Genomic DNA, 60948 nt, shown 5'->3' with positions numbered 1-60948 from the left:
ATGGGAAAAGCAGCAAGAAGATGGTCATCTTCAAGCCAAGGAGAGAAGCCTTAGGAAAAAACAAACCTATTCATACCTTGATCTTCTACTTCTAGCCTCCAGAACCATGAGAAACAGATTTCTGTTGTTAAGCTACTTAGTCTGTGGCAATTTTGTTGTGGCAGTTTGAACAATCTAATACAGGCATTATGAATGTTTTTCAGCAGGCCTTGAAATGGGTACAGTTGACTGTCAGAAAGGATGAAAATAAAATGATGATTAAAAAAAAATGACCAGTAAACTGACCAATTAAACTGAAAGGTGGTTAATTTGTATTAATATTAGGCAAAATAGACATCAAGCAATTGCAATAAAGATATTATCTAATCATAAAATGTATTAAAAAGATAAAAATTCTGAACTTATATTCACCTGATAACATTTCTTCAAAAACATATATATATAGCAGTGATTAATGAAGTTATAAGTTGTGGTTATTATTCAGTCACTAAGTTGTGTCTAACTCTTTGTGACCCTCCTAGACTGCAGCATATCAGTCTTCCCTGTCCTTCACTATCTTCCTGAGTTTGCTCATGTTCAAGTTCATTGAGTTGGTGATGCTATCTAACCATCTCATCCTCTGCTGCCCTCTTCTTTTGTTTTCAATCTTTCCCAGCATCAGGGTCTTTTCCAATTAGTCGACTCTTTGCATCAGGTGGCCAAAGTATTGGAGTTTCAGCTTTAGCATCAGTCCTTCCAGTGAATATTCAGGGTTGATTTCCTTTAGAATTGACTGGTTTGATCTCCTTGCAGTCCAAGGGACTCTAAAGAATCTTCTCCAACACCACAGTTCGAAGGCATCAATTCTTTGATGTCCAGCCTTTATGTTCCAACTTTCATATCCCATGATTATTGGAAAAACCATAGCTTTGACTAGATGGACCTTTGTTGGCAAAGTGATGTCTTTGCTTTCTAATATGCTGTCAAGGTTTGTCATTGATAGGGCCCACATGGGATCTCACTGATAAGATGGCTCATTATGTCGTCGACTGTCCCTTCAGAGAATTTTTCATTGGTGGGGTATAAGAAGGACTTCGTCAGAAAGGGAGGACGCTGGTTCTCCTTAAGAGCCAGTCACCCTCTCTTTTCCCTCTCATAAATTTCCCTTTTCTTGCCTGACTGCCCAGCTTGATCTCTTTTTCTCTGCACTCGCCTTACATTCTGGTGTTGAAACCTGGGAGGGAAGATGCCCTGCAAGTGGGTGGGCTCCTCTCACAGGCCAGCCTCTGGTAGTCCCCTCCCTTGGACCTTGCTGAGAAACTGAGATGAGATCCAGGACGGGACTCTCTACTTGCCTTGCTGGACTGACATCCACACACCGGCCCACATCAGTTACAACGGTGAGCGAAATCCCATTCTCTTGGATCCCCTCTCTCTTGCCTCATTTCCAAGTCCTAGCACTAGGCAGAAGGATCCCCACACTCCTCGGCCCCTGGCCTTGTGCCCCGGCTGACTTTGAAATAGGGGACACCCATTTCAAAGCAGACTAGTATTACTCTCTGAGAAATAATGGGGACGCCTTCTCTCTTGGAGCTTTCTCCTCGCTTTCTCTCGCCCTGTCGAACCTCCCTATTCAGCCACATGGGAAATTCTCAATCCCAGCCCTCAAAATCTATTCCTCTAGGATGCCTTCTCCAAAACCGAAACGCTTTGGGCTTCCAAGGGGAGATAAGACCAAAAAGACTTATTTACTACTCTAACACTGTCTGGCCACAATGCAGACTTGATAACAGCTCCTGATGGCCTGAAAACGGAACTCTTGATTATAATACTCTGAAGTGAAATGAAGTCGCTCACTCGTGTCCGACTCTTTGTGACCCCATAGACTGTAGCCTACTATGCTCCTCCGTCCATGGGATTTTCCAGGCAAGAGTACTGGAGTGGGGTGCCACTGCCTTCTCCATATAATACTCTACTGGACCTCGATAACTTCTGCCGCCAAATGGCAAGTGGTTAGAAATCCCTTAAGTTCAGGTTTTGTTCGCTTTCTGCTCTTGACCTTCTCTCTGTGAATCCTGTTCTCAGTTCACTTCAGTTCAGTCGCTCAGTTGTGTCTGGCTCTTTGCGACCCCGTGAATCGCAGCACGCCAGGCCTCCCTGTCCATCACCAACTCCCGGAGTTCACTCAGACTCGCGTCCATCGAGTCCATGATGCCATCCAGCCATCTCATCCTCAGTCATCCCCTTCTCCTCCTGCCCCCAGTCCTGTTCTACTTCTCAAATACTCTTAGCCCACTCTGAGCCACATCCTCCTAATGCAATGTCTCCTGATCCCTGTTCAAACTTTTCTTCTTCTTCTTTTGATCCTTCCTACGGCAGCCCACCCCCTATCACTCCCAATCCATTTGCAGCCACCCCAGATACAGTTCCACAACCTCCACCTTACGTCCCCTCCTCTCTCCCTCCTTCTCAAGCAGGGGCCGACTCCGAAGCTCCCACCCCGCCTCCCCAGCCAGTGCCTGAGAGGAGCTCTGAGACCTCAGCCCCACCCTATACCCTGACGGTCCCAAGGCTTTATCCTGACCTCCCTTGTTCCTCTTCCCATACCTGGTCCCAAACAAATTTAAAATAGGAAACCTCACCGTAGGACCCCACTCCTTCCCCGGCTCCCCTGCTCCTTTAGGGGAAGTAGCTGGAGCAGAAGATATTGTTCGGGTTCCTGTCCCATTCTCTCTCACCAATCTATCTCAGATTAAAAAACATCTTGGCTCCTTCTCCTCAGACCTTGATAATTATCTAAAAGATTTCAAGTATATCACCCAGTGTTACGACTTAACCTGGCATGATATTTACATCATCCTTTCCTCCACTCTTCTCCCAGAAGAGAAGGAACAAGTATGACAAGACTCTCAGGCACATGCTGATGAGATACACAGGACAGACGACACTAAGCCTGTGGGGGCAACGGCTGTCCCCCGAGATGATCCCAACTGGGATTATCAGGCAGGGAGACGTGGATGAGCAGCCCATAATCATACTATTGCTTGCCTCATTCTGGGTCTTCAAAAGGCAGGGCATAAAGCCACCACCTTTGATAAGCTCCAGGAAATAACTCAAAGACTAGATGAAAACCCCAACACAATTTCTAGCCCTACAAAAATATATAAAATTAGACCCTACTTCAGCAGAGGGGACCTTGTCCTTAAAATGCATTTTATCTCCCAGTTTTCCCAGATAGCTGAAAGAAACTAAAAAAGGCAGAAGGCAGCCCTCAAACCCCTCAATGAGACCTTTTAAATTTAACTTTTAAGATTTTAAAAAGCCAGGAAGAACAGTCAAAACTAGAGAAGGCCCAATGAGATTAGGCCAAATACCACCTTTTAGCCACTGGCCTACATGGCTCCAAGCCTCCATCAACCAACAAAGAAAGGAAGCCACCTGGGCCCTGCTTCAAATGCAGCAAAGAAGGCCACTGGGCCCGCTCATGCTTAAAGCCAAGGTCCCCTCCAGGTCCATGTCCCAGCTGTGTCATAAAAGGGACATTGGAAGGCCAACTGACCAAAACCTGCTCTAGGGGTCCAGACATCTCCTCCTGGTGTCGAGCAGGAGTCCTCTGACCCAGCTCTGCCCAGCCTTCTCAGACTCGCCGCTGAAGACTGAAGGTGCCCAGGGCCCCAGGCCCTGACTCTCATCACCTGTACGGAGCCCAGGATAACTCTTACAGAGGCAGATAAGCCGATCTCCTTTCTCACTGACACGGGGGCCGTTTACTCTGCTATGTCTGCCTACTCCAAAAAAACCAAGGTCTCTCAGAGAGAGGGTTGACGGTTTTATATCTACACCACAAATAACAGCCTCTACCTTTCACATTTCAAGATACCCCATTTTCCCATTCTTTTCTCATATGATTTCTCCCAAAATGCCCCACTCCTATTTTTGGGAGAGACCTTCTCTCAAAATTCAAAGCCTCTGTTACTATCCCAAGCCCACCCTCTGATCTAGCCTGGCAACTGCTCCTCAACCCCACCTCCTCTTCCCCTGCCCCATTGCCCTCCTCGTCCATAAACCCCATAGTCTGGGATACAGATAACCCATCTGTTGCCTCTCACCATGCTCCAATTCATATCTGTCTCAAAGACTCCTCTAAATTCCCCAATCAACCACAATACCCCATCTCCCAAAAACATCAACAAAGGTTAAAGCCTATCGTCACTAAACTCCTACATCAGGGCCTCTTGTGCCCAACTCTCTTTCCCTATAACACCCCTATCTTATCTGTCAAAAAGCCAAATGGTTCCTATCACCTGGTCCAGGACCTGAGATTTATCATTGCAGCTGTTATCCCCATACACCCAGGAGTTCCAAAACCCTATACTTCTCTCTCTCATTCCCTCTTCCACTACCCACTTAACTGTTCTAGACCTCAGAGATACCTTCTTTACTATTCCTTTACACCCAGAGTCTCAAAGACGTCTTTGCCTCTACCTGGACTGATCCAGATAATCATCACTCTCAACAGCTGACATGGACAGTCTTTCCACAAGGCTTTCGTGATAGTGCTCATTTCTTTGGCCCAACTCTAGCATCAGACCTAACCTTTCTTGACAAAGTAGTGTCCTCCATTATGTGATCTCCTCCTTTGTAGTCCTTCACTTACACACTCTTAACAACACACTATACAACTCCTCAATTTTCCAGCTGATCGAGGCTATCGAGTATCTCCTACCAAGGTTCAGCTCTCTCTTCCTAGAGTCACCTATCTTGGAGTCCTTTTAACACCAACAAAGAGATATATTACTACTGATAGTAAGTCCCTTATATCCACCCTACCACTCCCTACATCAAACACAGAGATCCAGTCCTTCTTGGGGTTAGCTGAATATCTACACCTCTGGATTCCTAATTTCATCCTCTTGGCACAACCCCTATATCAAGCTACCCGAGGAGATCTTTCAGAACCCCTAGAGCTAAAATCAAATACCCTTTCAGCCTTTAACACCCTTAAGCCATTCTTAGCCCCATTCTCTCAGCCCAAGCTCTAACATTTCCTGACCTTTCTCACCCCTTTATACTCTGCACTACTGAGAGACACAAAATTGCCCTAGGAGTTTTGAGACAAAATCAGGACCCCTTCTTCACCCCTGTCATTTATCTATCAAAGCAATTAGATACCACAACTCAAGGATGGCCAGCCTGCCTATGTGCTCTGGCAGCAGTTGCACTCCTCACTCAAGAAAGTAAAAAACTTACTTTTGGAGCACCCACTGTCATTCATTCACCACATGACTTTAAGGACTTACTTTCTCACAAATCCATGACCCTTCTATCTCCATGCATTCAACTAATTCATGTCACCCTTCTCAAATCTCCCGAGTTCTCCTTTTGAACGCTGTCCTACTCTCAACCCTGCCACCCTTATCCCTAATTCTTCTGAGCCCTCCATCCACAGTTACAAAGAGGCAATAGAAGACCTGATGTCCCATTTCTCCCACATTTCCTCAACCCCTTTAAATAATCCTGACTTTACTGGGTATATTGGTGGCAGCTCCTCTATGACATCAGAAGGAAAAAAAGTAGCTGGATATGCAATTGTCTCTGACCCCGAAATTATTGAATCCCAGCCTCTCCCCTCAGGAACCTCTTCCCCAAAAGCAGAATTTGTTGCACTAACTACAGCCTTTACCCTCGCAGCTAACAAGAAGACAAACATATACACTGATTCTAAACATACTTTCCACATCATACACTCACATGCTGCCATCTGGAAGGAACAAGGGCTCCTATCTACTAAAGGCTCTCCCATAACTAACACCCTGCTTATACTCCAACTTTTAAAAGCAGCTAACATGCCAATTGAAGTAGACATCATACATTGCCGAGGTCACCAGGTGGCCTCAGACCCCATTTCACGGGGCAATGATGCCATGGACAGAGAAGCAAAACAAGCCTCACTCCAATCACCAGCTCAACAATTTATAGTAATCCCCAACATAAAGCCCCTTTACCTCCCTGAAGAAAAAACACGATTATTACAAGAGGAAGCACAACCACAAAGAAACTGGTTACAAAAACAGGGCCGCTATGTCCTTCCCCAATCTCAGGCCACACAGATTCTTACAGACATTCATCAGGCCCTACACTTAGGTACTAAACCTGTTTATCATCTCTTGATGGCGGTGGTTTAGTCACTAAGTCATGTCCGATTCTTGCGACCCCATGGACTGTAGCCCACCAGGCTCCTCTGTCCTTGGGATTCTCCAGGCAAGAATGCTAGAGTGGATTGCCATTTCCTTCTCCAGGGGATCTTCCTGACCCAGGAATTGAACCCAGGTCTCCTGCATTGCAGGTAGATTCTTTACCGACCGAGCTACGAGGGAAGCCCAATCATCTCTTAAGATGGCTTATCACCTATCCTAACCTTCTTTCACTCCTACAACAAATCACTCACTCTTGCATTATCTGTTCCTCAGTCTCACCACAGGGAGCCTTAAAGCCTATTCCCTCATTCCCAACACATCAGGCTTGAGGACATATCCCAGAAGAGGACTGGCAAATTGACTTCACTCACATGCCTCCAACAGAAAAAATAAAACTCATGTTCACTCTAGTAGACACTTTTTCAGGGTGGATTGAGGCTTTTCCTATGAGATCAGAAACTGCCTCAGAAGTAACAGTTTCTCATATGAGAAATCATCCCTCACTTTGGCCTCCCACTCTCTCTCCAATCCAATAATGGGCCAGCTTTTATCTCCCAAATCACTCAACAAGTAGCCCAATCCTGTTACAGAAACCAGTACTGGAGAAAGCAAGCACCACAGTTGGAGAGTTGGAGAACTCAGGTTTATATGCCAGTGGGCCCAGAGGCGTTAACACTCCAAGCTCTGAGCCCTGAACAAAGGGATTATAGAGTTCTTATAGACAGACTATAGTAGGCAGCACTAGCTGTTAATAGGCTGGTTTAAACTAAGGGGTTTCATGAACACAGGAACAGCAGTCAAGATGGGGAGGGGGATGTCTGGCCTGGACAGGCATGATTAAATAGGTTTGCAGGGGCTGGGCAATTGCAAAGAGCAGGACAAGGGTGAGTGAGATAAACTCCAGTTCCTAGTATTGCAAGTCCGCACGTTCTGCGACTATGTGACCTACATGATCTATGCTTTGCAAGGGGCAAGCTGAGTTACAGAGGCAGAAGGAGGAGGTTATGTAAAATTTCAGCTTCTCCTCTTCAATCCCTTGGCATAAACTGGAAACTACCCTTATTTCTAACCTTCTACTTACCCTTATTTTAACTTTTGGTGCATGTTTAATGTGTCTTTTTTCAAATTTCTTCAGGATGGTTTACAAGCCTTCACGAACGGAACTATCCAGGAGCTACTTCTAACTCACTCAGATTATCAACAACTTCGACTTCACACAAATCCCCTTGAGCCACATTCCAACCTTCTCTTATCTCATCCCCACAACACCCTTGTCCCGCAGGAAGAAGTTACAGAAGATTTACCTTCGACCGTTATCCTAAATCAAAAAAGGCTGGAATGATAGGGCCCACAAAGAATAAAATCACAATGATCCTTGAGACTGACCAAATTGCCCAAATTGTATCCTGTTTTCTCACTGGTGCCTATCTTCTCAAAGCTATGAGACCACCAGATTCAAGACCTCTGGCTATGTGACCATCCCTTCAGAGAATTTTTCATTGGTGGGGTATAAGAAGGACTCCATCAGAAAGGGAGGACGCTGGTTCTCCTTAAGAGCCAGTCACCCTCTCTTTTCCCTCTAATACATTTCCCTTTTCTCGCCTGACTGCCCGGCTTGATCTCTTTTTCTCTGCACTCGCCTTGCAAGGTTCCTTTAAAGTTCCTCTCTGTTATATATCTCTCCCAGGGTGTTCAGCCTGTCCTGATGCCTTTAAAATATTTTTCTGTCCTTCCTGGTTATATAGAGATATTTCTTGCAGCTTTGGTTGTGTAGATCTTCCGCCAGTTTCCAATTTGTTTTTTGTGAGAACTGTCTCACTTGTAGGGGTATTTTTAATGTGTTTGTAGGGGGAAGTGAGTCCCATGTACTCCTACTGCACTATCTTGATTCTCCCTCTATTAAAGAGATTTTTAATTGTATAAAATTCTCACATATAAAAACAGATACTCTAGACTAAATTAAAATTTCAGACTCCAGTTATAGTCAACTATTGCAAGTACCTGTTAGATTTTAGCAAGCACAGGATATGCCACATTTTTTTTAGATTTTGTAGGGAAAAAAGGTAGAGCATCTTGCACATTTTCGATTATAATTGGACCAAAACAGGCTACATGAAGTAGATAATTAACAAATCATCTGGCGATGTTACGGAAATACAAAGTTCACTGATATAACTTAGTCTTCAAACCTAACTTCATTCTAAAGAAAGCTGGCAAAGGTCACTCTTTTACATCATATGTGAACATATCCACCACAGTAAATGAAAGTGTGACATTATAACAAGAAAAAAGTGTGGCTGTTTATGTAAAAACTGGTCTCATACTATTTCCAAAGACAATAGTTAGAATTATTTTGGGGGTGGAATAAATAGTTACAATGAGTAGATAACAAGAGTCAAGCTAAGGCCGCTTAAATTCTTCATTTCTAATAATTTTTAAAGTCTTGAACCACACATTTTATTTTTTAATGGTCTTCATGTGGATGGGATTTTCAAACTGTGAATCATACCATCACAAGTGGCATAGTTTATGAACAAAAACCCTGTAAGGAATCCCAGCCTTCTCACTTTTTCCTATCCACTGACCTCAAAAGACATTTTCATTGTGGATGTGATTTCCTATTTCCATAATGGGGAGGTCCCCAAGAATGAGCTCATCACCTAGAGCTGATAAATTATACATTGTGTTGGGAGAAGAGAGCATATGGAGGACTTTGACAGGGAGCACTATTTATAATTGATTCTCTTCTTTCCCATTGTTTGACAGTAAAGTCTCTTCTAGTTAATTAATGAATTTATTAAAGGAACAAAGAAAAACGTTTTGATTACAAATCCTATAAAGGTACAGCCATATCTGATCAATTCTTTTGAATATTATTACCAGATTTAAGTCAATTTTGCTTTCTTAAAGTAAATTCACACAGGATTTCTTCTTTAGTTGTACATATTTGTGTTTGAACCAAAAGCATTTGAGTATTTGTGTGTAGTTTGGCAGTATCACAACTGTCTGTTATTCCCCTTTTCCCATTTATCTGTGTTAAATAAAGCCGCTAGTGTTAAGAAGTCCAAGCTTGCTCTGCTCGCTGCACGACAGGAGGTGTTGAGGCAAGGAAAATGACTTTATTCGAAAGCAGCTGACCAAGAAGATGGCAGGCTAGCACCTCAAAATAACCATCTTATCGGGGTCTGGATGCCAGATTCTTTTGTGGATCAGAGATGGGGGAGGTGAGTAAGCAAGGTAAAAAGGCCATTAATCTTGCAAACAGTTCTAGAATGGCAAGCCTCAGGGAGGGGGTGTGTTAATTTCTTCCTTCCTGCCATCTATAGGTGGACAAGGTTCTGAACAAAGGCACTTTAGTTTAACCGGCTGGCAGAGGGGTGGGGTCCTTCTAAGCAAGCCATTATGTATGATTATAATAACAAAAACAATGAAAAGCTTGTCAAAGAAACAGTTCCAACATGGAGTCAGAATTAATTTGCTGCTTCTTTGCAACTCTAGCACTAACCTCCAAAATGTCCACCACAAAGCAGAAATATAAAAGAAGTAAATGTTTCCAGTAAATCTTGCCAAATAGTATTTAAGAAGAATGGCTTACCAACCTGTCTCATCTAAATAGACACAGCATCTGATAAATGCAATGTCTAAACAGCTTAGCTCATATAAGCTGTGTTCATGTAGGTGCTTATCCATAGGCTTAGCCTCCCTTCCACAATGTACAGTGGAAAGAGCTGATAGGCACCCATCAGTGTAACTAAATATACTTTTTAATCTTAAAAAAAAAAAAACCACCTGGTAACCATCTCAGAGAAAAAATAAATGATATGACCATTAGTTTTGACAGGAGAATATCTGACCCTTCCCAAGAAAAGTTATAATTAGAACTCCAGGGTTTATTTTTTGGTGAGAGGTTTACCTCGCTAGCCATTAGTGGATTTGTCCATCTGTAGGTAATTACAGAAGGGGCTTCCCTGGTAGCTCAGTCAGTAAAGAGGCCGGTTGCAGTGCAGGAGACCCGGATTTGATCCTTGGGTCGGGAAGATCCCCTGGAGAAGGAAATGGCAACCTCCTCCAGTATTCTTGCCTGGAAAATCCCATGGACAGAGGAACCTGGCAGGCTACAGTCCATATGTTCACGAGAGTTGGACATGACTTAACGACTAAACCACCACACCACCAGGTAATTACAGAAACTAGAGTTGGGACAGACATCAGGTTGTGATGTCAGATTCCATCCTGTGATTGTATACAGATGCTTCCTACATCCAACTCAAAGTTTCATAATAGGTTCTATTGTAAATATGTGGCTTCATTTTCATACTCTGCATTTACACGTGACCCATAAATAATCTAAAATTATCTAAGAAACACCAAGTTGCCCATATATAGTCACTCCAAGAAATTATGACTTCCTTCAAAAGGCTTAGAACTACAAACACACAGTCTGCTGTCTTTACTAGTATATTCAGATTTAACCATGGTGCAAAATTTGGCCTGTAGTATTTTAAGTTTGCCTAAGCCAACGAGCCAGAAAGACCACATCAAATTTATTTCGGATATACAAAGCTTCAGTTTTCCACACAAATCAGCAAAAACAGTGTTTGTAAAACAGCAACTAAAAAAGAAATATATAGCAGCAGCCCCTTCTCCTTTCTCTGCTCTTTCTAGGAAGGCGCAAACTAAATGTAAATTCAGATTCCATTCATTTTTTAATTTTTGGAATTCCACCAAGAGCTATAAAGACTGTCATATTACTCTTTATAGTCTTTAAAAATAAAAGAAGGGGGCTTCCCTGGTGGCTCAGTGGCCAATGCAGGAAACACAGGTTCGATTCCTGATCTGGGAAAATTCCACATGCAGAAGAGCAACTAAGCCTGGAAACCAGAACTACTGAGACCATGGGCCACAGCTATTAAAGCCCGAGTTTCACAAGAGAAGGCAACACAATGAGAGGCCTGTGCGCCACAACTAGAATAGCCCCACTCACCACAACTAGAGAAAAGCCCAGGCAGCAATGAAGGTCCAGTACAGCCCAAAAGAAATAAATAAAATTATTTTCAAAAAGAAAAGAAGGAAATGTTTTAACCTAGCATCTAGCATTTTATACCACCTTTTATATACACAAATACTTCATGTATTAAGGATGTTTATATTAAAATGAATTAAATGAATATACATTGAAATGAATCTGAAGGACTTAATTGGTTTCAACTTTGACTAGCTCTAATAATAATAACGGTAGGACTTGAAATTATTTAAATGGTATTTTAAAGAGGTGCTCTATGATCTCAACTTTTCGGTAACTGAGGATGGTTTTCCAGTTAGTCGAATAAGGAAGACTGAGTCATTCTTAATTTTCTTTGGAAAATCTTGTGGGTGATCAAAACACAAAGTCTGGAGGCAGAGTGTCTAGGGGTAACCCCCAACTTGGCACCTATAAATTCAGTTACTTTTTAAGCAAATGACTTCACACATCTGTGCTTCACCTTTCTCATCTGTGAAAACTGGAATAATAATAGTTCCAGGGGGCCTTCCCAACCCAGGGATTGAACCCAGATCTCCCACATTGTAGGCAGATTCTTTACCAACTGAGCCACAAGGGAAGCCCAAGAATACTGGAGTGGGTGAAAAGAAAGTGAAAGTGAAGTAACTCAGTCGTGTCCAACTATTTGCCACCCCACCTCCAGGCTCTTCAGTCCATGGAATTTTCCAGGCAAGAGTACTGGAGTGGGTAGCCTATCCTTTCTCCAGGGGTTCTTGCAGACCCAGGAACTGAACCCTGGTCTCCTGCACTGCAGGCGAATTCTTTACTAACTGAGCTGTCTGGGAAGCTGTTTATAGAATTACCACTATTAAATGAGTTAACAGAATTACCACTATTAAATGAGTTAACATAATGTTTTAAAGTGCTCGATACACACATACACAATAAAGTGCTTGACACATTGTAATCATTTATGCACTTTTTTTTTTCAAATGAACAGCTGAAATTCACTTACTGGGTTTGCTTTAATTTTTCTTAGACTTGCATGAAATTAAGTCAACAGAGCTTACCTATACTCACCACTTAGGTCCTTATAATTTGGCAACAGTTTTGGTTTTAGGGAAGATGATGTAAAAAGTAGGACATGACTCAGCAACTGAGCATGCAGCACGCACAGTTCATTGTTATGCATTAATTTATGTATTAAATTTCATGTATTATTAGGAAAAAAATTAGCACATTAAGGAAATTTACTAGCACATTAAAGGAGTTGGATTAACCAAGGCTTGTATGCTCAAGATTACCCATAGACACCACCGTCAATGAGAAAACCAGGAATGTGAGCAATCTCGGATCTCCAGGTCTCAAGAAGAGAATGGTTTCCTGAAACATGCAGCCGCGAGAACCCTACTGTCACCGTCACTCAGGAAGCTGATCCAGCTTGTGAGCATCCTGGGTACCTAAGGCTGTGGTCACTTGGATGCTGCCATCTTGTGGATACTACAGATGCATGGCAGACCCAGACCTGCAGATCATGTTAGCATCACGAGATCTTAAATCCTGAGTTCACGTAGACTCTCTGGACCGATTGCCATTATGATCATGTCAGAGGTCCAGCTTTTCAAATCACTAAAGTACAGTGGACGACTGAGGGTGAGATGTCTGGATGGCATCACGGACTCGATGGACGTGAGTCTGCGTGAACTCCGGGAGATGGTGATGAACAGGGAGGCCTGGCGTGCTGTGATTCTTGGGGTCACAAAGAGTCGCACACGACTGAGCGACTGAACTAACTGAAGTACAGCGGACTCCTAAGCCTTGCACATCGTGTGGATTCATCCTGTCATGTGGCCCATACTAGCTAGTAACATGTGGAAACCTCGGCCCTCCAAGTCACAAAGATGACTTGCTTCTTAGAATCATATGGATGCTATGGTCCCCCTTGGTCACATAAGAGGCTTAACCATCTCTATCTTGTAAATCAAGATCTCTGCATCAACAGTGACATGGCTCCTACCATCACATGGCAAGCAAACTGCTTGCAGTCATATGAACAACTGCACCTATCCAGTGGCTTTTGGGCCTGTATATTCAGTCTATGGTCCATGTGACATGTTGTGGGCACTTGATGGTCAGTTTTCAGTTATATGAGGATTGAATGCTCCTTCTGAACCCTGAGGTGACTTGGATCTTTTTATTACGTGGTCCATGCCCGTCAAACCCCGGAAGTCCTGGGCCCGCGTGCCCCACGGTGGCGCCCGCGCGCCCCACGGTGGCGCCCGCGCGCCCCACGGTGGCGCCCGCGTGCCCCACGGTGGCGCCCGAGCGCCCCATGGTGGCATGGGGACACGCTCACACTACGTGAATCTCGTGGTCATGTGACGCTCTATGTTCGCGCGAGAATGGGGGCACCGTTTAAACGGTTGGAGAGCCTCCTGAACGGCTCTTGATAGGTCAGTTTAGTTTTCTGAGAAGTCAGACCACTCCGTGAGGAAAACCTTTAGAATTAAGGTAAGTGTCCTGACTCGGGAAACTTTAAGGAGACTCTGGCTCAGATTCCACTAACTTTTATATCCAGCTACGGGAGGTTTTAGTCGGGTAGGATGGACCCCCACCGGTACCAGGTTTACTTAGAACCAGTGGAACAGCAGGCGGCACGGAGACAGGGGTTGAGGGACTTCTCTCAGTGTACCTTGGGAAAAGACAGGGACTTTTCTCAAACCTGAGGGACTTCTCAGGCTTGGGAAACTGGGTTGACTCCCCTGCTTCTCTTTTCCCTTCCCTACCCCCATATTAAGTGACTTAGCAGAAACAGCAGCAGCACCCCCATATTAAAGCCGTATCTTTTGCTTATCTCCACTCGGTATTCACTTTCTGCCACGTGATGGCATCTGTTGCGCTCCTCTAACCACATTTTTATCAATACCTGAGAACTCCTAGATGCCGATTTATATAGATAATTTCAGATCTGATCTTAATTTCTGTCTCTTAATTGGTTCTGTATATCTAGAGGAGATTATTTTTTAAGAATTTGATATTTTTTTCAATAAAAGTGTGAAACTAGCCATTACATGAAGATTCAGAATTTGTTTTTTGTATTTGCTTTTCCAATCGGTAGTTTTTCAAAGTGTGTGGGGGATGGAGGAGCCTGGCAGGTTTCTGTCAATCTGTAGGGTCTTGAAGAGTCAGACACAACTGAAGCAACTTAGCATGTTCTCATGGGGGATGGGATGCCATAGTCTTTTTCTGCTTGGAATCTCTAAATGGCTTAGTCTAACCAGACGCTGCTAGCTTCTGATTCTCCTCACCATTGCTTATTCGACTTCTTGAAAACTACCCCATTCCTTCATGTGGAAAAAATAGCAAATTAAATTTAAGAAAAACATATTAAGTAAAATTATAAGTGATGCATTTCATAAAAATCACATAGATGGTAATTAAGGAGTAAATTTCAGCAAATAAGAAATTGTGTTTACATTTGTGAGGGATTTAAATATTGTTTGAGAGATGTTTATAGGGGTGGTATTTTTATTATATAATAGCAGTTTTTCTCTCATTTCAGCACTTTAAGATTTGTTCTACAAAACACTATGTCTGAGAGACAACCAAAAAATACTCATCCAACAAAGAACAATGGGATACACAAAAATGAAGGTAAAAGGATTTCTATAATGTCTGACTTTAAAGATAAAGTATGCTAGTATGCAACTTGAATATCAGAGAAAGGGGTAGTGACTTAGTTTGTTCAGGCTGCTATAGTAGAACACTGTGGACTGGGTGGCTTATACACAACAGAAATTTATTTTCACAGTTCTGGAATTTGTGAAGTCCAAAATCAAGACATCAGCAGGTTCAGTGTCTGGTGAGATCTGCTACCTGCTTCATAAAGGGCTGTCTTCATGCTGTATTTTCACAGGGCAGGAAGGGCAAGGGAGCTCTCTGGGTTCTTTATAAGGGCACAAATCCCATTCATGAGGGAACCTCTCTCATGACCTAATCACCTTTCAAAGACTCTACCTCCAAATACTGTCACCTTGGAGATTAGGTTGGAACATAAATATTCAGTCTGTAGCAGTTAATTTCCTCAATTTCTATGAGAATGGAACATTTTCCCACAGACCATTTGAAGTACCAGTGTTCCTCAGAAAACATTTTGGGAGAACCTGTTCAAACTAAATCTCTTCTAACATATTAATGCCTTGTACCTTTGTTTACTAAGAACAATGTATGTTTACTGATAATTATAATTTATTCTCATTAAGAAACTACTTCTTGCTTACTTATTTTACCTTATTTCATTAGTCATTCTTTTACTTAGCCTTTCCATTTTTTTTCATTTTTCATATATAACCTCAATTTATGTTTCTGATATCATGATGGCAAGAAATAAGTGCATAAGTGCCAGTCATTAGGAAATCTTATAAGCAAAATAAAATGCCCCACTCTGGAGAAGAGGATACAACTTACTTGTAAGGATGAGCAGATGAACTGTCTCACATTTTATATCAATTTCCACACTTTTTCAAAACTAATTAGTTATTATTTAATAATTAGAGCTGCCATTTTGGGGGGGTCATCCCAGTGCACCAGCTCAGAGCACCCTGTATAAGGCATCAAACCTAGACTGGCGATTCATTTCACATATGATAATTTACATATTTCAATGCCATTCTCCCATATCATTCCACCCTTGCCCTCTCCCGCAGAATCCAAGAGACTGTTCTATACATCTGTATCTCTTTTGCTGTCTCACATATTGGGTTATCGTTACCATCTTTCTAAATTCCATACATATGCGTTAGTATACTGTATTGGTGTTTTTCTTTCTGGCTTCCTTCACTCTGTATAATAGGCTCCAGTTTCATCCACCTTATTAGACTGACTCAAATGTATTCTTTTTAATGGCTGAGTAATACTCAATGTGTTTATGTACCACAGCTTTCTTATCCATTCATCTGCTGATGGACATCTAGGTTGCTTCCATGTCCTGGCTATTATAAACACTGCTGCGATGAACATTGGGGAACATGTGTCTCTTTCAATTCTGTGTGTGTATGCCCAGCAGTGGGATTGCTGGGTCATAAGGCAGTTCTATTTCCAGGTTTTTAAGGAATCTCCACACTCTTCTCCATAGTGGCTGTACTAGTTTGTAGTCCCACCAACAGTGTAAGAGGGTTCCCATTTCTCCACACCCTCTCCAGCATTTATTGCTTGTAGACTTTTGGATAGCAGCCAGTCTGACTGGTGTGAAGTGGTACCTCATTGTGGTTTTGATTTGTATTTCTCTGAGAGCGAGTGATGCTGAGCATCTTTTCATGTGTTTGTTAGCCATCTGTATGTCTTCTTTGGAGAAATGTCTGTTTAGTTCTTTGGCCCACTTTTTCATTGGGTCGTTTATTTTCCTGGAATTGAGCTGCAAGAGTTGCTTGTATATTTTTGAGATTAATTCTTTGTCAGTTGCTTCATTTGCTATTATTTTCTCCCATTCTGAAGGCTGTCTTTTCACCTTGCTTATAGTTTCCTTTGTTGTACCGAAGCTTTTAATTTTAATTAGGTCCCATTTATTTATTTTTTGCTTTTATTTCCAATGTCAACTGGTTTGATCTCCTTGCAGTCCATGGGACTCTCAAGAGCCTTCTCCAACACCACAGTTTAAAAGCATCATTTCTCAGGCACTCAGCCTTCTTTATGGTCCAGCTCTCACATCTGTACATGACTACTGGAAAATCCATAGCTTTGACTATATGGACCTTTGTTGGCAAAGTAATGTCTCTGCTTTTTAATACACTGTCTAGGTTTGTCAGAGCTTTTCTTCTAAGGAGAAGAGCTGGCTTGGTGGTGGTGAATTCTCTCAGCTTTTGCTTGTCTGTAAAGCTTGCTTTCTCCTTCAAATCTTAATGAGATCCTTATTGGGTAGAGTAATCTTGGTTGTAGGTTTTTCCCTTTCATCACTTTAAGTATATCCTGCCATTCCCTTCTGGCCTGAAGAGTTACTTTTGAAAGATCAGCTGTTGTAGGGATCCTCTTGTATGTTATTTGTTTCTTTTCCCTTGCTGCTTTTAATATTTGTTCTTTGTGTTTAGTTTTTGTTAGTTTGATTAATATGTATCTTGGTGTGTTTCACCTTGAGTTTATCCTGTATAGGATTCTCTGGGCTTCTTGGACTTGGGTGGATATTTCCTTCCCCATTTTAGGGACGTTTTCAACTTTTATCTCCTCAAATATTTTCTCATGCCCTTTCCTTTTGTTTCCTTCTTCTGGGACACCTATGTTCAAATGTTGGAGCATTTAACATTGTCCCAGAAGTCTCAGGCTTCCTCCTTTCTTTTTATTCTTTTTTCCACTCTGCTTCATTTATTTCCACCATTCTATCTTCTAGCTCACTTATCCTCTCTTCTGCCTCAGGTCATCTACTGTTGGTTCACTCCAGAGTGTTTTTAATCTCACATATTGCATTGTTCACTACTAATTGACTATTTCTTTCTTCTAGTTCCTTCTTAAACATTTCTTGCATTTTCTCAACCTGTGTCTCTAATCTATATATCCATAACTCTATTTTGTTTTCAAGATTTTGCATCATCTTTACTATCATTCTGAATTCTTTTTCAGGTAGACTCCCTATCTCCTCCTCTTTGGTTTGGTTTGGTAGGTTCTTATCATATTCCTTCACCTGCTGGATATTTCTTTGCCTTTTCATTTTGTTTAGTTTGCTGTGTTTGGTGTCTTCTCTCTGCAGGCTGGAGGGCCATAGTTCCTCTGTGACTGTGAAGTCTGTTCCCTGTGAGTGGGGTTGAATCACTGCCTTGTGAGGGTTTCTTGATTGGGGGGACTTGTGTCTGTGTTATGGTAGATGGAGCTGGCTCTCATCTCTCTGGAGGGTAGTGCAGTGTCTAGTAATGAGTTTTGGGATGTCTCTGGATTTGATATGACTTCAGGCAGCCTGTTTTTAATGTTCAAGATTGTGTTCCTATTTTGCTGGAGGATTAGCATGGGGTGTCTTGCACTGGAACTTGCTGGCTCTTGGGTGGAGCTTGGTTTCAGTGTAGATACGAAGGCTTTTGGGTGGGCTTTTATCTATTAATGTTCCCTGGGCTTAGGAGTTCTATGATTGTCCGAAGTTCTGAAAGTGAGCCTTCTGCCTCAGGGTTTTTGTCCTCCTTTTAGACTAACATCAAGACTCATTTCAAAGAGATTGGTTTGCCTTTCCGGGTACCCGGGGTCCTCCACCAGCATTTAGAAGTTGTTGTCTGGAAGTTGCTCCACATGCAGGTTATCTTTTGATGTATTTGTGGGGGAGAAAGTGGTCTCCCCGTCCTATTCTTCTGCCATCTTGGGACTGACCTGCACTATTGTTTCTTTTTTTTTTTTTTTTCCTGTTTATTTTTTATTTTTTTATTTTTTTAATTTTAAAAACTTTAATTCTTACATGCATTCCCAAACATGAACCCCCCTCCCACCTCCCTCCCCATAACATCCTTCTGGGACTGTGTTCCCTTTGTTTCTGCATTCTCTCACCTCCCTAATTAGTAACTGCTTGAGTCTGTTCTTTGGAACTCAGGGAAGACTGAGGGGCCCAAAGCCTTTTTCTACAAACAAGAAACAGGGAAGACAGAGGGGCTTTTGTGCTTAGGAGGGCCCTGCAGGTTTCTATTCAGTTTCAGCCCCCCCCTTTCTTGTATACTCCTCAGTCCTGAGGAGATCATGAGTGGGACGAGAGAGGGAATGAAGTTTTGGATAGAGAAGTTAGTCAGAAACTTGGCAAGTGAACTTGGTTTTAGAGGGACTCAGGTTCAAGAGTTACCACCTGCAATCACTTGAATTGAAAGACCTTTGAAGTCAATGTGTCAGTGGGCCAAGCACCTGCTATTTGGAACTCAGAGGTCAATCCTTTCCCCATAGCATTGAGAAACATATTAGTGAGGGGGGCATCTTCATCTTTGAAGTACTCTGAAGTGGCTGACTTGACACAGATGAGATGGGAGACTCTGCCATTGACATGGTTACCCTCATTTCAGCGGGTATGATGGGGTCCTGGAATTGCAGGCCCAGGAGGAGCACTTAACTGCCTGCCTCAAGGTGAGCACAGTTCATCTGATAAACAGCAAGACTGGAAGGGGAGTCACATTGGTTTGACCTCCAGATAGCTCAGTTGGTAAAGAATCCGCCTACAATGCAGGAGACCCCAGTTCAATTCTTGGTTTGGGAAGATCTGCTGGAGAAGGGATAGGCTACCCACTCCAGTATTCTTGGACTTCCCTTGTGGCTCAGGTGGTAAAGAATGTGCCCACAATGCAGGAGACCTGGGTTTGATCCCTGGGTTGGGAAGACCCCCTAGAGAAGCGAAAGGCTACCAACTCCAGTATTCTGGCCTAGAGAATTCCATGGACTATACCCATGGGGTCACATAGAGTCAGACATGACTGAGCAACTTTCACTTTCAGTCTCTAAATGTAGCTAAGTGATCAATAGATCCCTTGGATCTTGAAATATCTCAACATACCCTTAAGTTGCATTTGATCCATGTATAAATAAATAAAATTTGAATAAATATTTATTTATAATAAGATATAGAAGAACATAAAAATAAGTAAATCAAGCTCTAGGTCTAGTGATTTGAGCTGTTGGTGAATGGTAATCCCTTACTCTGTTCTCACATTTACCCAGAACACAATGAATGAGTGAACTAGTGAGGAAGGACCCTACAGTGAAGTCACAAGGAACTATAGTAAATCTTCTTCCCAGGTTTAGCCAAAGGGATCGTCAGCCAATTACCACAGTTATTGTGCATTTGCTTTAAAGACACTCGCTCTGAGCCAGAGCTCAGCAAACTTTTCCTGGAAAGGGCCAGATCACAAATATTTGAGGCTTTGTGGACCATTTTATCTGTTTTGTAACTACTTAACTCTGCTGTTGTAGGGTGGAAGCCTCCAGAGACAAGTATGACTATGTTCCAATAAAACCTTGTATGTGGACATTGACGTGTGGATTTCAAATAATTTTTGCATGTCAAGAATTATTACTTTTTTAACCATTCAAATATGTAAAAACCATTCTTAGCTTGCAGGCCCTAGAAGAACAAGCCAAAGACCAGGTTTGGCCCATGGGTTATAGTTTCTCAATCTCTGATTTAAGCTAATGGAATCACCAGGTCCCTAAAACAACAGAGTGGAAAGCTAGCAAAATGAGGCGGCATACATTTCTAGGATCTCCAGCAAACATGTTGTGTCCAACTCTTTGTGACCTCATGAACTGTAGCCCACCAGACTCCTCTGTCCATGGAATTTTCCAGGCAAGCATACTGGAATGGGTTGCCAGTGCCTTCTCCAGGGGATCTTCTTGACCCAAGGATTGAACCTGTGTCTCTGCATTGTATGCAGATTCTTTACAGTCTGAGCCACTAGGAAAGACCATAAACCCAAAGCTGATACTTTTAACACAGTGACTTTCAACTGTGGTTGTACACTGCAGTCACATGGAGAATTTAGAAAATGTGGATGCCTTTAATTATTTTGAGTATAGCTTGGTGCTGGTTATATTCTCAATCTCCCCAAGTACCTCTACTGTGTAAACAAGGTTGAGAGCTACAACCCATACAGTGGGATATTACACAGCAATGAAAAAGGCAAGAACATAACTGGATTTCAGAAACATTATGCTGTATTTAAAAAGCCAGATGGAAAGGTATACAGTATGTATGATTCCATTTACAAGAAATTCTACTTCTAGGATCTCTGGCAAGCAAAACTACTGTATAGAAACTGTGAGCAGATAAAGGTTTATATGGAGCTGGGAGATGAAAAGATTAACTGGGAACAATTTGGAGTGTAGTATATGCTTTATATCTTGATTGAGGTGGTGTTTAGCTTTAATCCTTGACTTTTACATATTATTATAAGTAATTTGAGATCAGGAGAAGTTGGGTGAATTGTCCAGAGTGATGTAGTTTAATCACAGGTGAGAAGAAGACAGGTGGATCTAATTATCAATAATTGTTTCTATTATGTTATATAATGAGTCAATAGTAATAGTGCTTCTCCCCAAGAACCTGGTAAAACTCTAACCTAACTTTTTTATACAAGTAAAGCATGGACATGAAAGTATAAATATTCTGTATTCCAAACACCTGCATTCCAAACCTCTCCTCTTCCTCATCCTGCTTCTCCTCAATTTCTCCCATGATAGTGCCATTTCTCAGATAATGCTTCCTTGAGGGCTCAGCAGATAAAGAAACTGCCTGCAATGCAGGAGACTCAGGTTTGATCTCTGGGTCAGGAAGATCCACTGGAGGAGGAAATGGCATCCGTTCCAGTATTCTTACCTGAGAATCCCATTGACAGAGGAGCCTGGTGGGCTACTAGGTCGTAAAGAGTCAGACAGGACTGAGGGACTAAGTATGCATCTGAACTGGCAGAAGAGTTTCCTTTTGGGGTGTGTGGGATTGAACCCTTAGGCCAGGTTGGCATTTTGCTTGCCTGTTAGCCTAAGACATTATACATGGTGAGTGGGCCACTGATGTGTGTTCAAACTTGTATTTTTGTTCCACTTTTCAGAATACAGAGGTGATGATAGTTCACCTAAAGGAAGAAATGAAGGTTGGAGTTCTTTTCAAGATCATTTTGACAAGAGGAGCCCTCGTTATGAAGATGATGGATATGAGACTCAGCCTTCACACCACTGTGATGATGATGGAAGTATGGTGATGAGGAATGTCCATGAGGGCCCTAAAGAAAGACAGTAAGTGACCGGGCAGCAGGTCACTTCTTTTCCTTCTCTCACTGTAAAACTGAAGTATGCTAGAAGTGGAATAATGGTTGTGCAACCCTAATTGTGGAGTTTTCCCTGGTGATCAGTGGTAAACAATCCACCTGCCAATGCAGGAGACGAGGGTTCAATCACTGGGTCAGGAAGATCCCCTGGAGAAGGAAATGGCAACCCATTCCGTTATTCTTCCCTGGGAAATCCCGTGAACAGAGGAGCCTCGGTGGGCTACAGTCCATGGGGTTGCTAAGAGTCAGACACGACTTAGTGACTAAACAACAATGATCCAAACTGTAGTGCTGATGTCAAAAAGACGAGTGTGTACAGAAGACTTTCTTAGCACTTATGACCGCTCACCCTTCTTCTCTCCATGTCAGCTCTCCCTATTCCTTCCAAAGCAACAGGAGAGTGAGATGGCACAGAGAAGGCAATATCCATGTTACTGTCTGGGGAAATGGAAAACCTGTGATGAGAGAGATGAGGGAGAACCCACAAGATGGTGCCCAAGGGAGCTGGTTTAAGGTCACAGTGAGTATCCTGAAAAACGTATGGAATGCGAAGGAAAGAACAGTCAGGAGGAGTTATGTTGGTCTCATGTTAAGATGCTAGTTTGTTTTGCTGGGGACAGTTTGTAACCTGACCATTTTATTGCTTAGTTAACAGTCTTGTTCATCTAAGGGCAAATTCAGAGAAGTAATATAAAGGGAACAGATCGACTGTAAGGAGAACGTTGGAGACTATCTCAAGGCAAAGACATGAACTACTGACTAGGATATGGAGCAGCTCTGCACTAGAGGTCTCAGTTTGGCTAGCTGAGTGTGGGATATGAGGGGGAGGCCGAGTCTCTGGAGACCTTGTCTGAGGGGCAAGCAGTATCTGCACTAGGTGGAACTTTATTAAAGAAAGATCATCTCTAACACCTTGATTAATTGGCAAAGAGCTTTGATCGGAGAAGGCAATGGCACCCCACTCTAGTACTCTTGCCTGGAAAATCCCATGGATGGAGGAGCCTGGTGGGCTGCAGTCCATGGGGTTGCTGAGAGTTGGGCATGACTGAGCGACTTCGCTTTCATTTTTATGCATTGGAGAAGGAAATGGCAACCCACTCCAGTGTTCTTGCCTGGAGAATCCCAGGGATGGGGGAGCCTGGTGGGCTGCCGTCTATGGGGTCACACAGAGTTGGACATGACTGAAGTGACTTAGCAGCTTAGCAGAGCTTTGACTGGAGAGGAGTATTTTAGAAATCCATATTATGAACAAACATAAGAAATCATACCAGTGGTGCCTTCTTTAGATGCCCTTTCAAGCTCAGTAGAAGACTGGAAAAGAACAGGAAAAGGTTTGTTCTCCAGGCTAAATTTCCTCTCATGTGTCCTGTGTCCCAACCCCTCTTTTAATCCTTAGATTCCTCATGGGATAAAGTATGACAAGATATGGCTAATGAACTCAATCCAGAGCCTTTGCAGTGTCTACTTTACTCCAGTGGATGTAAGAGAGGATGCTGAAGCCAGATGAGTGGGCACAGGGAAGGGGGAGAGATCTGGTATAGCGGGGTCTGTTGGCCCCTGATACTATTGCTGTTGCATTTAATCCCTGTAGTTCCACTATGTGAAAAATGGGGCTCGATTCTTTGTCCAGAAAGCTAGCACTGCCTCTGCCTTGATGGATGTCAGCTACAAGATCTATGATGAGAAGAACCAAAAGGTGTGTGTCCACATCATTGCCTATAATGCATCCTGGGACAGGAGGACGGGCCTGGGGCTAGTCATCGTCTTTGGAACTAGAGTTGCTGCTTACCCTACCTCTTCTTCCTGTAGATACCTATCTTTGTCAACCCTTCTGCTGTTCCCTACTCTGTGCGTAATAAGCTGGGACCAGAAAAAATGGAGAAGCTAAAGGTAATGCCAACTCAAGGCATGCTGTATGCCAACACTCACCACTGTCTCTTCTTCCCCCAGCCCCCCATCCCTCTCACCCCCGATTTCCCTGCCACCACCATAGTCTCAAGAGTGGCTCTCTCCCTCTCTCTGTCTCTGCAGCTGGCCTTTAGCAAACGATTTGATGTCTCCCAGCAATCTCTTGACCTCCAGAAGCTCCGCTTTGACCCAAGTATGGCTGACAGTAGTAATTTGCGGGAGGGTGCAGGCAGAGGGGTTCTTCCTAGAGGGAGACTTGGGGATGGTAATGTGGTGAGGGGCTGATTGTGGGCCTAGACCCCACCTGGTGTTCTGATTCCCTCCCCTCTCCTTCCTGAAGACTTGGTGGGCCATGATATTGAGATGATTCTGAATCGAAGAAACTGCATGGCTGCTGCCCTGCAGATCATCAGGAAGAACTTCCCTGAGGTGAGGCTGAAGGCCTAGCTCTGATATTATGGTAGGAGGTGGAAGAGACGGGGTGGAGGACAGATTTGTCTCCAAGATCCAGGATAGGAACCTTCACTCTAACTCCTCTTCACCCAAAGCTATTGTCCTTGAACCTGAGCTGCAATAAACTGTACCACCTGGACGGCCTGTCTGACATTGTGCACATGGTCCCCACAATCAAGATCCTGGACCTCTCCAAAAATGAGGTGAGCAGAGGGAGTCAGATCAAAGTTGGGATGAGAGTAGGGGGCTTGTTGTGGTCATCAGAGTGATGACAGGAGGCAGATGAGGGCACCTGAGGGGTGAGGGGTGGAGGCTGGGCTGCAGGGGCCTGGCTGTTTCTCTTGCCCTGGGATTCCTTTTCCAACTTCCTCTCCATATTTCTCAGCTGAACTCTATGTGGGAGTTGAACAAGATGAAGGGGCTGAAGCTTGAAGAGCTGTGGCTGCAAGGGAACCCACTGTGTGACAGCTTTCCAGACCAGTCCACCTACTTAAGGTCTGTGTGAGACCATCCTGTCACCCTTCATGGTGACCTTCACCTATGGGGGCCTAAACTATTACTGACAGTACCTCTTTGCCAAAGGTGGCAGCCCCGGTCTCCTGGGAGGATCATAGGCTCTGCCTTCTCTTTTCTGTCTTCCTTCAGTTCAGTTCAGTCGCTCAGTCATGTCCGACTCTTTGCAACCCCACGGACTGCAGCATGCCAGGCCTCCCTGACCATCACCAACTCCCAGAGTTTACTCAAACTCATGCCCATTGAGTTGGCGATGCCATCTAACCATCCCATCCTCTGTCGTCCCCTTCTCCTCTCACCTTCAATCTTTCCCAGCATCAGGGTCTTTTGCAATGAGTCAGCTCTTCATATCAGGTGGCCAAAGTATTGGAGTTTCAGCTTCAGCATCAGTCCTTCCAATGAATATTCCGGACTCATCTCCTTTAGGATGGACTGGTTGGATCTCCTTGCAGTCTAAGGGACGCTCAAGAGTCTTCTCCAACATCACAGTTCAAAAGCATCAATTCTTTGGTGCTCAGCTTTCTTCACAGTCCAACTCTCACATGCATACATGACCACTGGAAAAACCATAGCCTTGACTAGACGGACTTTTGTTGGCAAAGTAATGTCTCTGCTTTTTAATACGCTGTCAAGGTTGGTCATAACTTTTCTTTCAAGGAGTAAGCATCTTTTTATTTCATGGCTGCAGTCACTATCTGCGGTGATTTTGGAGCCCCCCAAAATAAAGTCTGCCCCTGTTTCCCCATCTATTTGCCATGAAGTGATGGGACCGGATGCCATGATCTTAGTTTTCTGAATGTTGAGCTTTAAGCCAATTTTTTCACTCTCCTCTTTCACTTCCACCAAGAGACTCTTTAGTTCTTCTTCACTTTCTGCCATAAGGGTAGTGTCATCTGCATATCTGAGGTTATTGTAGCCCTTACCTGTGAGGAATTTCCTTCCTCTGACCTGCTTACCTCTTCAAGTCTCAGAAGTCTGCTTCTGGTTCCCTGCCCCTAGCATTCTCCACCAGGGCCTCCCAAGAGCATGGTTCAGGAATCAGGGCTCCTCTCCCTCACCGAGACTAGGAGTGACCAGACTTGACCCTACTGCTGGGCCCTGGACTGAGAAGGGTCTTCCAGGTCTGGGCCTCATGCTGAGATGGGCCTTTCTTCTCCATGCTGAGACGGGGCTTCCCTCCTCCATTCAGAGAGGGTCCTTCTCCCCCTACCTCCAAAAGGGTTCTCCTCCTCTTCCATGTTTACACAGGGGCTTTCCTGCCCAGTGCTGGGGGCTGAGGTCCTGGGTGGCTGCTGTCATGACATCCGTTCCCCTGGCCCAAAGCCAGGAGTTTGATCCTTCTTTAGAAAAGTCAGGGTTCCTTGAGTCAAGGGGCCAGAAGTTGGCCACCACCAGTGAGCAGAGAGCTTCCTGAGGCAGGAGAGGAAGGCAGGGGGCAGAGGAGTTAGAGGAGACTGCAGGACAGACCTCTCGGGGGACACCGCCTCTCCCTCCCTGCACACGTCACATCATCCTGCCTGTCCTCCAGAGGAACCCTCGGTAGCCTGAGACACGTGTGATTCCTCAGAGAAAGATCCAACTCAGACAGGCGCAGGGGCCATTGGGATAGAAAGTGGTAATCATAAGGGCGGGCCAAAGACCGGCAGCCCCACACTGAACCGGGACCTGGCCCTTTAAGATCTACCCCCACGGCTACTCCATTTCCCATGCCCAGGTCTACTGAGCTCACACAGGTGTCAGAGCTTCAAGAAGCATCGAGTGGCCCCATCCCAACATGTGCAGAGTTGCCATTCCTACCTGGGGGGCTGGGCTGTTCCAGGGCAGGGGAAGGGAAGGGCTGCAGCAGGGGCACTGCTTCCCCTTTCTTCTGTCTTCTCCCCCGACCCCCACCACGGTAGAGCTTCCTTCCCTTCCCTTTGCTTTCTCTCTCTCCCTTGTCTCTGAGCCCTTGTTTCTCCCCTCCTCCGTCCACTCTCCTTCTGTCTTCATGCCTCTCTCTCCCTCCTGAGCGCCACCTCACTCACCTCCCTGCCACAGCCTCCTGGGCCATCCCTGAGGTGTAACCTGACTTGGCAGAGTGCTGGATGCCCAGTGAGGCAGCAAAGCCCCAGGCTCCCATCCTCCCATTCCCTCTTCTCTCCACCGCCTTCACTGGGCCCTGGAGGAAGGAAGGCAGCGGGGAGAGGAAGGCCTGCAGACTGGATTTGAAGTGCTCATCCTTGAGGCACAGAAGGGAGTCAGGACAGTCTAGGTGGGAGCTACTCAGGGGAAAGGAGAGGGAGAAGGAGAGGAGGAAGGAATATTAAATTGAAGGTACTCAGAGAGATGAGGAGATGGTGCCTTTCAATCAGATGAGAGATACTCAGTGCTCAATGGGGAAGTCAACCCCAAATCCTCAAAATCAGAAGTTGAGGTGGGTACAAGGGGCTGCTGAATGGGCAAGAACACCCTGATCTCTGTTTATCGTGTTAATGTTTTAACTCAAATTAGGCATTACAACCTTGAACTATCACTCACCTCTTCTCTATTTTTGGTTTTGGACAGTGCCATCATAGAATGTTTCCCAAAGTTACTGCGCCTGGTAAGTTCCTATGTAAATCAGCGTATCTTACTAACATTTCAGACCTCCTACACTCAAGCCCTTTGAGTCTTGGCTAGATTATGTGTTGGCATCAGACCCTTGACCACTTTAGGGGATATGGAGTCCTAAAAATGACATGGATATGCTCACTGGAAAATATCCATAAACACATACATGGACACATAAAAGTTGCATATAATATTAGAGACCTCTAAGACATCATGATGAAGACACCCACTGTAAGCTTGCCTATGGACTTTCTAGGACCCTTTTGCAACTTACCTCCTATCCCCTGGGTCCTGGGATCCTCCTTTTCCCTGATCATCCGGGGTCACCCCCCAGTCTCCACTCCTGACTGCCTCTTCCATTCTCCAGGATGGCCAGGAGTTACCTTCACCAGTTGTCATTGCCAGTCACACTCCCTGTGCGACGAAGCCCAGCAAGGTGAGGAAGAGGGTCAAACAATATTTGGGGCTATTGCAGGTGACGGTTTATCCACTACATAGTCTCAACTGCCTTTTGATTCCAGGAAACCTGTAAAGAATCTGACACACTGAAGAATATGATCCTTCAATTCCTGAAGCAGTTAAGTTCACTTGGACTTGGGACCATGAGGACTAGAGAGGGCTGAGACTGGGTCAAGTCACCAAACCGCAGGTCTCCTCACAGAGACTTTCAAGTCTCCTCTGGGGTTCGGATCACTGACAGCCTGTCCTTATTGCTGTTCCACAGATATTACTTGATCTATGACTCTGGAAACCGATCTGGTCTCCTCAGTGCTTACCACCACAAGGCCTGCTTCTCCCTGACCATCCCATTCCACTCTGAGGATCTGGCCCTGTGAGTACCAGTGCCCAAGCTCGTCCCTCAGGCTGTGTGGTTCCCCAGCAGAGGAGGGAGCAGTGGGGCATCTGGGGGAAGAGGCTACACACACTTGCTTTCTTCAAGTTCGTCAGTTCTTCTTCAAGAGCTGACACAAGCCAGGTCTTGCTAACATCCCTGCCGGCTGGCCCACCACCCATTGTTCCTCTGTCTCCTAGAAGCAGCTTATGTGCATACTTCAAAAACAGCAGGAATATGAAGAAGGTCAAGGACCCCGGTGAGTGTGGTGGGAAGGCTGGGCGGGAAGGGTGGTGAGGGAGCCAGTCATAGGGTCCAGCGCGTGGCAACCCTGACTTTTGCTTTCCTCCCCTCCTGAACAGACCTGCGTGTCCAGCAGTTGAAGCACACAAATAGTGACATTGTGCGTGCCCTCTGTGTGTTGCCCCAAACTCAGCATGACCTCAGCTCCTTCCTGGTGGACATGTGGTTCCAGACAGTGAGTGTTTGTCTCTTCCCTTGGTGGGGTGGCAGTGATGCGGGGAGCCTGTAGGGGGATGGTCAGGCAGGAAGCCATAGGTGCGGAAGAGGTTGACAGGGTGACATTACCTGGGCTCTTCCTTTTCAGGGTACGCTGCTCTGCTTCTCTGTCAATGGGGTGTTCAAGGAAGGTAAGTGTGTGCAGCCCTCTTCCCCCAGATGCCCCACTGCTCCCTCCTCTGGCTAGGCTCCCCCTTCAAGAGCCCTTCCAGCTTCTCTCCCCTCCCCTCGACTCCCCTCCCCTTCACTCCCCTTCCCTTCCCTTCCCTTCCCTTCCCTCCCTGTTCTTTCCCTCCCTTCCCCTCCCTTCCCCTCTGTGTCTTCCGGCCCTCAGTCTTCCCACAGACAACCCAGATCTGAACTGCGTCCATGTCTGCCTTCCTGCCCTGGGCATTACGGACATAGGCTGTGGAGTTTGGTGGCTCCCATCTCAGATCCTTACACTGAGAACTTGGGCCATTACTTAACCTTACACTTTCCTCATTTGTAAAATGGGGTCATAATATCCACCTCTTGGGCAGCTATGAAAAACGCTTCCCATGAACTTGTGAAGTGGTTGCCATGGGGACATGTCACTGGGAGCAGACAGCTCCTACAGTTGCCCGCCCCATTCCCAACACCCTGGCTCCCCAAGTGAACAGCTGTCCCCTCAGCATGACTGGGGTCCAGCATGAGAGCCTGTAAACATGTGGGGCTCTAAGAGCTATTGTTTGTTGTTTGTTGTTAAAGTGGAAGAAGGGTCTCAGGACTGTGTGCGTGCCTTCACCCGGACCTTCATCATTACCCCTGCCAGCTCTTCAAGGTGAGAGCCGTGTTGTGGGCAGAATGACCCATCCAGCGTGGTTTGGGGGTCCTGGACATGTGGTGGTGCAGACCTTAGGCTGACTCAGTATTGTGGAAAGCCAGCAGGGAGCCCCAAGGAGCAGTCTAGCCTAGTGGTTAGGAAGAGCATGGACTTTGGAATCAGCACATGGGTTCTCTCCCTGACCCAACACTCTCTGTGTGACCTTGGTCAAGTCACATGACCTCTCCATGACTCAGTGTCTTCTGAAAATGGGGACCAGACTGTACACTCCTGTACTGTAGTGTACTGGGCTGCTGTTCAGGGCAGATGTGAAGTTGTCCCTGGGTTGGGGATCAACCTATCCACTGAGCGAAGCTGGTAGACAATCTCTCTGAAGGCGGGCTCTGGAACAAGGGGCAGAGGAACCAGTCAAGGAGCCTGGGGACAGACACAGGAGGGGGATGGAAGGAATCTGGTTGCTGAGTGGCGGTGGCAGCAGTCGGATTGGGGGTGCTGGTTGTCCATCCATCAGTTGTCTAAATGTGCATTTTTCCTCCAGTCTTTGTATAGTGAATGACGAGCTGTTTGTGATGGAAGCTAGCCCTAAAAACACCCAGAGTGCATTCTCCATCCCAGTGCCCACACCGTCCACCAGCTCTGTGGCCACTTTATCCGAGGAGCAGCAGCAAATGGTACAAGCCTTCTCCACTCAGTCTGGGATGAACTGTCAGTGGTCTCAGAAGTGAGTATTGTGTGTGCATGAAGATAAGGGTGAGCTGCGAGAATGATGGAATTAATAATGGGAACACAGAGGCAATTTGGAAAAATAAGTATTTGGATATTTGGCTTGCAAAAAAAGTAAGCTCGTGAAAAAGGTAAACAAATTTTATGATTATATATGTAAAGCATTTGAAAAACAGTACATGCTCATATGACATGATATTTTATATGGAAAATGCTAAGAAATTCACTAAGAAACTGTAAGAATACATAAACAAGTTCAGTAAAATTTCAGGATAAAATGTCAGTATACAAAAATCATTTATATTTCTATGCACTTAAAATGAAAAAATCCTGAATTGAAATAAAGAAAACAATTTGATTTATAGTAGTATCAGAAAGAATTAATAGTTAGAGCAAAACATAACTAAAGAAGTAAAAAACTGCCTTAAAATCTTCAAAACATTGTTGGAGTAAATGAAAGAAAATCTAAAAAAAAACACAGAAGGATATTCTGTGTTCATGTTGAAAGACTTAATATTGTTAAGATTGTTGTGCTATTCAAAGTGATCTACAGAGTCTAAACCATAGCAAAAATCCCTGTTGGCTCCTTTCCAGAAACTGATTAAATGATCCTCAATTTTCACATGGAAGTGCATGGACTCAGAATAGTCAAAACAATATTGAAAGGGGATAATGTTGAAGACTCACAAGTCCTGGACGTCACAATTTCTAAATTTACTGCAAAGATAGTATAATCAAGGCTGCATGGCACTGACATTTGATAGATCAGTGCAATAGAATTGAGTGTCCTGATATAAACCCTGACATTTGTAGCTGATTAATTTTTAGTGGGTGCCAAATTAATTAATGGAGGAAAAAAAATAGTCTCTTTGACAGATGGTGCTGGGACACATGAGTATTCAGATGCCAAAAAAAAAAAAAAAAAGAATTGTGTCCCCTATCACAGACCATATACAAATATTGACTCAAAATGGATAAAAGACCTAATATAAAATCAACAAGTGTAAAAACTCTTGCTGACTTTCGCTTAGTATGATAATCTCTAGGTCCGTCCATGTGGCTGCAAATGGTATTATTTCGTTCTTTTTTATGACTGAGTAACATTCCCTTGTATACATGTACCATATCTTCTTTACTCGTTTCTCTGACAATGGACATTTATGCTGCTTCCGTGGCTTGTCTAATGTGAATAGTGCTGCTATGAACATTGGGATGTGTGTATCTCTTTGAATTATGGTTTTCCCTGGATATATGCCCAAGAACAGGATTGCTGAATCATATGATAGTTCTATATTTAGTTTTCAAAGGAACCTTCGTGAAAAGTGAAACTGAAGGTCACTCAGTCGTGTCCAACTCCTTGCGACCCCATGGACTATACAGTCTATGGAATTCTCTAGGCCAGAATACTGGAGTGAGTAGCCTTTGCCTTCTCCAGAGGATCTTCCCAACACAGGGATCGAACCTAGGTCTCCTGCATTACAGGCAGATTCTTTACCAGCTGAGCCACAAGGGAAGGCTGTACTGTTGTCCATATTGGTTGTACCAGTTTACATTTCCACCAACAGTGTAGGAGGGTTCCCTTTTCCCCACATCCTCTCTAGCATTTATTGTTCATAGATTTTTTAATGCTAGCCATTCTGGTTGGTATGAGGTATACCTCACTGTCATTCTGATTTGCATTTCTCTAATAGTGATGTTGAGCATCTTTTCATGTGTTTTTTGGCTTTCTGTATATAATCTTTGGGGAAATGTCTATTTAGATCTTCTTCCCATTTTTTGGTTGGGTAAGTAAAGTAAATCAGACAGAGAAAGACAAATATCATATGATATCACTTACACGTGAAATCTAATAAAAATAATACAAATGAACTTATTTACAAAACAGAAATAGACACATCTTGAAATAAATTTATGGTTACCAAAGGGGAAGTGTGGGAAGAAATGATAAATTAGGAGATTGGGATTAATATCTACACACTGCTATATATAAAATAGATAACTAATAAAGACTGACTGGATAACACAGGGAACTCTACTCAATGTTCTGTAATAACCTATGTGGGAAAATAATCTGAAAAAGAATATATATATATATATATATATATATATATATATATATATATATATAAACTCACTTTGTTACATACCTGAAACTAACATAACATTGTAAGTCAATTATACTCCAATAAAAATTGTAAAAAGCACTTAGAAGAAAACATAGGTGTATATCTTCATGATCTTGAATCAGACACCAGTTTCTTATATGTGACACCGAAAACACAAGCAGCCAAAGAAACAAATAAATTGCACTTCATCAAAAATAAAAACTTTTGTGCATCAAAGGACGCTATCAAGAAAGTGAACATACCACCCACAAAATGGGAGAAAATATTTGCAAATCTCATATCTGATAAGCTCCACTGTCTAGAATATTGAAGGATTTTACAAGTCAACAATCAAAACATAAATACCAATTTAAAAATGGAGAAAGGATTTGAATAGATATTTCTCTAAATATGGTATACAAATGACCGACAAGCACATGAAAACATGCTCAACATCATTAATCATTAGGAAAATACAAATCAAAATAACCACTCACTTCGCATCCACTAAGATGGCTTTAATCAATGAAACAAAAGATAAGCATAGGTGAAGGTGTGTAGGAGTTAGAATGCTCATATATTAGAGGTATATGGAACACTCACTTCGGGAAAACATTTGGAAGTTCCTCAAAATGTTAAAATGGAGTTACCATATTACCCGGTAATCCCACTGCTAAGTATCTACTGGGAGAAATGAAAGCATATGTTCACTCTAAAATTTATTCAGGAATAGCATTATTCATAATAGCCAAAACATGGAAACAACTGATGAATGGATGAATAAAATGGGTGCATCCATATAAGAGAGTATTATTCAGTCATAAAAAAGAATACAGTTCTGATACATGTCATGACAGGGATGAACCTTGAAAACATGATGCTAAGTGAAAGAAGCCAGTCACAAGAAGGCAGATATTGTAGGAAACGCCCATAATTGGCAAATTCGCAGGGACCAAAAGCAAATTAGTGGTTTCCAGGGGAAGGGGAGGAATAGAGAGGGATCATTAATGGTTAAGGAGTTTCTTTTTGAGGTGTTAAAATGATTCTGGAATTAGATAGATGTTATAGGTGCACAGTCTTTTGACTAATAAAAAGCACTGACTTGTATACTTTAAAATGATGTGTGATTATATAGAAAACAGTTGGAAACTAGTACTTTATGATTTTTCATTTGTCATTTTCTTGAATATCTTGATCAGTATATGTTGAATTCCCTTGTTCTTTTGCACAGCTCTGTTTTTCTGTTTTGAACTCTGGTGGGCATGAATGCTAGTGACAGACGATTTGGTTTTCACTGGTCTTTCTTCATCATTACACAGAGTGTTCACACTGGTCCATGTGTCCCAGCAAGCAAGTGGCATGGGTTTAGTGGTGGCACTGCAATGTCAGCATGTCTGTCCTGTGGTACTAATGGAGAGCACCTGTTCTTCTCCCACCACAGGTGCCTTCAGGACAATGAATGGAACTACACCAGAGCTGGTCAAGTCTTCTGTATGTTCAAGGTGAGGCCTGGGAATCAAGTAGATTAAAGATAAACATTTCTCGGCCTTTGAAGAGGCCAAGAAAGTGGAGGCTGGTGGCCTGGGAATGGAACTTGGGGACTGGCTTTTTAACATCCCAACTCCTTCCCTCCAGACCGAGGGCAAGATCCCAGAGGAAGCCTTCAAAGAAATCCCCTAAGAGGAGCCCTTGGATGTTGTCTTTGGCTTCATCCACATCGTCTTTTTCTCTGTCGCCTCAGGCCACGCCCGTGACTGGGGTTGGAGACTGACCAAGAAGCCGGAGTTACATTATAGGCCAGTTAACATATCCTGAGGATCAGTCATTCTGCATATTTCCCTCACTCATTACTGCTGTGTTGGTTTTCATAATAAAGAGTGATGTTACAAGTTATATGTTATGTGTCCCACATTACTCTTCCCTGCCCCAATCATGAGCCAGTGGGTCCAGGCCTGAAAAGTCTTGCCCTCCTCCCTGACCCACATTCCCCTTGGTAGTCCCTGGCAGATACATCAGGCTTGATGTCAATAAATTATGATGAGAGGAGACATGATATGCTTCCAGGCATTGGTTTTTGGAGGTAGTGTGACCCAGATGCTCTTCCTAGAGATTCTCAGAAGCAGGCATGTGACCTGGAACAACAGAGGCTTTGCAAGGGATGCCGACTGGCTAGTAAGGGCAGTGGAAAGAAGGAAAGAGGATGGGGACATACATGTTTTACTTCTTATTCCTAATTACTTCCAAAGACCGATTTATGAACAGTTTCAAGATTTTCATACAGATGAATGAGAAATCTTGGAGGAAGGTATGGCAACCCACTCCAGTATTCTTCCCTGGAGAATCCCATGGACAGAGGAACCTGGTAGGCTACAGTTCAAAGGGTCACACAGAGTCAGACACAACTGAAGTGATGTGAGCATGCATGCACGAGTGAGAAATGGGCCTTTTCACACCTCTCACCATGCTTCCATAGGGATTCCCATTCATCCCCTGTACAGCCCTCTCCCCTTTTCTGAAGGTGCATTGTAGGAGGGATCTCACTTAGAGTAGGAGAGACTCAGCCTGTCTACACACGCATCTCTCAGAGAGCGGACATCGGGTGCTTGAGGGGGTTGAGCCATTTCATTTCACTTCCAAACAAATAACACGAAATCTCACATTATAGTCAAGTCTGTGTGACCTTTCTCACTGACACAATTAGCAGTACAGAATTGCAAGCAAGAGTTGAAAGGGACACAACTGATTTTCTGCACTTCGGTAATGTCTACCCTTCAGACAACAAGCAGGCATGATTTTTGAAGTGAGAATAATAGCAGTATCCCATTTTAAGCTACATGATGACACAGATGTGGTACCACCAGTTTACAAATTATGCCTCCATTGTGGGGTATTGAATAAGTTATTTTCTACCACATGTAACTTTTCAGTTCTTTATGTACATGAAGGATCCATACATTGGCTTGTGAACTCTTTAAAAATATGAACTAAGGGGATGATTGCCATTAAATTAGGAATTTTGCTGTTCAGTTGCTAAGTTGTGTCCAACTCTTTGCAGCCCCATGGACTGCAACATACCAGGCTTCCCTTCCTTCACTGTCTCCAAGAGTTTGCTCAGATTCATGTCCATTGAGTGGGTGATCCTATCTAACCATTTCGTTCCCTGTCACCCTCTTCTCCTGCCGTCATTCTTTCCCAGCATCAGGGGTCTTTTCTAATGAGTTGGTGCTTCACATTATGTGGCCAAAGTACTTCAGCATCAGTCCTTCCAATGAATATTCAGGGTTGATTTCCTTTAGGATTGACTTGTTTGATCTCCTTGCTGTCCAAGGGACTCTCAAGAGTCTTTTCCAACACCGCAATTCAAAAGCATCAATTCTTCGGCGCTCAGCCTTCTTTATGGTCCAACTCTCACATTCATTCCTACACGACTACAGGAAAAACCATAACTTTGACTATACAGACCTTTGTCGTCAAAGTGATGTCTCTGCTTTTTAATACACAATCTAGGCTTGCCGTAGCTTTCCTTCCAAGGAGCAAGTGTCTTTTAATTTCATGGCTGCAGTCACCATCTGCAGTGATTTTGGAGCCCAGGAAAATAAAATCTGTCACTGCTTCCACTTTTCCTCCTTCTATTTGCCATGAAGACATTGGACCAGAGGCCATGATCTTAGTTTTTTAAATGTTGAGTTTTAAGTCAGCTTTTTCACTGTCCTCATTCACCCTCATCAAGGGGCTCTTTAATCGCTCTTCAGTTCATTCAGTTCAGTCACTCAGTCGTGTCCAACTCTTTGGAACCCCATAAATTGCAGCACACCAGGCCTCTCTGTCCATCACCAACTCCTGGAGTCCACCCAAACCATGTCCATTGAGTTGGTGATGCCATCCAACCATCTCATCCTCTGTTGTCCCCTTCTCTTCCCGCCTTCAATCTTTCCCAGCATCAGGATCTTTTCAAATGAGGCAGTTCTTTGCATCAGGTGGTCAAAGAATTGGAGTTTCAGCTTCAGCATCAGTCCTTCCAATGGATATTCATGACTGATTTCCTTTAGGATGGACTGGTTGGATCTCCTTGAAGTCCATGGGACTCTCAAGAGTCTTCTCCAACACCACAGTTCAAAAGCATCAATTCTTTGGTGCTCAGCTTCCTTTAGAGTCCAACTCTCACATCCATACATGACTGCTGGAAAAACCATAGCTTTGACTAGATGGACCTTTGTTGGCAAAATAATGTCTCTGCTTTTTACACTTGATCTTAGCCAAAAGGCCGAGAAGCGATTGTCTCTGCTTTTTAATAAGCTGTCTACGTTGGTCATAACTTTTCTTCCGAGGAGCAAGCATCTTTTAATTTCTTGGCTGCAATCAACATCTGCAGTGATTTTGGAGCCCCCCAAAATGAAGTATGTCACTGTATCCATTGTTTCCCCATCTCTTTGCCATGAAGTGATGGGACCAGATGCCATGATCTTAGTTTTCTGAATGTTGAGTTTTAAGCCAACTTTTTCACTCTCCTCTTTCACTTTCATCAAGAGGCTCTTTAGTTCTTCTTCACTTTCTGCCATAAAGGTAGTGTCATCTGCATATCTGAGGGTGTTGTTATTTCTGCAAATCTTGATTCCAGTTTGTGCTTCATCCAGCCCAGAATTTGACATGATGTTCTCTGCATATAAGTTAAATAAGCAGGACCAATTTTGAACCAGTCAGTTGTTCCACTTATTGTTCTGTTGCCTCTTGACCTGCATACAGGTTTCTCAGGAGACAGATATGATGGTCTATTATTTCCATCTTTTTAAGAATTTTCCACAGTTCGTTGTGATCCACTCAGTCAAAGGCTTTTGTTTAGTCAATGAAGCAGAAGTAGATGTTTTTATGGAATTCCCTTGCTTTCTCTGTGGTCCAATGAATGTCAGCAATTTATGTTATTTCATGTAATACCTAAATTATCACAGACCAGACTTGACATTCTCAGCTAGAGAACAGAGATCACAGTGTACACTCCTCAGTCACATGTGAGGGATAGAGGCAGACTCCAGTGTAAGCCAACAATTGCACTGTCTGGCTCAGCTCAGGCTCTTTGAGGTCCCTTGTGGACAGGGAACATGGAACTCATTACATGGACCTTCTACATCCTCACTCTACATCATCAGGCTTCCGCATCCTTGACCTACTTTGCCAGCTTAGAATGGTCTTCCTTGTTCTCCTGCAGATTCCTTGCTTTCTGTTCCTTTGCATTGATGATTCTGGGCAAATGTTAACCCTGCAGCCTGTCTCTCTGAATCTCTTTCTGTCCTTCATTTCCAACTAACTTGTGCACCTTCCCTCAGAATTGCTCTGGCTCCTGTGTGGTACTTTCTACTCCCAACACTTTGTCCCAGAACTTTTGTCTGAACTGATTCCTTACCCCTGGGATCTCCGCCTGTAGCCCCCATCCCCAGCCCTACTACTACTGTTTATATTCCAAAATATGGATTCTATTTATCTTATTTACCTGCTCATAAGTTTGTTTTTATTGCTGACCTTCAGTTTTTACTTAAATATAGATGACTTCATGGGAAATACAAGGGGAAACAGTGGAAACAGTGTCAGACTTTATTTTTGGGGCTCCAAAATCACTGCAGATGGTGACTGCAGCCATGAACTTAAAAGACGCTTACTCCTTGGAAGGAAAGTTATGACCAACCTAGACAACATATTGAAAAGCAGAGACATTACTTTGCCAACAAAGGTCCGTCTAGTCAAGGCTATGGTTTTTCCAGTGGTCATGTATGGATGTGAGAGTTGGACTATGAAAAAGGCTGAGCACCGAAGAATTGATGCTTTTGAACTGTGGTGTTGGAGAAGACTCTTGAGAGTCCCATGGACTGCAAGGATATCCAACCAGTCCATTCTAAAGGAGATAGTCCTGGGTGTTCTTTGGAAAGAATGATGCTAAAGCTGAAACTCCTGTACTTTGGCCACCTCATGTGAAGAGTTGACTCATTGGAAAAGACTCTGATGCTGGGAGGGATCGGGGGCAGGAGGAGAAGGGGACGACCGAGGATGAGATGGCTAGATGGCACCACTGACTCGATGGACGTGAGTTTGAGTGAACTCCGGGAGTTGATGATGGACAAGGGAGGCCTGGCGTGCTGCGATTCATGGGGTCGCAAACAGTCGGACACGACTGAGCGACAGAACTGTGAACTGAGTAATTTTTTAAAAGAGAGTAAACACAAAAAATTTACAGTAAACATTTCACATAAACATGCATGTCTTCAACTGGCCTTGTCATCCAACCCACTGGTTAAGGCCTGAGTTTCACGAATCCTACCTTCCTTTCCAAATGGAAACATTCAGTTTGGCTGTACCTAATGTACATCCGCATAACAGAAATCAACAGAGGAGGATGTATGTCTGTGTATGTAATTATTGTGGGTTCTATCCTTTTAGACATGTTTGCTTTATACAAGCATCTACACATACACATAGGTAAATTATCAACAACAATTGCAATTATATTGTTCATACATCATGCAACTTTTTTAAACAATTACCTGTGAATTCCTTATCAGGCCACTAGATTTGTGTGAAATATGTTTCTGGGACTGGATTATAACAAGTCTTGTTTCAAAAGTGCATCTTGTTTACTTTCCTCAACTGTAAAACTAACATATGTTTGTAATTGGTAGAAATACAACAAAATCGATATGCATATGTGGGAAGTGAAATGACCCTATACCTACCTCAGTTCCCTCTGCTGAGATATCCTTTGTCAGTGGTGTGGAGCACATTTTGCAAAAGCTTTTCTCCAGTATATGTGCACAATACATTCAGATGCACAAGATGTATGAGCAGATATATGCACTTTTGTGTGTGTCTGAGTGGGATTGCAGCAAACTGTTTCAGGCAATTTACCTTTTTCGAGCTAAGGATAAAATTACCAAAACTTTTATTTGTATAATTATTGTGGTTGGTGTCTTTTCATAAGTTTAATTGCAATCCTATAGTTTTCATTTATTTATCTGTATCCTAATTCAAGAGAATTCCTTGTATGCAAAATGCTTTCTGAGGTGTATATGGATAATTTTCTCTTCATTTTTTCATACATCTTTCAATCTCATTGATTTTTACGGTGAAGAAATCAGTACAGTTCATTGTCAATGTTTTGAAGGAGTGTTTGGAAATGTTTTTATTGCCAAATTAAGGAATTAATCATGATTTTATTTTGTATAGTTTCATAACTTCCATTTGAAGTAAAACTTGCTCATTTTGCCAAATGATTATTTTTTCCATTGGAAAATAAAACAAAAATTGGAGGTTAGTGCCATCTAGTGACAAAACCCAGAATTGCAGCTTGGCATCACTTTTAGAAGCCTGTAAAGAAAACTGCGACCCCTTTAAAAGCAAGGGGCATTTAGGGTATTTGTATCCAACCTTCTCAGCCTGCAATGTGGGAGACCTCGGTTCGATTCCTGGGTTGGGAAGATCCACTGGAGAAGGGATAGGCTACCCACTCCAGTATTCTTGGGCTTCCCTTGTGGCTCAGTTGGTAAAGAACCCGCCTGCAGGGTGGGAGACCTGGGTTCGATTCCTGGGTTAAGAAGATTCCCTGGAGAAGGGAAAGGCTACTCACTCCAGTATTCTGGCCTGGAGAATCCCATGGACTGTATAGTCCTTGGGGTCACAAAGAGTCAGACACGACTGAGTGACTTGCACTCCTTTTTGAATCTAAATTGGAGCCAGAAATATTTCTGTCTTTTGGAAGCTCTCCCAAAACTCTCCTTCATCGGAAGCGTCTATAGACCCGGGCTTAAAGTCATAGCGGATGCTGTGAAAGGAGGCCCGTGCTCCTTGCGGTCCAGCTGCAAGTAATGTGCAGGCAGTGCTCCTTGCGGTCCAGCAGCAGGTTGGCAGTCTAGTTCAAGGCTGCGCACAGGCACCTTGGTGAGCTCGCAGCCCAAACTCCCGCTGGAGAGTCCAGAGGAGCTGCGCTCCTGGGCCAGCGCTCTGGGGGTGAGCTGGGAGCCAAGCCTGCACCCACCCGCGGCCGGAAACAAGTCTTCAAGGTTTTAATGGTACCGTTCCCTTAACAGCACAGAAGTACCCTCCAGGCGCTGTTCCTGTGGTGTGTGTGTGTGTGAGACTCAGTCGGGTCCATCTCTTTGTGACCACATGGACTGTATTTCCCACCAGGCCCCTCTGGCCATGGTTTTCTTCAAGCAAGAATAATGGAGTGGGTTGCCATTCCCTTCTCCAGGGAATGTTTCCAACCCAGAAACTGAACCTGGGTCTGAACCTGTAAACAGTCTGAGCCACCAGGAAAACCTCTTATGAGTCTACCACCCTGTAACCCCTGTACTGGAGAGACAGTAGTTAGATGTGAGCATTTCATTCCTTCAGTGGCCAGTATCCATGGACAGAAACGTCAGACCCATGTCATGCAAGATTAGACATTGTACCTCACCCCCACCAAAATAATCTAAAGCAGGAAGAATTGGTGTTCAGCTGTTCTTAGCACCCTAACATGCATCAAAGAAAGGTGATAAAGTACTGGTAGGAGGGCAGACTTTCTGGGGGTTGAGGCGGGTGAGTGTTTGTGGCAGGGCCTGAAATTCTGCAGTTGTTACAGGATGCCAGGTGTGATGGTTAATTTTATGTGTCAATTTGTCCAGACTGTGGTATCCAGATATTTGGTCAAACATTATTATGGATATTTCTGTGAAGGCATTTTGGGGATGATCTTCATATTTATTTATTTTAAATATTTATCTATTTATTTGGCTGCATGGGGTCTTAGTTGCAGCATGTGGGGTCGTTCAGGGCAGCACACTGGCTTCTCTCTAGTCGTGGCGTGCAGGTTCTAGAGCACCCAGGTTCAGTAGATGTTGCACGTGGACTCTCTAGTCGTGGCACACAGGCTTAGTTTCCCTGTGGCATGTGGGATCTTAGTTCCCCAACTAGCAATTGAACCCGCATCCCCTGCATTGGAAAGTCAATTATTAAGCACTGGATCACCAGGAAAGTCCTAAGATTAATATTTCAATTAGTAGACTCCAAGTAAAGCATATGACTCTTTATAATGTAGGTGGGCCTCATCTAATCAGTTGAAGGTTTGAATAGACTGACTTCCCCAGAGAGACAGAGGGAATTCTGCCAGCAGACTGCATTCAGACTCTAACTACAGCTCTTCCCTAGGTCTCTAGCCGGCCAACCTACCCCGCAGATTTTAGACTTGCCAAGTTCCACAGTTGCATGAGCCAATTTCTTTTAAAAAGTTAACAACTAGATACCAACAAATTGGACAACCTACAAGAAATGGGAAATTCTTACAAACATACAACCTGCGAAGATTCAATCAAGAGGAAGGGAAAATCTGAATAGAGTAATCACTAGTAAGGAGATTGGATTAGTCATCAAAAATCTCTCAATGAAAAAAAGCTGAAGACCAGATGGCTTCACTGGTGAATTTCACCAAACATTTAAAGAATTTATGCCAATCCTTCTCAAGTTCTTCCAAATAATTGAAGAAGAGGGAACATTCCCAAACCATTTTATGAAGTCAGCGTTATTACCCTGATACCAAAACCAGAAAAGGACACTATAAGAAAAGAAAACTACAGGCCAGTATCCCTGATGCTAAAACTCTCAACAAAATACCACCAAACTGAATTCAGCAACATGTTTAAATGATCATTCTTGGGTCCAGAGGTGGGCCCCCAACTCAGCCCTCCCATCTCCCCAGGGGGTTCTATTTGGACAAGGCTCCTCAAGCCTTGTATACCAGCCCCACTCAATCCCAAGCCCAGTCCAACCTGCCCTGGCAGCAGGGGTGGCCCCCAGCAGCAGGGCCCTCAGGACCAGGATTTCTCCCATCTTCAGGATCAACCCACTCACTCCATGGGCCTTGCAGGGATGGCAGTGAGTCTTGGTCAACTGCCTCTCCTAGGCTGCTCAGGAAGCCCCTTCCCCACTGGAAGTTAAGGTCCCCTAGCAGACCACCTGCCCAGGCCAAGCTCCCCAGATCCCAGGCCTTTGGCTTCAGCCTTCCAGCCCCAGTTTGCCCTCTGTGTCCCCCTTCACACCCTAGGCTCCAAGGACACACACCTGGGGTGGGAGTCAGATCCTCCTGGTGAAAGGCTGGCTATTGCTCAGCTCTTGGGAGTGCTGGCCAGGTACAGGTGTGCTCCTGCAGGCCTCTGCCCACTATGGGCCTTGTGTCTCCTAACGCCTGTACTCCCCCCAACCCTGTGCTGCCTGCCTGCCTCTCCCAGGAAGCCTCAGCCCCCTTTTTGGGCCCTGGGCAGTCTGTGCTGACCAAGGCAGCCCAGTTGGTGGCACTGGCTCCTGTTCCATCAGCCCTGGGCCCTGGCAGCTCCACCCCTGCCTCCACCCTCTGGCTGAGCTCTGCATGTTCCACTAACCCAGGTAGGTGGTAGGTGAAGGCGCCTGGCTTCAGCTGCCTCCAAGGGCAGAACATTAATCTGCTGCACTCATCCCAGAAAAAGCAATTTCATTCTTGCCTTTTTGACGAGTCATTCTGACAGGTGTGAGGTGCTATCTCATTGAGGGTTGGATTTGCACTGCCCTGATGACTAGTGATGTTGACCATCTTTTTTCATGTGCCTGTTGATGAAGATGTGGAGAAAAGAGAGCCTTCATTCACTGTTAGTGGGGATGCAAATTAGTGTAGCCACTAGGGTATGGAGGTGCCTCAAAATGTTAAAAATAGAATTGCCAAAGATCCAGCAATCTCACTGGGTATTTATCCCAAGAAAATGAAAACACTAATTCAAAAAGCTATATGCACCTTAATGTTCAAAGCAGCATTATTTTACAGTAACCAATTTATGGGAGCAACTTAAGTGCCCATTGACAGACAAATGGACAAAAACAATGTGTTATACACACACACACACACACAGTGGAATATTACTCAGCAATAAAAAAGAACAAAATCTTGCCATCTGTGACAATGTGGATGAATGTGGAGGTACTACATCTAGTGAAATAAGTCAGACAAAGAAAGGTAAATACTGTATGTTTTCACTTATATGTGGAATCTAAAAAACAGAACAAATGACTAAATATGAAACAGAAGCTGACTCACAGACACAAAGAACAAACAAGTGGTTGCCAGAGAGGAGAGAGATGGGGGAATGGGCAAAGTAGATAAAGGGATTCAAAAGATACAAACTACCAATTATAAAATAAATTACAGGGATGTAATGTACAGCACAGCAAATATAGTCAATATTTTAGAATAATTTTGTATGGCATGTAATCTATAAAATATTAAATCACTATGTTGTACACCTAAAACTAATATAATATTGTGAGTCAACTATACTTCAATAAAACATTCAAATAAAAATAAATTTTTTTGGAGGTTAATTACTTTATTGAAATTCTTTTTTTTTTATTATTTTAAAATCTTTAATTCTTACATGCGTTCACAAACATGAACCCCTCTCCCGCCTCCCTCCCCATAACATCTCTCTGGGTCATCCCCATGCACCAGCCCCAAGCATGCTGCATCCTGCGTCAGACATAGACTGGCGATTCAATTCTTACATGATAGTATACATGTTAGAATGTCATTCTCCCAAATCATCCCACCCTCTCCCTCTCCCTCTGAGTCCAAAAGTCCATTATACACATCTGTGTCTCTTTCCCTGTCTTGCATACAGGGTTGTCATTGCCATCTTCCTAAATTCCATATTTATGTGTTAGTATACTGTATTGGTGTTTTTCTTTCTGGTTTACTTCACTCTGTATAATCGGCTCCAGTTTCATCCATCTCATCACAACTGATTCAAATGAATTCCTTTTAACGGCTGAGTAATACTCCATTGTGTATATGTACCACAGCTTTCTTATCCATTCATCTGCTGATGGACATCTAGGTTGTTTCCATGTCCTGGCTATTATAAACAGTGCTGCGATGAACATTGGGGTACATGTGTCTCTTTCAATTCTGGTTTCCTCGGTGTGTATGCCCAGCAGTGGGATTGCTGGGTCATAAGGTAGTTCTATTTGCAATTTTTTAAGGAATCTCCACACCGTTCTCCATAGTGGCTGTACTAGTTTGCATTCCCACCAACAGTGTAGGAGGGTTCCCTTTTCTCCACACCCTCTCCAGCATTTATTGCTTGCAGATTTTTGGATCGCAGCCATTCTGACTGGTGTGAAGTGGTACCTCATTGTGGTTTTGATTTGCACTTCTCTGATACTGAGTGATGTTGAGCATCTTTTCATGTGTTTGTTAGCCATCCGTATGTCTTCTTTGGAGAAATGTCTATTTAGTTCTTTGGCCCATTTTTCGATTGGGTCGTTTATTTTTCTGGAATTGAGCTGCAGAAGTTGCTTGTATATTTTTGACATTAGTTGTTTGTCAGTTGCTTCATTTGCTATTATTTTCTCCCATTCAGAAGGCTGTCTTTTCACCTTGCTTATATTTTCCTTTGTTGTGCAGAAGCTTTTAATTTTAATTAGATCCCATTGGTTTATTTTTGCTTTTATTTCCAGAATTCTGGGAGGTGGATCATAGAGGATCCTGCTGTGATTTATGTCTGAGAGTGTTTTGCCTATGTTCTCCTCTAGGAGTTTTATAGTTTCTGATCTTACATTTAGATCTTTAATCCATTTTGAGTTTATTTTTGTGTGCGGTGTTAGGAAGTGATCTAGTTTCATTCTTTTACAAGTGGTTGACCAGTTTTCCCAGCACCACTTGTTAAAGAGATTGTCTTTACTCCATTGTATATTCTTGCCTCCTTTGTCAAAGATAAGGTGTCCATATGTGTGTGGATTTATCTCTGGGCTTTCTATTTTGGAAAAGGATCATTTGCTATGATCAAGTGTGGTTTATCCCTGAGATACAAGCATGGTTCAATATGTGCAAATCAATAAATGTGATTCATCTCACTAAAAGAATGAAAAAATATTACATAATCTCAATGGACATAGAAAAATATGTTCGACAAAATTTAACTTCCATTTATTATTAAAAACTCTTAACAAATTAGATGTAGAAAGAATGTATCTTAACATAATAAAGGCCATATATGACAAGCCCACAGTTAACATCATACTCAAATGGTGAACAGTTGAGAGCTTTTTCTCAAAAGCTAGGAATAAAAGAGTGCCCACTCATCACTCTTATTCAACATAGTACTGGAAGACCTTGCCAGAGCAATTAGGTGTTAAAAAGAAATAAAATGGATCAGAACTGGAAAGGAAGAAGTAAAATTGTCTTTATTTGCAGATGACAGGATTTTATATAAAGAAAATCCTAAAGACTGCCCCAAAACTGTTAGAGCTAGTCGATAAATTTAGTGAAGTGGCAAAGCACAAAATTAACATACAAAAATTATTTGCATTTCTTTACACAACAATGAATTATCGGAAAAGGGAAATAAAGAAAACAATCCATTTACATTAGCATCAAAAACAATAAAGTACTTAGAAATAAATTTAATTAAGGAGGTGAAATATATCTCTACACTGAAAACTACAGAACATTGATGAAAGAAATCAAAAAAGACATAAATAATTAGAAAGGTCTCTAATGTTCATGGACTAGAATAATTAATATTGTTAAAATGTCCACACTACATGAAGCTTTTTATATATTCAGTGCAACCTCTATCAAACTTTCGATGACGTTTTTTATAGAAGTACAAAAAATAACCTTAACATTTATATGGAACCACAAAAAATCCTGAATGATCAAAACAGTCCTGAGAGAGAAGAATAAAGCAGGGGCATCACACATCCTGATTTCAAGCTATGTTATAAAGCTCTAGTAATTCAAACCGTACAGTACTGGCATAAAAACAAACACAAGACCAATGGAACAAAATGGAGAGGCGAGAAATAAACCCAAGCATATATGATCAACTAATATTTGACTGAAGGATCAAGAATACTCAACGAAAAACCATCTCTTCAATAAGTGGTACTTGGAAAATTGGATATACACATGTAAAAGAAAGAAACTAGACCCCTGTCTTCCACCATTAACAAAAATTAGCTTGAAATGGATTAAAGACTTAAATGTAAGACCAAGAAAAATAGGTATATATTCAGTCCTGTTCATGAGTTTTCTACAGTTTTCCTTTAATCTGTATGTCAATCAGTTTGCTCCCAATGGTGATGAAAGTACAGCACCCCAGACTAACTATGTTTGCTGGCTATGCAAATCCCACTCACAGGACTGTCCTTTTGGATGGCTGGAGGAGCAATGGTCATTACAATGAATACTGCAAACACGTATTCAGCACTGTAGGTGCTGCACATTGCTCTGAGGGCTTTCAATATAGTATTTCATTTAATCTTCACTGTAACCTAGGGAGCAGATACTGCCTTGATTCCCACTTAGCACCAAAGAAAAGGTGAGACTTAGAGAAAGAAAACTGTTACTAAAGATCATGCATTTTGCAACTAAAGGCACCTAAGTTCAAACCCATGCCCTGATCCACTGTTTAAGTACTGAGTATTTTTCTGTGTTAAAACTGAGGTCAGCACAGAGTAAGGAATTCAGCCAAGCTCGTGGTTTAACATGGGCACAGGCCTCCTGAGCCCAGTCTCCTGTCCAGCAGACCTTTCATTGTTTTTTCCCATATGATGTTGTTCTTTAGTCACCAAGTCATGTCTGACTCTTTGTGACCCCAGGGACAGAGGCAGCAGGCCGGGCTTCCCTGTCCCTCACCATCTCCTGGAGTTTGCCCAAGTTCATGTCCATTGAATCAGTGATGCCATCCAACTATCTCATCCTCTGTCACCCCCTTCTCCTTCTGCCTTCTATCTTTCCCAGCATCAGGGTCTTTTACAGTGAGTTGGCTCTTCACATCAGGCTGCCAAAGTATTGGAGCTTCAGCTTCAGCATCAGTCCTTCCAATGAATATTCAGGGCTGATTTCCTTTAAGATTGACTGGTTTGATTTTCTTGCTGTCCAGGGGACTCTCAAGAGTCTTCTCCAGCACCACAGTTTGAAAGCATCAATCTTCAGTGCTCAGCCTTCTTTATGGTCCAACTCTCACATCCATATGTGACTACTGAAAAAAAACCATAGTTTTGACTATATGGACCTTTGTCAGCAAAGTGACGTCTTTGCTTTTAAATACACTGCCTAAGTTTGTCATAGCTTTTCTTCCAAGAAGCAATTGTCTTCTAATTTAATGACTGCAGTCACCATCTGCAGTGATTTTGGAGCCCAACAAGAGGAGAATCTGTCACTGCTTCCACCTTTCCCCTTCTATTTGCCATGAAGTGATGGGAGTGGATGCCATGATTAGTTGTTGTTTTAATATTGAGTTTTAAGCCAGCTTTTTCACTCTTCTCCTTCACCCTCATCAAGAGGTTCTTTAGCTCCTCTTCACTTTCTGCCATTAGAATGATATCCTCCGCATATCTGAGGTTGTTGGTATTTCTTCCAGCAATCTTGATTCCAGCCTGTATCTCATTCAGCCCAGCATTTCGCATGATGTGCTCTGCCAGGAGCCACCACGGGAGATCCCACCCATGACAAAAGTCATGTGGAAGAGAACGGTTAAGCAAGGCTTCAGAACTCAATGGGCTCCCTAGGCTTTCTTGAGCATCTACCCCCAAAACCAGAATCTGTCTATTTAACTACTTTATGACTTTCACCAACTCCTCTGACATTAACAGGGGGCTAGCCCTGATCACCTTTCTCTGGAGAAAATTAACTTAGGACTATAGCTAATAAGTCTCCTGGACATGGGAAGAATATTTCCAATCAAAACCCCTCTGTTAGCATTTTAGTTTGCTTGGCAGATATATCCAGACTTTTGCAGCTACACAGGTGATTATTTACAGCCTCCCAACTGTGAGAGGCACAGAAAGCCTAAAACATAGAGCCTTTCAAAGAGTTAAAAGTTATTAGAGTAGTGCTAATGTAGGATTTCATTATTTGGCCAATGCTTGTTGCTAAGTTCCCTTATCTCTTATCCACTGTGCACCTGGGAGTGCATTAGTTAACATAGTTGGAAAGTAGGAGAAACAAGTGTAGCCTTGAAATTAACCACATCAGACTTTTGAGCTAATTGGTTCTTTCTTGTAACTCACTGCACATTTACTCCGTGAGAAATGTAACTTGTTTAACACTTTTTGAGGCTGACATAGATTAGAAATATAGGAAAAAACATTTCAAGGGAAAATAAGTTTTCTGGTTGAGAAGCCTCTATCAAAAGAGGGTCATAAAATGTTCACAGGCCTTCAAGGCCAGAAGATAATGTACACAATATTGTTTATGGGAAAGGTTTGCAGAAAAAATCCTGGTTTTGATCAAGACAAAACAGATGTGATGTTTGGGCTGACTCTGTATGACTTTGCATCTTTCATTTCCCTCTATGTACAAGTAAAGGTATAAAAGACCCTTTTGAAAATAAAAACAATGGGCCTCACTTGAAGAAGCTTGGTCACCCCGTGTTTTCCTTTTTTCTCTTTTTTTTTTTTTCTCTCTTACTTTCTTTTTCAGGCTGATCTCTTGGAGCATAGAGGCTCCCTGCATTCACTTATCTGCTTGGGTTTCTAAGACCTGAACGGGAAGACGTTCTGCGTCTTCACTCCCTTGGGAGACCAGGAAGGCACCTGTGGCCTCCGTAAACAGGGCAAACTTCTTGTCTCGAAGTTTTATTGGCTTTCTATGTAAACCAAGGCATATCAGCCTCTTTCTCTCCTCTATTTTTTTTATCTACAATATTCTTTCCTTATCTCTCTCTCAATCACCGGCCGACACTGTTTTTCCTTCAGGTTCCCCTGGATCCTGTGGGGGCTGGACCCCAGCAGTGCTCTGTGTATAAGTTAAATTGAAGAGAGTGAAAATAAACATCCTTGTTGTATTCCTTTCTCAATCCTGAACCAGTCAGTTGTTCCATACAGAGTTCTAACTGTTGCTTCTTGACCCGTATATACGCTTTTCCAATAGTTTGAATATTCTTTAGGACTGCCCTTCTTAGGAACTGGGATGAAGATTGACGTTTTCCAGTTCTGTGGCCAGTACTGGGTTTTCCAAATTTGCTGACATATTGAGTGCAACACTTTAATAGCATGATCTTTTAAGATTTTAAATAGCCCTGCTGGAATTCCACCACCTCTACTAGCTTTATTGGCAGCAGTGCCTCCTAAGGCCAACCTGACTTCACACTCCAGAATGTCTGGCTCTAGGTGAGTGACCACACCATTGTGGTTATCATTAAGATCTTTTTTGTACAGTTCTTCTGTGTGTTCTTGCCACCTCTTCTTAATCTCTTCTTCTGTTAGATCCATACAATTTCTGTCCTTTATTGTGCCTACCTTTGCATGAAATGTTCCCCTTGGTGTCTCTAATTTTCTTGAAGAGATCTCTAGTCTTTCTCATTCTATTGTTTTCCTCTATTTCTTTGCATTGTTCTTTGAAGAAGGCTTTCTTGTCTCTCCTTGCTATTCTCTGCAACTCTGCGTTCAGCTGGATATATCTTTCTCTTTCTCTCTTGATTTTCACTTCTCTATTCCCATATATGCTTTTCTTAATCTGAGGCTCAGTTGGAAAGTGCTGCTCCAATAGCAAATCAGAAGGCAGAAGAGGGGACAGGAAATCACCTAGAATAAAAGCAGGTTATTTTCTTTTTTTCTCAAAATTCTCATGCAATTCATCTCACAACACGGAAATGACAGCAAAAGCTCATGCATCAGGTAAATATCTGTATGTTTTTCTTCCTTGACTACATTTCCAGATGCCTTCTATAACAGATATGTTCACTGGTTTATTTAAAAGTCATCTCTTTCATGGGATGGAGGGATGGGCTGGGCAGTACTCTGTCCTAGTCCTACAATGCGCCAGACGTTTCTACAGGTTTTCTTCTTTTCTCCCCCCCGAGCTCTGTGAAGAAGGTATCATTATTCCCATTTTATGAATGATCAAGTATAGGCCCACAAAGCACGGTACTCTTACAGGGTTACACATCGATTCAGAAGCAGAATCTTTCCTTCTCCACTATATACCCATTAGCTTCCTTTTTCAAGGATGGGCTTCCAAAGCTTAAAGGACTGACTGTTTGAAACTCTCCTGGAATTTTGCTCATGGGTACTTACTCAACGCAGTACTGATTACAAGATGAAACCTTGTACCAGGATGGTCAGTCTAGTTCCTGAAGTGTTAAGCAAGACTGACATGAGGGCAGAACTGATGCCCTCTCTCTGGAGAATGGCTTGAGAAAAGGTCACTGACATTTACACAAGGACTTTAATCAATAGGTACTTCATACTTTATTTCATTTAATCCTTACAGCTATTCAAGCTACTGTTCATTGTTGACATTATTCAGATCAGGATGCAGGACTTACAAGAAGTTAGGCAAATCTCCTCAAGGATAAAAACTTAAAAAAAAATGCTCAGGAACTCAAAATCTGGAGTTTAAGAGTGCCATTATTTTTCTGCTCTGTTATGTGGGCAGGCACTCACTGAAGCTAAGTGTGTTGTCTAGGGTTTCTCTTTAACAGTGAGCTTTACTGCTTTTATATCTCAAGTCATAGTCAATAAATATATATGTGTGTGATATATATATCTGTCTGTCTGTATATACACACTGTATATACATAAAACACCATCTGTATAGCAAAATTTTAAAGCACAAAATATATAAAAGGACGGAAGAAAATTCTGCAACTTGTATTGCAGACATGGAGTTAATATCTCTGGGTCCTAACCAACAGAGAAAGAAGCCAAAGATTAGAACAGAGAATGTGCATTAAAAGCTACGAAACACTTGAAAATGAAACACAGTGAAACACTTGAAAACAAGACAGAACATAGAACTGAGGAAATGCCAAAAAAGCTCTCATTCTAAGTGAGACAGGCAAATATCAACACAGCACACAGAGAGTGATCACAATTTTCTAAAAGAATATGCTTTTATATTTGGATAAATATCTGTACATTTTACTAAGATATATACTGGAAAAAGGGCTTCCCGGATGGCCCAGTGGTAAAGAACCCACCTGCCAATGCAGGAGACATAAGAGACACAAGTTCGATCCTTAGGTTGGGAAGATCCCCTGGAGGAGGGCATGACAACCCACTCCAGTACTCTTGCCTGGAGAATCCCATGGACAGAGGAGCCTGGTGGGCTGCAGTCCATGGGGTTGCAGAGAGTTGGACATGACTGAGTGACTTAACAGGCATGCACACATACTGGAAAAAATCAACAGAATATGTATCAAATGATTAATAATTAATATCTTCTGGTTTGGGTGGGAATCTGGAGTATTAATATCCTGATATATTAATTTGGCAAAATGTATAAAATCTCCAAAATACTATTTTCAAATACTGGTTATGGAACACTTTTTGCTAAAATAATGATTATCCTTATTCTGAAATGACTATTTTTCTGTCCTCTTCCTTATTTTAAAATGCATGATTCAAATTAAGAGCTACCATATTTAAATAGCTACAGCTCTGTGCTGAGAAGCCAGTGGTCAAAACTTCCCAGGCAAAGTAGCTTCAATGTGCACAGATGTAATGCCCTTAGAGAAGTGGCCTGGATCCCAGAAGTAAGCGATAGGTGCCAGTAAATGTCACCTCCCTGAAGTCAGAAGGTACCTATTGCAGTTCAGTAGTGGTAAGTCCACCGCGGGTGCCAGACCACCCCTTCCCAGGAGAATATCCTTCAAGTATCTGTGCATGATGAAAGGAGGCAGATACAGGATCAGTGCAGTGGGTTGGGGGAAGTGTCTACACTGAACATGACACATTTGCAACATAATTTACAGACTTAATTGATATGCTTGATCTATAAGGAAATCTGACTAGTTGAAAGAGTCATGTTCACAGGTACCAACAGGTAATTCAAAGAAGAAAAATGAATGGCAATCAAATATAAGTAAAACTGCTCAACCACACCAAAGATGAAAGAAATGTAATAACAAGATACAGAACTTAACTTACAATATGATCTAAATTTTGAAGAATATATATTGTCATAAGAACGTACATGTGTAATCTTATTTTCTTATTTTTTAAATGTATCCTTTACATTTTTTCAATTTTTTCCCCCCTGCCTTGCTGCATGTGGGATCTTAGTTTCCTGACCAGGGATTGAACCCACACCCCCTGCACTGGCAGCATGGAGTCTTAACTACTGCACTGCTAGAGAAGACTCCATATGTAATTTTAATAATCAACAATCTCAAACAAACATATCTGGAGAATATCAAGAAATATATTAAGTGCTTATCTTGAGGTGGGACATAAACATTGAAGAGGGGAGATAAATCCTTTTATACAAGATAATTCTTTTTATAAATGTATATTTCTTCAGTGTTTCCAGGGACTTAGAGGAACATGTACACTACTTTAAATAAGCAAAAAAACTAAAATAAATTATGACACCATGAGATAAACCTAGTTGTGTTTTTATTTTCAAAAGTAATGCTCAGAGGAGTGGATAAACAAGACGTGGTACATATATACAATGGAATACTACTTAACCATAAAAAAGAATGAAATCATGCCATTTGCAGCAACATGAATGGATATAGAGATTGTCACACTGAGTTAAGTAAATGAGAAAAAGCCAAATATCACATGATATCATTCATATGTGGAATTTAAAAACAATGGTACACATAAGCTTACAAAACAGAAATAGAGTTGCAGATGTGGAAAACAAACTTACGGTTACCAGGAGGGAAATGGAGATGGAGGGTTAAATCGGGAGCTTTGGATTGGACATATACACACTACTATAAATAAAATAGATAACTAATAAGGACCTACTGTATAGAACAGGGAAGTCTGTTCAATATTTTGTAATAACTATAAGAGAAAAGAATCTGAAAAAGGATAGATATATGTAGATGTATAACTGAGTCACTTTGCTGTACACCGGAAACTAACACAACATTGTAAATCAACTATAGTCCAATCAAATTTTTAAAAGTAATGCTGAAAATATATGTTTAGATCATTAAAAGATGTTAAGCATATTGTAAAGCTAAAAAGTTACACATAGCTTTATATTTATAACCACACACATAAAAGCACTCCTTTTTTAATTGGAAAGAAGGGCCATGGAAAACTTCTTGTCAAAGGAGTTAATATTCATGGTTGCTGTCCGCGTCACCATTTAACATTTCCTTTGCCATATAAACCCCAGATGGCTCTCTTTCCCTGTCTCCTCTATGTATGCTGTGTGCTAAGTTGCTTTAATCATATGCGACTCTTTGTGACCCTATGGGCTGTAGGCCACCAGGCTCCTCTGTCCATGGGATTCTCCAGGCAATAATACTGAAGTGGGTTGCCATTTCCTCCTTCAGGGGATCTTCCTGACCCAGAGATCGAACCTACGTCTCTTATGTCTCCTGCATTGGCAGGCGGGTTCTTTAACACTCGCGCCACTTGGGAAGCCCTACCTTGTCTCCTTGGAAGTGAGTGAAAGTCACTCAGTTCTGTCTAACTCTTTGGACCCCATGGATTGTACAACCCATGGAATTCTCAAAGCCAGAATACTGGAGTGAGTAGCCTTTCCCGTCTCCAGGGGATCTTCCCAACCCAGGAATCGAACCCAGGTCTCCCACATTGCAGGCTGAGAAGGTTGGATACAAATACCTTAAATGCCCCTTGCTTTTAAAGGGGTCGCAGTTTTCTTTACAGGCTTCTAAAACAGTGATGCCAAGCTGCAATTCTGGGTTTTGTCACTAGATGGCACTAACCTCCAATTTTTGTTTTATTTTCCAATGGGAAAAATAATCATTTGGCAAAATGAGCAAGTTTTACTTCAAATGGAAGTTATGAAACTATGCAAAATAAAATCATGATTAATTCCTTAATTCGGCAATAAAAACATTTCCAAACACTCCTTCAAAACATTGACAATGAACTGTACTGATTTCTTCACCGTAAAAATCAATGAGATTGAAAGATGTATGAAAAAATGAAGAGAAAATTATCCATATACACCTCAGAAAGCATTTTGTATACAGGGAATTCTCTTGAATTAGGATACTGAAAAATAAATGAAAACTATAGGATTGCAATTAAACTTATGAAAAGACACCAACCACAATAATTACACAACTAAAAGTTTTGGTAATTTTATCCTTAGCTCGAAAAAGGTAAATTGCCTGAAACAGTTTGCTGCAATCCCACTCAGACACACACAAAAGTGCATATATCTGCTCATACATCTTGTGCATCTGAATGTATTGTGCACATATACTGGAGAAAAGCTTTTGCAAAATGTGCTCCACACCACTGACAAAGGATATCTCAGCAGAGGGAACTGAGGTAGGTATAGGGTCATTTCACTTCCCACATATGCGTGTCGATTTTGTTGTATTTCTACCAATTACAAACATATGTTAGTTTTATAGTTGAGGAAAGTAAACAAGATGCACTTTTCAAAACAAGACTTGTTATAATCCAGTCCCAGAAACATTTCATACAAATCTAGTGGCCTGATAAGGAATTCACAGGTAATTGTTTAAAAAAGTTGCCTGATGTATGAACAATATAATTCCAATTGTTGTTGATAATTTACCTATGTGTACGTGTAGATGCTTGTATAAAGCAAACGTGTCTAAAAGGATAGAACCCACAATAGTTACGTACACAGATATACATCCCCTCAGAGACCCTCACCCTGGCTGCTTTTTTTTTTTTTCATGAGATAAGGGTGGAACTTCCGTAGAGAGCCCAGAAAAACAAGAAGTATCTGATTCTGTAGTAAGGCCTGTCTATGCCATTCAAACCTCCAACAAGCCCTGTATGGTGGGTCAGACCAAAGGCCCCTCTCTCCCCAAACCCTTTCTTAGCCACCTCCCAGAGATATTGGAGAAGGCAATGGCACCCCACTCCAGTACTCTTGCCTGGAAAAATCCCATGGACAGAGGAGCCTGGTAGGCTGTGGTCCATGGGGTTGCTAAGAGTCGAACACGACTGAGCGACTTCACTTTCCCTTTTCACTTTCATGCATTGGAGAAGGCAATGGCGACCCACTCCAGGGTTCTTGCTTGGAAAATCTCATGGACGGAGGAGCCTGGTGGGCTGCCGTCTATGGGGTCGCACAGAGTAGGCCACGACTGAAGCGACTTAGCAGCAGCAGCAGCAGAGATATTGCGACATGCCATTCTGGCTCTGACCAGCAGGTGGTGACAGTCTCAACAGGCTACCTTTGCTGCAAAGAAAATGCATCAATTTTTGCAAAGAGAAACAAAGACAATATAAAATGAATAGTGCTAAATACACTTGAAAAAATCATACATATGTGAAATTTTCATATAGATATGAAATTGGAAGTGCAGGTACAGTGTGTATGTACAGTTTCATTTGTTGATTTGTTGTTATCTAGGCACTAAGTCGTTTCCTACTCTTTTGTGATGCCGTGGACTGTAGACTGCCAGGCTTCTCTGTCCGTCAGATTATCCAGACAAAGATACTGGAATGGACTGCCATTTCTTCTACAGGGGATCTTCCTGACCCAGGGATCGAACCTGTGTCTCCTGCATTGCATGAGGATTCTATACAGCTGAGCCACCAGGGAGGTCCTCTTTTGTTGATGATGATTCCCAAAGCTGAGTCTTTCACAACCACTTATTTATTCAGCATACACACATGGGACACTGCTAGCTTGAGTCCATTTATCCATCCCACTCATCTCTCTGATTCCCAGATTCTCATTTCCAACCACCTACAGAACATGTTTATTTGGAGAAAGATGACTACAATTACCTCCTACTTGTGTGGAGTGAGTATGTGTTTGTGTGTGTGTTTATTTCTCTCTTGTGTTAAACTGAATAATGGGGCTTTCCCGGTGGCTCAGATGGTAAAGAATCCACCTGGCAATGCAGGAGATTGGAGTCTGATCCCTAGGTCAGGAAGATCCCCTGGAGAAAGGAATGGTTACCCACTCCAGTATTCTTGCATGGCTTCCCTAGTGGCTCAGCCAGTTAAGAATCCACCTGCAATGCAGGAGACTTGGATTTGATCCCTGAGTCTGGAAGATCCCTGGAGAAGGAAATGACAACCCATTCCAGCATTCTTGCCTGGGAAATCCCATGGACAGAGGAGCCTGGCGGGCTACAGTCCATGGAGTTGCAGGAGTTGGGCATGACTTAGAGACTAAACCACCAGCAAACTGAAGAGTAAAAATCAGATAGGAAAACTCATCAAATAAAATAAATGGCACAAATATCCTTTCCTCTTCCAAATTCCATCAGAAAACACACTATGACACAACAGCAAAATAGCACCACAGCCCGTAATGTGTGTACATTTCATATCTTGTGTGTATATATGCATATGCCCTTTATTACAGTTATGCTATTTATTTTATATCAAAATCTCTTTTTTATGGAAAAAAGGGCTCTGGGACTAACACTTCTTAAAGGCCTAATATGTGCCAGGTACTTTCTACAGTTTATCTAATCTTGTCCATAAAAATTCTGTTAGCAGGATTTTTGCTACTAAGCAATATCTATTACTTTTGTTATTATTTTCCATTCACATGTACACGTGGTAAAATATTGAGCTTTCCAAGTGGCGCTAGAGGTAAAGAACCTGCCTGCCAATGCAGGAGACTTACAGAAGTGGGTTCAATCCCTGGGTGGGGAAGATCCCCTGGAGGAGGGCATGGCAATCCACTCCAGTATTCTTGCCTGGAGAATCCTGTGGACAGAGGAGCCTGGTGGGCTGCTGTCCATAGGGTCTCATAGAGTCGGACACTGAAGCGACTTAGCGGCGGCAGCGTGACCTCTTCACTTTAAAGTTATATCCTGTACTCACGCCTTCTGCCAAATCATTTCTGTTTCCAGTGCATGAAAATGGAGTGTCTCAGTTGGAGAATAAGGAAGCTTTGTATTCAGTCATATTTATTTTGAGAATTTAATAGAGAGCATTCATAGTGAAACTATGTTTTTGTCAGACATCCCTTAAATAGGAATGAAGGCAGTCTAATTTTGTTCTCAATATGTATGGTCTGAATTTATGTTACCCACAAGCAAATATATTGTCATTCAATCTTGTATTGGTGAATGGATTAAAATTAAAATATGTAATTTCAAGAAAAATCACGCAGTAGGAAATTATGTTTTTCTATGCTCCCTGTCTAGTTTTCACAATGAGATATTTTTGAACTGGTGAATTTTTTTTTTCGGTCAGATGAAAAATAGGTTTCTTTTCTCTTGTAAACAGTTACTGTATTAGCGGATAAAACTTTATAAATTGGGGTGAAAGGTGTCCTGAGTTTTCATATTAATAGGATTTTTAAAATAGTGTTCAAAGCTTAGCAAAACTAGGGCTAACTTTCTGTAATCTAGGCATCCGGTTGACATTTCCATCTTCACTATGTGAACTTGTAACTGCACTTTGCTTGAATTAAAGTTTACTTATTTCTAGTCCTTTCTCAGAAACATCCTTTATGCTCTTGATTTCCTGATCTATGAAATGTGGATCATCACTCCTTAATGTAAAGGGAACTGTGATCAATATATAAGAGCTTATAAATGCAATCCCTGTACAACATAAGAAAGTGATATTTACACTACTCATGGCAGGTAAAAAATGAGAACCATTCTTATTTTAGGAAGGTTCCTGGGGGCGAACCATAGAGTCCCCATTTTTCTCATTGAATAATATACTTACCCTTGATAGGTCTGAATTTTTGGTAAACATTTTCATTAACTTCCATAATAACTCAAGCAATAAATTCTTCTCATCTCTTATTGTTTGGAAGAAGTATATAATGTCAACTTCTTTGTCTTTCTTAATTTTATTCCTTCTTTTTCTATTTCAGATTCTTTAATTGACTTTTTATCTAAAGGTAATTGTGCAGTACTAACGGTTCAGATGGTAAAGAATCTGCTTGCAGTTCAGGACATGTGGGTTTGACCCCTGGGTAGGGAAGATCCCCTGGAGAAGGGAATAGCTACCCACTTCAATATTCTTGCCTGGAGAATTCCACGGACAGAGGAGCCTGGTGGACTACGGTCCATGGAGTCACAAAGAGTAGGACATGACTGGGTGACTAACACTTTCACTTTTGCCTCCACTTAGTCAAACAAAAGTGGGGAGCCAAAAGTCCAAGAGTATTGTTCATTTTAAGAAAACTAGAGAGAGAGCATTTACCTGTGGAATCAAAGGCTCATCCCAAAATGTGTGTGTGTATATATATATATATATACACACACATTATATATGTATGTACATATCTGCCTCTATTATTTACATTACCATTATGACCCCCATAAGGCTTTGAGTTTAGCCTTCTTGGAATTAAAAGTCTCCCATGTCACACCACTAATGTGCCATACAATCTTTCTGAGGAGAATATGATGTAGAGACACATTGTAAAATCTTTAAACAAGTGAAAGATAAGGATATTTAAAACAACTTTTTAAATGGCAGACTAGAAGAATGTTTGGCAGGATATAACAAACCGTCATTTCCCATATTTAGCGCTGTCATATTTTCTTATCAAAGAAAGGATTATATTCTTCCTGCTGGCAGGTCACAAAGGGATTTTTGAGGATAACATGTTATCTGAATTTGTTGTATAAATTCAGTTTTGTGCCAAGTTACCTCTCGCCATGATATTTTCCTCCGACCCAATGAGTGAAGCTACATGGGAATAATATTTCAACTGTGCCAGCTCAGTTTTTAGGAGGTAGATATTGGTCTGTATTAGAAACCTCTAAGACAAACTTTGTTTTCAGAATGGTTTGCTTTATGCCCTTTCAAGAATTGTACTGCAAATATTCAACATAAGTGCATAAAAGCTTAGGTAATGAATTGAATGGGCTTCAATTGTAGGTAACAGAAGCAATTCCTACTGCCTTCTACTTTTGTAACTTTTATTTGTGAACCATGAGAAAGCATTAACTTAACTGTTAAATCCCTCCCTTAAAATTTCAGGTATTTTATTTATCCATACTCCCTTCTGGCTCTTGCTCTTGCTCAGCTGTTTGGTAGTATCATGAAAACAGGCTTGTTCTTTTGTCTATTTGATCAGTCATGCAGTCATTATCTGCCTTGGTTTTAAAATGAACACATGCATACAGTTCCACTCCTGGTTGTATACACAAGAGAATTTAAAACGGGTGTTCAAGTGACATCCCTGGTGGTCCAGTGGCTAAGACTCCACACTCTCAATGTAGGGGGGCCAGGTTTGATTCCTGTTCATAGAACTAGATTCCATATACTGCAAGTAAGACCTGGTGCACCCAAATAAATTAATAAAAATAAAACACATGTTCAAATAAAAATGTGTACATGAATGTTTATAGCAACATTATTTATATCGCCATAAGTGGAAGTAAACAAAATGTCCATCCACATTTCATTTGAATGAACAGACAATATGTGGCATTTTCATATTATGGAATATTATTCAGTCAAAAGTACTGATACATGCTCCAACATGGATGAACCTTGAAAATATGCTAAATGAAAGAAACCAGGGGCAGAAGACCACATATTGTATGGTTCCATTTATATAACATGTCCCTAATAAGCACAGCCATGTTAGTCGCTCAGTTGTGTCCAACTCTTTGCAACCCCATAGACTGGGGCCCACTAGGGTCTTCTGTCCATGGGATTCTCCAGGCAAGAATACTGGAGGGGGTTGCCATCCCCTTCTCCAGGGGCTCTTCCCCACCCAGGGATCGAAACTGGGTCTCCCACATTGCAGGCAGATTCTTTACCACTTGAGCCACCATAGAGGCATAAAATAGATTAGTGGCTTTTTAGGGCTAGGGAGAATGAGGAGCTAGGAAGTGATAACTAAAGGTACAGGAGTTCTCTCTAATGAAAGTTAATGAAAGTATTCTAAGATGGACTCTGATGGTGGTTGCATGTATCAGCAAAAATACTAAAAAAAACCCTTGAATTGTATAATTTAAATGGGTAAATGTTATGGTATGTGAATGATATCTCAATAAACTGTCACAAAATGTAAATGTTTAAGATAAACACATGAGCCCACTGGTTTTGATCACTGAACTTTCAGCTCAAGGAGCACTTGGGGCACCACAGCCAAGTTTTCAGATTGACTCCCAGTGCAACTACAGCAAGGCAGACAGTTTTGTTTCCCTCTTGTTTAATCCTGTATCTTCTGTGTCTAGCAAGGTGCCAGTGAATTCTCTTCTGAACACTGTGGGTAATTCTCCAACATTTTACAATCATTACCTGCTTAAATATAAGTGTCAGGATGGCAATATTTATCTATTTTCTTCACTGCTGATTCTTCTGACCTTGAAGAATGCCTGATTCAAAGTGGGCATTCAACAAATGTTTGTAAAATGAATGTACTGCTTTATCTGTCCACTGCTCAATGGAAAACTGTGTCTAACATCCAACCAGGTAGTAAAATGGTGAGAGAAGACAGTAGATGAAAGAAAAGGAATTGGCAATGAATAAAAACAGATCATCCTAAGAAGAAATGGCAGTCAAATGTATAAAAATTTTCTCAAACCTAAAAATCAAAGGAATTAAAGGAATGCGAAGTGCCGGCTGATCGCTCCGAGCATTTGTAGAAACTAAAGCTTGGGTCAGCACTGCACTAAGATATTCAGCTTATGTCTCCCCTACAGACTCACAAAGACTCTTGAG

General features: G+C 42.3%; 1 protein-coding gene across 1 annotated transcript; it reads left to right on the top strand.

Annotated features, from left to right (window-relative positions):
- The first annotated feature begins 13559 nt into the window (after nt 1-13559).
- Nucleotides 13560-34217, top strand: LOC101120992 (nuclear RNA export factor 2-like). Its single transcript, XM_027963510.3, has 23 exons — nt 13560-13579; nt 19173-19233; nt 20677-20845; nt 21708-21891; nt 22293-22443; nt 23320-23403; nt 23515-23619; nt 23733-23813; nt 23955-24024; nt 24172-24260; nt 24380-24487; nt 24670-24779; nt 27342-27378; nt 27754-27822; nt 27908-27963; nt 28111-28218; nt 28419-28477; nt 28581-28696; nt 28826-28868; nt 29467-29539; nt 30081-30263; nt 33812-33872; nt 34006-34217. The coding sequence occupies exons 1-23, from the start codon at nt 13560-13562 to the stop codon at nt 34048-34050; spliced, it is 2082 nt and encodes a 693-aa protein (XP_027819311.1). The 3' UTR covers nt 34051-34217.
- Nucleotides 34218-60948: the final 26731 nt, after the last annotated feature.

This window comes from Ovis aries, chromosome X, assembly GCF_016772045.2.
Source record: "Ovis aries strain OAR_USU_Benz2616 breed Rambouillet chromosome X, ARS-UI_Ramb_v3.0, whole genome shotgun sequence".
Lineage (NCBI taxonomy): Eukaryota > Metazoa > Chordata > Mammalia > Artiodactyla > Bovidae > Ovis > Ovis aries.
The sequence above is the reverse complement of the archived record's forward strand: the minus strand, read 5'-3'. Positions and strand labels throughout refer to the sequence as shown.

Excerpts from the sequence above, each read along its gene's own strand:
- LOC101120992 (XM_027963510.3), top strand. The coding sequence starts at position 13,560 with ATGGGGGCACCGTTTAAACG. Across the intron at positions 24,025-24,171 it reads GAAGCTCCGCTTTGACCCAA|ACTTGGTGGGCCATGATATT; the intron begins GTATGGCTGACA and ends TCCTTCCTGAAG. Across the intron at positions 27,823-27,907 it reads GTGCGACGAAGCCCAGCAAG|GAAACCTGTAAAGAATCTGA; the intron begins GTGAGGAAGAGG and ends TTTTGATTCCAG.